We start from the raw sequence: 70,405 nt of genomic DNA on the forward strand, positions 1-70,405 counted from the left end.
GCCGCGGGTGGCGCCGCCGCCGGCTGAAGCGCCCCCCCCCCGCGGCGAGGCCGGGCTGCTGCTGGCTCCGGTCGGCTCCCACCGGCCGTGACGGCCGACGTCAGGCGAACCTGTTACCGCAGGGTGGTGGCGGCCTGTAGGCGTCGTGGTTTTTGCGCTCCGTGTTTAATCACGTCTTTAGACTAACTTTGAGCTTAAAGCCCGCCTCGTGACTAGCATAATTCACCGGTAGATTAGGCACGCTTTTTCCAGCAGCTGCTGGTGATGTTTTCCACTTGGATTACCTGCACCGCTGTGATTTTGGGGAACAGGCTGGAGAGCTAGCTGAGCAGTGCTGCACCATGAGTGGGAGCGATCCATGTTTCAGCTGGGGTGCTGCGAACGGCAGCACCACACAGGGATAATGGCGATGCCGGTCAGGCAAAGATGTTGCAAGACAGCCCCATCGTGCTGGCAGGGCTGCTGTGATCGCAGTTAAATTGTGTATTGTCGTCAATTGTTTCTCAGTGAAAAAAATGGCAAGTGAAAACTTAAGAGCTTTTTTTTTTTTTTTTAATTATGATTATTCATTCCCATCACTGTGGTGTCTGTGTCCGCACTGTGGGGTGAAGGACCCACCCATATTGATTTCACGTAACAGCTTCCCCATCTGCTGGCAGCACGGCTTGTCCCTGTACTTTGTCGTTGTTTTCCTTGTTGTTAGCTGGACGCTCTCTGAATAATGTGGGAGCCATGAAAGCGGTGCTGAAGTTGGACTGGGACAGATGGTGAACATTCGAGTGAACTGGCAGTCCAGAATGGTGTTAGAAACTGTCTTTTGTTCTTGGCTGATGTAGACATCTCAAAGGAAGTACAAACATCTTTAACTTTGTATTCGGTACTTCCTAATTTTAGAAACAAAGCCCTTGCAAACAGTTGTCAATTAAGTAATGCATCATCTCCTGACAGATGACACTGTGCTGAGGTTAATGGATCATCTTGTTGCATTCTGTTTATTGGATAAACTCAATAAAATACAGAGATCCAGCTGCATATAGTTTAGCCCCGCAGGGGCACCAATCTTGTCAGACTGATGTTGAAATGAGTGGACTCAAAATCACATACACACACACGCTCCATATGTTGTCATCTGAGTCATTAAATGAGTCGCGTGTTTTTCCCTTGATGTAAACACTCAGTTGAAACTGCCGCACAATGTTAAAATTGCCCTGCCCTTAGCACCCTTGTCAGCTAGTCAGTGAGCAGCCAGTTTTTATTTGTGAATAATCAAGCTTCAGATGACTTGTTCATCCTTGAGGTTTTTACAATCAGTACTGACATTTGTTTCTTTAAGCTACCAGGATTTCTGCATTTATGTAGAAGTTGACATTTGTATATGTTAAAACTGCAACCTTTTCAGCTAATGCTGAGTGTGGTGTACAAGTTAGTCAGGACTACTGAACTCTGTTTTAGCATTTTCGGTTCCCTGTTTTTGGTTTATCTCTTGCTATTGTCTTTCTGTCCCTCTCTAGCATTGTTCTCTGTTTACTTACTACTTCTCTCCCCAGGAATACCACTGGTTCAATACATCTTTTTCTGTTACAACAGTCTGTGATCACTCCTTGTCCCCAGTTTCACTGGGCACCTAGCTCAGTAAAAACACAGAAAGCAACCTGCAGTTATTGCATAACTGACACTGGAGCTAATGAAATTCTAGGGGGACTCTCAGATGTAAATCCTAATGGGACAGAATTAGGAGCACTGTTGTTGGATCTTTAAAACCCCAGATCTGCTGAGCTGCTTGTTTCTGGTTGTGCAATACCCTGGAGGCCAAGGTGCAAATGCAGCTCAAATCACAAGGTGAATTGTGTGTACCGGGTCTAAGTATCTACTGGATATTAGCTTGTATTAGAAAACTACCATGCAGGTGGGCATCTTAGAAGCACTGACTCATGGAACACCTATTATTTTTGTTTTTAGGTCTCACAGCTTCCTGTTACTTCTTAGCCCAGCTCCCTCCCAGAGATTTTTTTATTCTATTTATTAATGTATCAAACTTGTGCACTATGTAGCTACCCAACCCCTTGTTGAATGCTGATGAGAAACATTCCGTGTTTCCAAAGACTTCATATATATAAAACAAGACAAATGCAAGATGAGGTGCAGGACAGCTGCTAACCACAAATGAAAGGATAGATGTTAGATGGTTACGTCGGTGGGTGGTGGTATAAAGGGTACGCTCAAATTCCCTTGCAGTGCAGCAGAACAGGTGGAAGAGGCAGCTGTTTCTAGAGAGCTTTTATAAAAATTTTTAAACTCTCTTGCACAATGTATCATTAAGGCCCTTCTGCTTTTATTAATGCAATTCTTAGAATTCAGGCTAGCTATTTAACATTATTGTGTATTGCTCACCAACTTTCAGTGCTTCTAAATCTTTGAAGTTCTTTATATATCTCTGACGTAGATATGGAGTACATGAAATACTTTTTCTGAAAGCACAGGGCACAGAATCATTACCTCAAGAAGAAAGTGTTAGGGAAAAGATCTGGCAAATGCCTTGATGAAATAGAGGTCTTGAGAGAACTAATCTGGCAGGCTGGTTTGTGGAGATTTGGGGTTGGAATTTCTTAAGAAGCACATCAGCTGATGTGAATCCCTCAGTCTTCCCTCCCAATCCTCTTATTTTTTCCTTGATTTCTCTGGGAAATAGTTTTCTTTTTAAATTTAAAAAGAATATTATTAAAAATATATATTTTTGCCTCTCTCTTTCATAGCACTGTGCCAAACACAGCTAAATAAAATCTTTGCAAGAAGTTGAATAACTAGCATTTTCACTCATGTATAGATTGGAAGCTTTAAGAAAAGGAATTATGAGTTGCTCATCTCAACTGAATGAGAATTGTAACCTGTGTTCAAATCAGTAATTCAGTTTTGAACTTCTAGAAAGTTGTGAGGGAAGCTTGGAGAAGCACAATAAGAGTAGTGAATAGTATCAAGAACATCAGTTATGATGAAAAAGTGAAAAAAATTTCTTTCTTTTGTCAGAAGAAGTGAGGATTGATACATGATAACCATCTCCAAGTATATAAAGGTTTCCTGCAAGCATGGTATGGGTGCATACACTTTTCCATAAGCCTACTGGGGAGAGAACGGTTTTGCACTAGGGAAGAACATGATTACATATTAAGAAAGTCTTTCTAACTGTAACAGTCGTTAAGCACTGTCAAAATTGCTTAAGGAAGATGCTGGATTTTTGTACTTGGAGATTTTTAAGAACAAGTTAGACAAATGTCTTTCAGAAATCATTTAAATGCTCTTGGCACTGCTTGGCATAGAGAGATCCCTCCCAGCCCTGGTTTTCGGTGGTTCTAAGTTACCATGTCACCTTTGTTAGACGAGGAAGCACAGTTGGTAGCTTAGTGCCATGAACAGATATCAAGGGGTCAAATGGCCTTTTAAGTCACAAGTAGAAACAGACTTGTTGGACTCATCCTACTTCTTACTGTGACTATTTCCCTGCATAATCTAAGCATCGTTAAATTTTATGGAGTGGGCAGTTTCAGAACCTGAGAGATTCGGGACAAGAATTACAGGTATCTTGTAGAATGTATTTCAGCATATAAATAGACAGATATGTTGATGTTTTAATTGTGCTTTCTTGTGACATAGCTGGATTTAAATAGGGTATGTCACTCTCCTTTCCGCAAGTACCAAAATTCATATCATATCAGAAATATGAAAGTTTATTGGATTTTCTAGATAGGAGGCTTCATTTGCCTTTTGTTTAGAGCCAGTATTTGAAGATGATGGTCTGTATGAGAAATCTGCTTGCTCTCTAAGAAGACAAGACCTGTGGGATTGACAGCTGTGACCAGTCAAGCTGTGGTTCTTCCCTGTCTTTGTAGCTAATAAACTTTCTCTTGTGCTGTTAGAATAAATGGCTAGAGCAGCGTGCCTGTATCTGCAACACTGTGAAGCTCTGTCCTGCCCATCTCAGAATATAGTGGGGAAAGCTGAAAAAACTTCAGAGAAAGAAAAGAAAGGTGGAATAGTTTCTGTGTGAGGAATGGGTACATACACTAATCCTCTTCAAATTAGAAAAGAGAAAACTGAGAGGAGGTATGAGAGAACCTATAAAATTAGGTATCCTGGGGAGAGAGGGTAGGACTGGCTGTGTACTAATTCTTGTAATGCAAGAAAGAGGAGGCATTGAATGAAAGCAGTGGATGACAGGGTCAGAAAAAAGGAGGTTCTTAACACAATGTGAAGTTAGACTGTGGAAGGGATATTGTGATGCAAGAAAAAACTGGACAGCGTCATGGAGAAGAAATCCATCAAAAACAGTTAAATACAAAAACGGAACCTTTGGCTCAGGAAGTCCCTGGACCACAAAGAGTTGTAGGCTGGGAAAGTGCTCTGGGGAAGTGTCTCTACAAGCTTTCCTTAACTTTCGTCTCTTACAGCCATACTGTGTTCTTCACATTCCCTCCTGTGAGAGTGACTGGAGGGAGATAGATTAAAGGTCAGTGAAATGAAATGCCGAAATAAGCCAGAGCCCCATCATGCCAAGAAATGGCTGTGTTTTGGCCTTTCTGACTGAATTCCTGATATGAGGCAGGGTGTCATGGTGTCCAGGTTGATTCATAATGCTGCAGACCAGGGTTCCACAGCACCCTGCTCTTCAGCCTGTTATTTTGATCACATACTTCCCTGCACAGCAGTGCTGTTGAACATACCCAAGTGTCAGACACAGTTGAGAAAAGAGACCTCACCATGAGAATCATGAACAACTTTTGTAACAAAGAGTTTCTTTATAAAGAGCATTTTAATCATAGCTGGTCTGGAAGAGAGAAGTCCTCACTTTTCCATATACATAAACATGTACTCATAAAAATTTACACTTACAGGTGGTATTTCCATTTGATAAACCTCAAAAGAAAGTAGATATAATTGCACTACAACTGAGCTTGTATCAGCAGCTTTCGGTGATTCCCAGTCAAAGTTAATTCAGGAGGGAAAATGTATATTTTGCCTGAGAATACTGTCTTTTCTAAATGGAAGCTGTTTTACAAAAATAAATATGAATGTGAGAGTTGAATAGCACTTATTTTATTCCATAATGAGGGGTTGCAGGAAGGCTAGAAGGGAAGTCAGAGCTTCATAACTTTAGCGGAGGGAGTGCCCTTCATCCTGATCTTCTTAGCCGGAGACAATGCATGAGGGGTGCTTTACAGAACTGTTTCAAAAGGGAGCTTCCCAAGATAAGAAGAGTTTTCTGTAATATTCGTATTCTTTAGACAGCTCCGTCTCCCTGGAAAAATAAAAGCACAGAGGTAATTTATCACTTGCTGTTTCTGTGACTGTCAAAGGATTTTATTATTTTCCAGAGGCTGCAGGAAGCTGTCAGATAAACCCCGTAAGTATGTGGAAGGACTGAGATCATGTTTTCAGCATGTGGTAATACTGCAAGGTTTTAACCTTACTGTGCTTAATCTAGAAAACATGACCATAGTCCTGAAGGAAGTCTGGTTTACTTTTTCAGACTGTCAGCTAATCAGATGCATCAGTACACAAAATGATAAAAGAAAAACATAATTGCTCACCCCACAGCATCCACAACATTTGCAGTCCCCACAGATTGTTCCAAGGAGTCCATTCACAACCTGAATGCCACAGAGCACTGCTTGGATCCCACTCATGACTAGCAGCAAGGAGAAGAGGGTCAAGTTCCACGGAACTATATTTTCAGGTGATTTACACTTGTCCCAGATTGTGTGGTTACTTAAATAATCCCTGTGTGTGAGGGGAAAAACAAAACAGTTATGAAGGAAGCGGTGTTAGCTTGCAAAGAAAGGTGGTCTGGTATGGCTAGCTACTTGTGACTGTTGTAATCTGACATGACTGAAGTTCTGTTAGCTTTAGTACTGTACAAAATAATTATACCACAATCAATACTTAGTACATTATTTGTTTTTAGTTTCTAGATCAATTGAAGTAATTGGTTTCAAAAGATAAGTCATGGGAGAGGAGCAAAGATGAGTCTCTATGTTTTAAATACAGTCGAATACTTCCTGGTATTTTGTGAAGAAGAAACTATGAAATAAGATCATAGCCAGGTATTTGCCAAACTGATATTTGTCCCTACTAATGTCTTTTGTCTAAAATAGAGTTTCCTACTGATTAATGTCATTTTAGTTATGCTGTTGAATGGAGCAGTGCTGACATCCAGTGGTACATTAAATACACCTAGAACACATACATGTATCAAAGGCCTTCCTTGGGAATATGGCACCTCCTATAATTCCTCCATGGCAGAAACCCAGGACTTCTATTTGATTACATTATTAATTAGTTATGTGTGTTAAAACTGTGATCTCGAATTGGGGCATGTAATCCAGTGCATCAAAATGTGGTTGTGAACAAGGAAGCAATGACTTAAATATTTGTCTTCAATTTACTGTATTACATTGCAAGTAAAACAACAAAGGAGATAGCAAAACAGTATGACACAAGAACTTCAGTTTTTCTAGCAAATCATAAAATGCTACAAAACCAGTCACGTCTGGCCCAATGAACAGAAAAGAACAACCTTTGCTGTTCTATATGCCTCATCTAAAGAACAGCAAAATGATGCAAAAGTATTTTTCTTAATTTTTACCTTCATATTTTAATTTAAATGGTAACTGCTCAACCATTGAGTATATTTCCTCTGGACTTTCTCAATGCTACTTTGTTTCCTGTGTTTTCATCAAGTGATTCCTTGACTGCAGCCAAAGATTATGGTTGAAATAGAGCATGTCTTTACAAAGACTCCCAGATTTAGACTAAAGCAGTTGTTTTTCAGCCCTCACTGGCCCACAAACAAATAATGTGTAGCATACAAAATTATAGCTCTCAGCAACTGGATTGTTAGGGATTGTTGTCCTTCACACCACCTCTCTGGAAGTGATACGTGTGCATGAGAGCAAACGCGTTTTAGTTGCAGAGTGTGATGAACAGACAACTTCCAAATCCCATAACCAATATAAAATAACATAAATACTAGTTCTCTGAAGACCATCAAATCTTAATATAGGATGTCACTACTAGCCATTTAGCTGGAATTTAGCCCTGTATAACTGCTTATAATCCTAAGAATAAACTAGAACTCTGTGCATTTCTTTTTATTGGCTCTTTTGAAACCCAGTAATTTCAACTGGACGTGTTATTACTTACACCCTTGCTCTTGAATCTTACTTAGTATGGCTGTGCCTTGCTGGTTCTCCTAAGAGCAGCTGTGTTTTGGTGACAAATACTGTAATTCCCATTTTTACACAACAGATTTGGAAGTTTAATCATATCACAAACTTAAAGCGTGTATAACTTTTTTTTTTTTCTGATTGTCTTGCCTTACCCGTTCTGGAAAGGATAGACCCACTGTTGCCCAATTTCACATTTAGGGCCTTTGTTTAGGGCTACTGCTGACAAAGCAAAGCAGTATCCAGCTCCTAGAACTCCAACTGCAGCAAATATTATAGAAGAAAACATCTGACAGAGAGAAAAATAAAGTTATTTTTGTTCTCATTCAAATGGTGAAATGTGCCCTATTAATGTGAATGCACATTCTGTAAGCTCAGCTCAGTCAACTCCTGAACAGCTAAAAAACATTTATTGTGTAACTGCAACTTAATATATAATGCATGTCTGCACTGATATTTAGAGGCTTTAAGAGATATGAGTACCATTTGCCTCAAGACTAAAGGACTTGGTGCTGACACAGTAGATGGCACTCTTATTTAAACAGTATTTAGTCAACAAACATCTTCTGTTGTTCAAGGTACCCTGTTTCACTGGAGTTGCTGTCTTTCACAAGAGATTATAAGGAAGACTGAAGTCCTGAAGCACTTGTGGCATTAAAAAAAATCAACAGCACCTTTACATGTTAGTTTTGGCATCTTGGTCATAGTTGGACCAATTGATTATATTGTGCCTTCCTGAGTCTCCCCTTCAAGTGTCATTCATATTAGTATACTCTTCTTTATATTCTCATCTGTACTTGTCCTCATCAGCTCTAGTAGTGCAATTAGAATTAACAGAAGGATTTTTTTCTTTTCCTGGCTTTCCCTTAAGCATTTTTTGTATATGCAAATATGTAAGTAAATCATGCAAAAACTAATGCCCTACTTGAATTTTGAAGCGCTTGGTTAAGCCGTAATAGTTTGTAGGTAGAGGTGATGTCTTTTATTAGATCAAAGTGATATAGGTGGATAATAAAACCACACACACTATCAGGTCTATCAGCTTTTATTCAGACTTCATCACCAAGACTGTTACCTGAGTGTTGAAATGCATTTTTTTATGTTAGTCACATGGCTAACTTCAAGTTTATGTTAATGTAGTGGACATCATAATAATGGTGTTCCTGTTAGCATACAGGAACAAATTCAGTTCTTGGTCGTACTGTTAAGGCTGCATCATCACAGAGGGATGCTGTCCACCACATGCTCTCAGCTGACCAGAAATAAGCCAGATCCACCAGGACTCTCTTAATATGGTGGTGTGACTGTGTTGATGTTCCTTGTCTCTCAGTGAGCTACAGCACTAGCATGGATCATCAACAAGATACTGCACACAGAATACACGTTACGTTAGGGACAGCGCCATGCTTACATATGCTATAGCTTTTAGCCTGCAGCTGGCTCATGTCTGGCCAGTGTGAGTAGAGACAGAAAGCACTCATAGCTGGTCACCCTGTTCACATAAACACGTTCCAAGTTCAGCTGAATTGCAGAGCTGTGAGTGAAAGCCTGGCAGCAAAACATTAATAGTTTGGTAGGTGCTGGTATGTGGTCTTCAAAGCTAATCTAATCTAATCTAAGGTCACTCCTAACAGAAATTTGTTAATAAGATGTTGTGAAGAGAAATATGTGGCTTCTAAATTTCAGACTCTTATTTGTTGTCAGTCCAAAAGCCTTCAAAGTGTTAAAGGTGTTGGCTCCATGTTCTCTCTGAGTACATTATAAGAGATATTTAGAAGCTGGATCTCTCCCTCCCCATGGAATGGTGTGGAACAGCAGAGGGATTTTTCAGTGTAGAAAAGTCTTGGAAAGATGTTACAAACAGTACAACGTGAAAGAAAAACAGCAGCTATCATGTGCTAGTTTAAAGCAATTGTGGTAACTAGGTGAAATATGCAGTAGTCTCTCTATCTTTTTTGGAAACCCCCCCCCCCCAGCATATATAGAAACTTGCTTCCCCTTCTCTGCCTTTTAATATATTCTTTTAATATATTTGTTATTTTAATGTCTGCTTCTCCCTTGTAAACTGCATTCCTCCCCCCAGCCCCCCCCCAAAAAAAAAAAACAAAAAAACCCCCACTGCACCTGCTCTTTTGGGATCGCGGGAAGACAGCATCATAGACAGAGCAGAGGACTTGGGGAAGGCCTCTTGGAGAGACAGTTAATCTCACAGTCATGATGCTTTTTCCATTGTTCTTTTTTGTTTTTAATTGAAAATCTGCTCCTTTGTAAAAGATCCACTTGTGCCAAACAGAATGCATCTCAACTAAAGGACAGACTTTCCTAGTAGAGATTTATTTATTATTTGTCTCACTTTTAAACAAAAATGTTTGAAATGTTTACTAGTGTCTGAAGGTATCCATTTGAAACCTTCCACTTGTGTAAAAGGAGGCTATAACTTCAAAGTTGAACCTGGTCTGACCTCACAGGTGGTCCTCCTTAAGCAGGAGGTTGGTCTAGATGATCTCCTGAAGTCCCTTCCAAACTGAATTTTCTATGAACCTAAGAAGATACTCGCAGCCCATTGCGTGGATGTGCAGTGAGCTGGTAATGTAATAGAGCTTGTGCAACTGTCAAAATAATACTAAAACTGCTGACAAAAAAGATTAGAGAGAACTATTACACAGGGCAAAACAAAGCAGAGGTTTTTTAGAAATTTGTTTTAGTTGCATCTATTGCAAATATATTGTGATAGCAAAATGCAAAACGGCAGTACAGTTATGGTACCTGTAGCACAACATCAAAGGTACAATTTTGACACCCTGCTATTTCTACTTCCCAGCACTCAAACAAATGGCAGGGCTTTTTGTCTTATACTCTGGACAGCATGTCCAGTCTTGCAATGATTGTGAGTACAAGATTATTGGTAACAATTTAGCTTTTATTTTTTTTCCACAATTCCTTTCACTTACCGCAAACCTCTTTCCACAGCTCTCATTACCGCAGCATCCACAGCAATCGTTATTCTTAAGGCCCAGAAATACCAAGGCAGGAAAGATCATCTACCAGTAACAGAAATATAATTTGAATTGGGGTGACTTCAAGTTACATTTGCTTTTAAATACAATTGTTCTATGTCTTTTTTTTCTTATCACTAAATTAAATTACTTAGAGCAAATCTGTTGGATAACTTATAACTTATTTATTGTTTAAAGAAGTATTTGCAGTGTTGGAACCTACATTTGAGGTGCTGAGAACAAAGCAATAATGCAAAGTCTGGGTTTGGATGGGGGAAAACGGTAGGAATAACTGAATTTGTATACTCACCAATAAACCAGATCCCACGATCCCTCCGAAGTACCAAACCTCATCTGTAATGTGTTCATTTTTGTCAACTACTTTTCCTCCAGGGAAGAACAGCAAAATGTTAGCGAGGGTGCATAACACAGCCAGGGGGATAAGAGTGATCCCCAAGCACTTAGCACAATCTCCAGTGCACATGCTTTTTTAAAGAAATTGCAAGCACAATTAAAGACAAAGGAAAAAATCTCTCTGAGGTTCTCGGCAGTGTTTTAGAAAGGAGCTTCTCGGTGTATTTTACAAAATCCAACTTCTGCTATGCCTTTAGAGGAACTGAGCCTGTGGACTGCAGCACCGTCTCTGAAGGGAGCATTCTATCAGTAACACAGTACGCTGGCTGTTTATAAGCTCTCACTGCCATGATGTCAAATTTCTGAACCTCCATAAATGAAATTACATTCAGTTCAGCCTCTCATTTTACCATGACAACGAATAACCTCTGTTAATATTCTACTAATGTGAACGAGACACTCGTTATCTGGGTTCAGGTCATGGGTAAATATCCTTCTTAGTTCTGGATCATCATTTTTACAGTACACTGTCAGTCTTCACACCGCAAAATACTTCTTTGTAGAGACTGAAATGGAAATATATAATGAATCGGCATATGTTAATGACAGCCATATGCAATACAGAAGTTCTAGTGAATTTTCTTTTATTTGGGAAGGTTAAACTAACAATTTCTTGTTTTGAAACACTCAAATAACTTACAGATTTCCAATATATAATGGATTATTATGGAGGCAGTGCTTTCCATCTGGTATGTCTGAAAAAAGGAGAAAGTTCAAAAAAGTTTCAGTGGAATTCCTCCTTATGTGTTGTCATTTTGTGTTCCCTAAGGATGATGTGTTCCCATAAAGCCCAGTATTTCATCTGCACTTAAGCAAAATATACACTTAAAATTACGCTACATGTGGCAAGCAGATTTCAGAGCTGAAAGAGAGCCTCATTGTCTTAGCATGCAACGTTTGCTGAGGGTGTTCATGCATAACAAGTTGGAAGATCAGAGTAATAGTGCTTCTGCATCTTATATGCCCATAATCATGTCTTTGCAGATGCTAACACCATACGCATTTTAGGAGCATTTCCAGTTAGAGAGGCATAAAATGTCTGTAGGATGCAGAACCCATTACAGTAAAGCCAGTCTGCAGGTAATCTAACACAGGTTTTACATGAGACCCAGTCTAAATAGAATGAGTTGGCTATGTTCAACAAAGCTTCTGTTTCCCTAGCTGAGTCTTTAGGCCAAGTTGCAGACTGCATCTAAGCAACAGAAGTAAATCTAAAGACTCTTCTTTACTCCAGCAATTTTTAAGTCAGCTCCCATATCTCCTGTTACATTCCTGTAAATATATTTGCGAAAGCAGGAGCGTATCTGGGGGGAAAAAAGCTGGTCGCAGATTAGTAAATCTTTGTCATAAGAAAAAAAGTCAAAAACAAGCTACAAAGTGGATTTGAGACAGTGTATACATGAAATGAGTAGATGTGAATGTTTATTCAAATGAGCATCTCTGTTAAAGCAGGCTCTGCAGCCTTCTAACAGATACTGGATAACCTTCTCTTTCATACTTAGACTTGGTGTGTTGTGCTGTAAAACTTGTGTTACAATAATTTTCATGCCAGTCTTCATGTGTGGCAAACAGTAATAGATGCTATTCCACTGTGTTTTTTGTGTGGACCATGAGAATTCCATGGATTTTGAGATGAGCACCAGTTTCCACTTTGTTCAGAGGATAAAGCTCAGGGGTTTTTCATTCAAACTTGAAACAAGCTTTTTTCTTTGAGATGTTTGTGGCTTTTTCTTGATCCATGTAGTGAATTTTCAAAGACAGGCAGCCCAGAAATATCTAAAACTATGCCTTTTACAACCCTAAAATCCCATTAGGTACAGAATCTTGAACTGTCCAAAGCTGTCTTGAACTGTCCAGAGCTATACTTTCATGTTAAATAGCAATGTTGAATAAATTGGTTTAAGCAGCCACAGTCCTCATAGAAACGATGCAGCTGAAAAAAAAAATCAACTGACTGTTTGACTAGACCAGTTCCTTCATCTGAGTCATCACAAGCCACACAGACAACTGTGCTGGTACAATGAAGAAGGCAGAACAAGGACAGGGACATCTTGAGCCATCACTGATGCTGAAGAAATGCATCTGGAACCAGAGCCTGGTCCCGTCAACTTTATGCTTTCTTTGCAGAAACTGAAAGATACAAAGTAGCTTTATCAAAGTGGACAGCCAGACCTAACATCTTAAAAACTTACAGATTTTTTTTTTTTTTTCAAATATATAGAAATTCATTTACTCTTCTAGGCAGCATTTCCTCTTGCTTCATGGTCTGCCTGCTCATTGACTTTGTACACTAACATTGCACTTTGGAGTGAAAGACCTGACTCAAAAAGAAATATATCCTGATTTTATTTCTAGCAGTGTCTGTTTCTTTCTTGAGCTCTGTGGTAGCTAACTATCTTCTGGACTGTGGGATGAAGACAATACAACGCCATTTGTGAGTCACCTTAGACAATGAGAGGTGAACATTTTTTCATTCATTTAGCTGCGTGGATGCTATGATTAACAAGTAACTTGATGGCATTATGTGGAATTTTTCAGGTGAATTCTGTGAAAGACTGTGTGTGGAACAGTGTTAGCAGGTGTATAAAATGTGTCATTTGGATCAGTTCAGTTCTCATTCAGCATTCTGCCTTTAACAAGAGCCTGAATCAAAGGTCTTAGAAAAGGCATCTTTATGTTAGATACATACATATTAGAGCATAAAGATTGGGTTGGTGGGTTGTGGGTTTTTTTGATATTAGCTAGCTGATAAGTTAATTGTAGTATAATTACGTATTCACAGTCCACAGTCCTTTTACACATCATTAGATGGCTCTGTAATTGTAATACTAGGTAAACCAGCTGATATAGAGATTAGTCTGATAAAGATATACATCCATAAATCTGGAAAAGTTCTTTGATTGAAGTACATTTGGAAAGAAGGAGACTAGTGTAACAGGATATCATTATTGGTTTTATGCTTGTAGAAAAAAGGATGGAACAAGTTAGTCTGTTTAACAGTAGCTTGGGAACTTTATACAGCACAGTGTAATACAGATGTAGCAGAGACAGAGATATGGAGATAGGAATTACATGCAAACAACTAATAGTGAAGTTACCAGGAAATCCATGTTATATTCTAATAAGTAAGAAATTATGCAAAAATGTCCTAATGAAACCCAGCTTTCATCCCATGCATTATGCTGTGATAGCCTCTGCTGTTTTTCTTTTTACTTTTTTCCACTGCTTTGTAAGGAAGCTCTATCATCTTAAGTGATATACAATTAATACATCATACCTTTAAATCCTGGATGAATGAAACGCTGTAAGAATTATGAGGAATATTGAAGGAGGAGATCACAGTAGCACCTTCTGCACTCATCACTCCTCTCTCAGTAGTGTAAAATGTTAATAACAACAAAAGGAAACTCTAAACTACAGTTTTGAACAATCTATTTAATACTGTAAAATCAGGTTAGCAGACCAGTTAGTAAGGTAGAAGGGCACCTGGCTCACAATTTGTTCCGTGGTGCAGGTGCTTACCATATGAATGTTGCTTATACAAGACACCACTTCAAAAAATACTTATTTTGTTATGACTGAATACATGGCGTGATTCACATCAGCTCTGTACCTCTGGCACTAGGAATTCTAACAGCTCCAGGAAGCTAAGAACTTACTTAAATAACTTCCCTTCCCCTAAGACTATTACAGGTCCATGTGATGAAGCTAGAAACTGTTTTTGCTCTTGCTGCACCATTAGTTGACCTTTTCTCTGGCAGACTAGTCTGTGAAGAAGACTTGCTGGAGCTCAGAAGGCTACAGACGTTTTCTATTAGACTGTGCCACAGTATGTGTTTTTCCATATTTGGGATTGAAAGGTTGACTTCATATTTACTCTGTGATCTCTGAAAGCTGTGCTACATGCTGTGAGACTGTTTCCAGGAAAGACTAAATAAGAAACGCTCTAATTTTTAATAACCCTGTTCATCAAAACATTGAATTGCATGATGAAGATAAATCAAGACCTGAATGTATCTTCTATGAATCGTATTTTGAAACTCTGGTATATGCCACATTTTAGGATTACACATAAAATTTTTGCTTGAAAGGGAGAATTTTTCACATCATATTAAATTAATCCCATTCACTAAAGCATAGCAAGAAGTGTCAGTCACCACTGCCAAAATAATCACATGCATTCTTATGTGTATTCAGGAGAACAGAAGATGATTCCCTTGTGAGGACCACTCTTACACTGGAGCAAACGCTGATGTCTGTAGTGCTCAGAGGACTCATGATTTCTGAGGAAATTGTGCTAACTTACTTTCTAGAAAGTCTTATTCAGATATTTGGTAAGACAAATTTTGAGTGGCTTCTCAAGCTTGCACATAATACAGCGTGAATGAAGTCCACAGGTTCTTGGAGTGAAGAGCAGATGGAGCAGAACACGCTGGATAGCAATACTGGTTGTTCCCAGCGGACTCAGATCCCTATCAAGCCCAGTGCACTCAGTGCTATCAGCATGGGCGGTTTTAGGATGTCTGTTGTTGATGATTCATTGTACTGTTTCTGGGAGTTGTGTTGTATTTGTTTTTCATGTTTTGTCATTCGGATTCCTCTCTTAGCCATTTTGCTTGAGATAGGGAAGGCAGTGAATCATGTCAGCTGCTTGGTATGCGGTTGGAAAACATAGCCCTCTACCTCCCACTCTGCACTGCCAGAGCAATTGGCTCTGTCAGTTTCTAGGAACTTCCTGCTGCCAGCTGCATGCTGCTTCTTCCAGTGTCACATTGGGAAAGCTGGGATATGTCTGTCCTCTTCCTCACATAACAGAAACTATTGGAGGTATTGCCACTGATTGTTAGTCTGGCCCCTAAAGGAGAGGAGCATCTGGTCCAGTGTGCATAAAACCAACATGTGCATGACTACTGGGGACAGCATTTTGAAAGGTGCATGCTCATTAATTTAACATCCTATTCCAAGGAAGATGGTTATTACACAGTAAAAAAGCAGACAGGAAAACAAGCAAAGAAGTCCTGACTGACAGACAGCTTATTCAACACGTGGCACAGCAGGATGTCAGGATTAGGCCAATTTTCCTGACAAGGACCTGCCTAAGTAGGCAGTTTTCCTGACTTTCTGCAGCCTTCTATTGCCTCTGTGGCAAAGCTGTTCGCTTCCATATTTCAACCGCTATGTCATGACTTTCATGACTTTCCCAGTGGGTAGAGAGCATCTAAAATTTGGCTCCCATTTGGCTCCCATTTATGGCACAGTACAGTGGACTCAGTCATGGGTATAGGGGAAATACTTACTGTGGATGGAACATAAATCTTACTTTTTAAGTCTAGAATGTGGCTTTCTTGCAGTTGTGAATTTTGGCTTGTAGTAAGGAGAAAAGGTTTAAATTTTATCACATCCAGGACCTTCTCATCCCAGTTTACTACAAGTGGCTCAAAGGCAGATGTTTCTGCCAAGCGCTTGCCAGGATCCCAAGCTGATGAGCTGGAGTTACTGACCTTGCAGACCTGCCATTTCTGCTCTTGCTCCACTCACCCACTTTGTCAACACCACAGAAGGCTAGCCAGACTCCTCTGTTCATCTAAATTCTCACTTATGCATGGCCTTTTTGTTTTTAAACTGCAGCCAACCTTTAAGTGACAGAGCACTGGAACAGGTTGCCCCGAGAGGTGGTGAAGTCTCCTTCTCTGGAGATATTCAAAACGCGCCTGGATGCAATCCTGTGCAATGTGCTCTAGGTGACCCTGCTTGAGCAGGGGGGTTGGACTAGATGATCTCCAGAGGTCCCTTCCAACCCCAGTGATTCTGTGATTCTGTGAGGGTTTAGTTACGTTTACTTGTCAGCAGGAATGGGTTAAGGTGAAATGGCATCTTGAGTGAGCTGAAACACAGAACTGCAACTAACCCAAGCCTTTTCCAGGGAAGGGGGTAGACATGCACACTACACTTCTTGGAAGAGGTTCCTCCCTTCTGTCGTAGCCCATGTTCTTTTCAACCCTGGCAGTCTCTCTGGGAATAGGACCAGTGAACCCAGAGTCAGGCATTAGTCACAACTGCTTGTCCTTGAACACTCATTGTGGAGACTCTGAGGGCTGGGAACTGGAGTGAGTCAGTCTTTGAATTTTGTGTCGTGCAATTTGATGTGTTCAACGTTTCTCTGTCAATTGTGGAGTCACCATGGAAGGCTCTCCTTTCTGACACGCTATGAGAGGGTGTCGCAAAAGTTTTTTTCCTTTCCTCACCTCCTAAGTCTTACAGAGTTCATGCTGTGCAGAAAAAGGTGAAATTACATATTTTGCTATGGAAAAATAATAGAAAAGAAAGGTCACTCAAAGTTTTGGTATTTTCAGGAAGATATAAGTAATGATGATACTGTATCTATTCTTTGCCTGGCTCCTTAAAGCACAGACAGGCAATGATCTGCAAACTACATGGAGACTGAGAGAATTTGATAGATCCTAGATATAAAGGATATACATGAATATGGCTACTTGTGGCTATATCTAAACCTGCACAAGGCATGGTAGCTAGTATCTCTAAACAAGCAATTTCAGGAACCAGAAGCTGTGATCCTGAAAGAGAATGAGAAGTAGCATAGATAAGGTAACCTGAAATGTAGAGTAAATTATCCTGGATGCAGCATACACTGGTTAACCATGCTTTTTTCAGTACCTGGGTTAGCCACCTGGGATACCATCAGTTCTATTACAACAAAAAGTTCCTTTATTTTGTTGTCACAGATTTCTTACTAATGGTTTTGCTGGTGAACTCTCCAGTATCGTATGCTGGTGTGATTTAGTTTAATGCTGATCTGCTCAAAAGCAGCATATATTTCTTTTTCTCTTATATTAATATTGCAGATTTGGAATAGGTTATAGTTTTTTTTGACTGTGCCGACCACCTGGAACCTGACCATGCATTATTTTTAAACTGTGCAACTGAGAGGGGGATTTTCTCTCCTTTTGTCTGACTATCTTGCACTTAATTTCTTGCTGTTAGCAATGCAAACATTTCTGAATGAATTCATCAATGAGGCTGCCAGAAATTACCCTAAATACTTAATCTGAGTGAGCACATCAGCATATCTAAAGTGGCCCTGGAGGCATTCAAACTGAGAAAAACCATATCCATCCATAGGAGATTCTTTGCAGAGGCATGAGAATGCTTCTGGTCTAAGAATCTTATCTGCCCTTGACAAAAGGCATTCTGAGCCCCTCGTTCCTGTTCCTAATGCAAATACAGGACATGTAAAATTCTGCTGTTTGCAGCTGCCACGCACACGCACACCCTGTTTGCAGCTGCCTGTGGCCTCACCAGTGGGGGTGGCCAGTGCCTGGGTGGCTCCTGGCGCATTGTACCGATGGCCAGAGTCCATGCGGGGCTGCAGGTGTGTTCAGCCAGAGCAATGCATGCCTTGAGGTGGCAGAGCTACAGGAGCAAGGCTATGGCTGAGGCATTATTTGCAAAAAAAAAAATAAAATAAAAATAAAAGGAGTAATTTGAATAAAGATTAAATTTGTCACTGATCTTTAGCTGTTTTCCAGGTGACAAAACATGATTAACACAATACTTGACTGAGTCATTTCTAGAGTTCCAGTTCGAGTTCCACTGGCCTGGATGCAGGTGGACTGGTCTGAGAAATGCTTTAGGTGACATTTCTGCAGAAAGCATTAAAGTAGAAGAAGCCAGGCCTGGAGTTGACGTTGGTAGTCATTAGTCACACATCTGCTGCCAACAAGTGTACACTCTCTCTCCACTGTTTTTGATATGTCTTTCTCTTTCAGATTCTTCACTCTTGGATCACAGCATTATTCCCTTGGCTTGGAAATGGCATCTCAGCTCAAGTTCTTTTCCCGAAGGTCCCCTGTGGTTTGTACTCATGGCTGTGTTGCATCAAGTCAGACGCTTGCTACAAATATTGGTCTTGGTAATCCTATTTTGACTTAGCTCAAATAGGTGAATGTGACTTAACATGTACTTTTGATGTATTTATTCATTTTTAATTGTAGACAGCTGTGTCTTGGTCAGTTCTTGAATCAATGACTGAACTCGTTAGATGGTTATGACCCAAGGTAATGAGTTCATGCTTTTGTGATTTTTATAGCTGCTTCCCTATCTTAAATACAGTTTGGATATCTGGATTTTCATAAACTTTTGTTAGAAGTTCTGATCCTTCTTTCAGTTAAGCCAGGGAGAATTTTGCAATGAATTTACTGGTAGGATTGGACTTACAGTAGCATAATTGAAACCAAGCCTGGTAAAGTCTCTGCTGCTGCATGTAAATTTGTGTGTATGTGTGTCTTTGTTTATATGGTCACATATTGATCTTAAACAAGAAAATACAGAAGAAACTTCCTGCATAAAACAGCCCTGGAAAGTTACCTTGTTTAAGAGGCGCACATTAACACTGTGTTATGTTTCCTTTTGTGTTGCGTCATTCCATTGAGGAATGGAGACGGACTGGTTGACTCTGGAACAAGTTTCCTTTCTTTGGAGAGAGAACCAAAAAAATGAGCTAAGAAATGTGTCCCTCCCAGCTCTGATACCAGTGTGATGCACATAAGTAAACAGATGTACAGAGGGGACAGACTCCATTCCTCCTTGCTAGCGATTCAAACCAGCCACTCCTTTGCTATGAAATGTGTGGATATGGAATGCATATGGGGTAAATGCTAAAAGAGCAGGGCTTCATTAGTGGGACTGTGTATGTGCCACGTAGAAGCCATCACACAGCTATCCACAGCTTTGACACAGGAGAAATTCATTCCCTTTTCTCTCCACAGACTTCTCCATCAAATCTCAGGGCTAGCTGTGTGGTGAGGCACGTGAAAGCAGACAGGGGAAAAATGTATAAGAGAAAACCAGGTATTGTGGGCTTCCCTTTCACAGTCTTTTCCTATAACACCCCCAGCTGCTGGACATCCCACTCATCTCTGAGGACAGACTAGTAACGTACACAGCTTCCCTAGTATCTTTTTTGACCTTTGTTCTGTTCTTGACATTTCTGTTCAGATAAGAACTTGTGCCAGATGTAGCTTGGCACAGGTGGTATTTTAAGTTGCACATTAATATCATTGTGAATATAGAAAAGCAAAGCATGCCAATGAAAGGTATTTGTTAAGAGAAGTGGGCAGGGAGATATATTAGAACCGAAAGAAGCCTGGCTTTGTTTCCTGTGCTGACAGTTTTAAGTGGCATCAAAAGTCTCGATTTAGCTACGATTGATGAAAAATGGTACAGAAATTTATTTTACATACAAATTGGACTTTTACAGTTTTGCTGTAACTCAGCTTTATACTTCTTTGCTGTCTTACTGTTTTTTAATCATGTTGTGTTACTTTCCATTTTACCAAAGATCGCACCTCCTCCATTGCCCGTTCACCAGCTTCTCCCACAAATGCCTTCAGGCTTCCTTTTCTACATGGAACATCTGTTACGGTTTTAATAAAACCAGTCCTTCATTCTCCTCAAGACTTTCTTTAACAATGGGGCCATTAGGTAACTGTCAGCCTGTACCAGCTAGGTGTGTGGCCACTAAGAAATCTCTGATGCTTCTCAGATTTCCATTACTTTAAGTAAGTAATGCCTCTTTTTATTATTGTTATATTTGTTTAGTCTTGTAAGATTTATTTTTGGAGTTCCTTTGCAGAAAATATGTTTTGTTACATATTACTCAAAATCCTTTTTTTGTAAACCACAATCCCTGAAAGAGAAAACAAAGGAGTGTCAATCCTACTGTGGGCCATATAAATAGCGCTGAAATACAATTAATAATTAGTACTGATATCTAAAAATCCCACCTGAGGTAATTTCCAAAAGAGGAGAAAAAAGGAACTGGTTCATTTAGGATTGCCTGTTAATTATTTCTGTGTGTATGTGTATGTATTTTCTAGTTTTGCTCTAATTTTTGTCAAAACGCACAGATAAAAATCAGAATTATTTCCACAACCTTGTGACTGTCTACAGTTACAAATTCTTCCTGCCACCTTGAGTGCACAACTGTCTGTCTCACATCTTCATTCTCTTGTTGAGTATAATTTAGATTTTCTTCTTCCTCTTGACATTACAGAATTAGATATTTGAGCAAGAAGTAGCCAGTGAAAACCATGTCGTTTTCTTTAAGCTTGAGAAATAGATAAATTTGCCTCATGTTTCTAATTTTATTCTTCTAGTGAATAAACTGGTTTTCCTGCCTTGTAGGGGAAGCTTCATTGGATGCTATCACTGCTATTGATTTTGTGTAAACTTCCTCTTCTTTCTTGGAATAAACATACCTGTTGCTCACTAACCATATGTCTTCAGAGCCTTGTAGTGTTCGTTGTGACACAGTGCATTTCTGAAGAATGCAACAATATGCAGTGTGCCTCCATATGTATTCTGCCTTTAAGCACAGTGGTTTTCATGCTTTGGTCTGCTTGTAATTTCTTTTTCTGGCAGACAGTGCAGCTGATGTTTCACAAGAAAATTTCAGTTATAAATGACATTTGTGCCAGTTCTGCAAAGCCCTGAAAACATGAGAAATTGAAATTACTGTTGCTTGAGTGAAATCTTGGTTACACGTTGAAGTACGTAGCACGAATTGCCACCAGGTTCAGTGGAGGCAGATTTTAATGTTTGTATTGTTGTTTCCAGCAGGGTTTTTTTCTATCTTTGTTTCTCCTTACATACTAAGATTCTCATACTTTTGTATCTTCCACAAGAACAAACATCTTTAAACTAAGAAGTTTTCACAACTTCTGTCTCTGAACCTGGAAGTTCCTTCTTTGCATCTGGAACCGCTCAAACCCTTATTACCTGATCACGTACTGGTTGGACAGGTTTCCCACCCCCCCACCTTTCCAGGGGACTTTCAGACTGCTCAGGTTTTGATAGACATCTCTATTGCAGATACTTTAAAGAATGGTGGGAATGCAGTAGACGCTGCTGTGGCTGTAGCTGCTGCCCTCAATGTCACTGAACCTGTCAGCACTGGCGTAGGTGGAGATTGCTTCTGTCTTTACTATGATGCAAACACAAAGCGCGTGCATGGTCTTAACGGAAGGTAAGTTCCAAAGATAAAGCCTGGGCAATCCTCTCCTGTGCTAAATACCAGTGCAATTGAGAGGAAAGTGCTCCTGTGAATTCATTAACTCACTGTACCTAGGAACAATTTATGGCCTAAATGGCTCCAAGTGAAAGCAGGAATAATGCTGCAAGTTTAAATAGAGTTGTTTTGCTTTTACTCTGGCCCAGAATAACTGTCTTTCAGATCTTTCTTTCTAGACTTGGTGAAGGGCGGGGGGAGGGGAGGAGGCAAGGGAGAACTAGCTCTTAAATTTCTGCTGCTTGTTTGTGTTGCTGACAAACAGCATTCCCAGTATGCTAGCTCTTCAATACCATATGGGCTTCTGTGGTAGTAAGGAGATGTGGGGCTGTGCATCAGTCTTGAAGTGAGTGTTTCTCCAGTTACATCCCTGCTTCTTGGCTTCGGATCCTCCTTTTGTGTTGTCCAGCTGATTGTTCGTGTGCTCTGCTGAAATGGTATAATTGTGGCCGTGTAGCTCTGTTGCTCCTCCCAACCCATCTGCTATAAGGGGTGTGTCTGCCTTACAGACATCCTTGCTCTAAAATCCCTTATGTGCAAATGGTTCATGTGTCTCAGAGAAAAGTAAAGAACCCTGGTTTGCAGGAAAAGATTCCTAGGGTGAAAAAGATGTTCATCCTGAGCTGTTACGTTATTGATACCTGGAATACCTGAATGAAATAGGTTCAGTTATACTTCCAGATCATCTATCTGAAAAGAGAGCAGTTCTCCTTATGGATCATAAACTGTAGATTGTAGAGGGAGGCAGATTGGAGAAAGACGGGAGAACTACTTTTTGTGTAATTGGCAATAGATCATTCCTATTTACTTTGTGGATCAAATTCCAGAGACTAGTATGGTTTTCAATTTGTTTGAATTTAAGAATTGCCATGGATCTCATCTTCTAGGCTGTCTCCTGTACTTAGAGGAGATTCTGTACAGCTTTTGATTGACAGCCAGAATAGTTATCATTTACTGAGTGCATTTTAATCAATTTGCTGTGAGGCTTGGATGTTTAATGCCTTATATTTATCATCCTCATAACAACAAACATGTTTTGAGCTGGCTAGTTCATCTCCCATGCTGATTTCACTGGGGACATGTTTGTTAAGAAAGGGGTTAGAGTCCATATTTACACCTCATTTCCTCTTTAGTTGTTTGTTTAACTTCCTTCTATTTGAATTCTGTTCAAAAGAGAGATTTTCATGACTGAAGAGAGAAGAGTATTTTCTTCCACATTGAGCTCCTCTGATAGCAAAAATGAAGAAGTTAAAAAGGAAGCAGCCAGTTGGATTTTTAGCTTGACAGGACCTTGGGGATCTGAAAAGAATATTCGTCCAGGTGCCCTTTATGTTCCCATTTTGTTAGTGGGAGATGAGAGAGGATGGAAACACTAAATATTCCAGCAGCAACATGAAGGATCAGGATTTCACATATCACATGATAGAAATGAAGGCATCGGAACCACTGTCATGCAGTACTTGGACCAATATTTATGCTCTTTTGGCATATGACCAGCAGCCTGTTTCCTTTGTCGTGTTATATATGTGCTTCTGATTGCTTTGCAGTGGCAGGTCTCCAAGGGCACTGACTATTGAGCTCTTGAAAGAACAAGGGTTTGATGAAGCAAATCCTCTTCCTCCACTTCATGCCCATAATATCACAGTGCCTGGTGCAGCAGCTGGCTGGTGTGATGCCGTTTCTCTGTACGGAAGTAAAAAGGTGAAGCTAAATGAAAATGCCCAATACACCTTCAAGTTCTTATAAATTCCCAGTATAAACAAATATGCTGCGAGTGGGATTATGATTTTTTTAATAAAGCTAGGGTTTTACTAAAATGTTATAAAATATTAAGATATTTAATCCAGCATCTTTCTTTTAATGTACTTTTAACCCACAGAAGGACAATATTAATGACAGAGGGACTTGAGTGCAAACATTATTCATCCAGCTTTTGGCTCTTGTTCATCCTTTGAAGTTTTGACCCATTACAAAAATAGCTCAGGATCCAGACTAGGTGGGGAGATTTGAGCTTGTGGTTTGAGGCTGTCTTGAGTTCTTTTAACTTCAGAAAAAAATGGTAGCTTCCACATTTTTGTCTGCAAACTTGATGGTATATATTTAAATGAATTTTAAAAAGAATGCTATGTATGTGGGGTTTAGTGCTTGGTAGTGTTTCAGACAACAGGCTAACAAGTTACTTAACGTAATTGACACCATTTTGTACTACCACATGCTGTTGCAGTTGATGATTTTGATACCATTTGATTCTAGCAGGAAAGTCTGGTGGGTGCTTTGAGTAGTCAAGATGGAGCTTCCAATAATGTTGCACTCAGTATTGTCAGCAAGAAGATAAGGCTGGAAAAATAGTTTCCCTGAGCAGGCATAGGTTCGTTAGCTTTGTCATAAGTACTCATTGCATAGGTAAAATAATAGTCAGAATCTATAAAACTGTTCTGATTTATAACATTAAAGACAGTATTGCAAGTATGTTTTTCAGGCAAAGTGCAATGTTAATGTATGCTGTTACTGTGCTCATGTGCTGAATGTTTGGGATTTGGAGAGTGTGGGCTTATTTCCTAAGAAAACCCCAGAAGTCATGCAAGTACCTCCATGGATCTGGTTGTATACAAATTATTTGCCTCTAGGGGAAGTGTGTTGTGTAAGTCAAGCTCACGTAAAATTTTGCTGTATGGGAATGTATTGTAATTTCAGTAATTCAAAAATAATATTGCAATCCTTTCCTGATCTTCTTTCTTAGCTCTCTATCGGACAGCTGCTACAGCCTGCTATTGAACTGGCTGAAAGAGGTTTCCCTGTGGCAGAGATTACTGCCTATCACTGGAAACGTGATGCTCATATTCTCCAGTCACTTGGAAACAAGCATGGGAAGGAGTTACTCATTGATGGCCAGGCACCACTGCATGGACAGGTTTTCTCCAATCCCTTTTTGGCTAACACTTTTAAAGTAAGGAATGCACTTTGGGGATACCCAAAACAATTGTGAGTCATTTTGCTTTGTTCTTCAGAATAAATAAAATGTTTAATTTTTAGTTATACATTAAGGATCTAGTTAGATATCCTGTTTGTATCCAGGGTTCTCACTGACTTCTGTGGAAGCCTTGTTGCAGAAGAAATGTGAGATGGAGTTGTCTTACCCAAATCTTTCTTCACCCACAGTTAAGACAGTGCATGATTTCTATGAGATGATTTTGCCCACCATGCCTCAAATTGCTAGTGGCTTGACCTTGTAGTCTTTGTACTTCCTGATGTCATCATTAGGCTGCATAGGCTCTTAGAGTGCTTGTCCTTATGAACATGTGACTACATGTTTGTGTCTTTATCTGCAGTGAATTTACTCCTTAGTCACTCCTGTAGCAGAGACCAGAATTTGAGTATATTTGCCTTTGCACTGTTGTAGTTGCTCATAGATCTCTCAGTCAACAAATAAGTCAGATTAAAAAATGAGACAGCTCATGCAATGGTAAGTCTATTTTCACACCAGTTCTATACAAATTTAAATGTTACTTTGTTATGAACTGATTGAAAAATACAGTATAAAATCTTGGGTGTGATGTGAATTGTATGCAACCTGTTGACATCCCCATGCAGAGACAGCAGGTACTGTACTATCCAAAGAAAAGCCCATGGAGGCAAGGATGTGACATGCTACTGCTGTTATCAGAATGACTACTTTTTATTAGCCCAGATTTCTTGGCTAGAGTATTGGAAGGAGGAGAGGAAAGCGCCCCCACGCCCCTTCTCCAAACTTCTTTGTCCCATAGTTCTCCCTTTGTTGTTGCAGCTTTGGAAAGTTTACCTTATTCCTGTTTCCAGATCGTTCATGCGAGGGGTGTGTCTTTCCTCCTCCTCCCTCACCCTCCACCAGATCATCTTATGCTCATGCCCACAGCTCTGTGCAGTCATGAAATCAGCAGTAGGTACAGCAACAATTTGGTTGCTCTGTAAATAGGCATCCAGATGGTCTGAGGCATATGAACTGTTTTGTACTACATAGTTTGTGGCTGGTAATTATTGATTTGTTGTTATCAAATTTTCCAGGCTGGGAGTAGAATTATACTGTTGGTAACTACATCCACATTAAATTCAAATAATCCTTTCCACTGAAAAGTTCTGTATGCTCTATCTGTCCTTATGGCATAGTTCTACTCATTACTATGTAGTGTCTGGACAGGGCTCTGTTGCTGAATTATTACTAAACAAAAGGATTCTAGCTGTTCCTTCATTTAGCTGTCTTTTTTTCAGGCAAAGTTTATCCCAACTTGAAATAGAATAACCAGTTATTTTCTTGTAGAAAGCCTATCTGGTTTTCAGGTGTAGTATCCTAGTATCCTCTCAGGAGCGGAGTTGGAATATGTTAACTATTTCACAAATTTATCTTTTATTATATTCTGTACTTTAAAGTTTCTTTTATTTCATGAGATTTCAAATGGACCATTTTATTTTATCCACATTGTTATTGAAAACATTCAAGATACGTTTTTAAAATATTGGATTAATTTTGGATTTCAGAAGTGAAAACAAATTTTAAATGTATTCTAAACTAGGTCTTTCTGTTTAAAAACAAACAGAAGAGGAATCTTTATTGCTTTTGCAGGAACAAATTATATTTGATTTTATAGATGGAGCTTCACTCCTGTGCTCAAAGTTGGCAGAGATTGTGAACTCCAGTTCATCACTTAACTTCAATTTAAGCTCTGTCATGAAGTCTAAAAAATGATGCAAGACTGTGTTATTGAATCCCTGAAGCATGGGATATACAGGAAGTGAACAGCAGCTGTATTTTTGCTACTGTGTTGTAGGAATGATGTAGACTGCATTTAATGAAAGGAGAAGTGGTTTTACTGTAAATAGGTTAATTAATGGAGGTTTTGCAGGAGCCTATGTTAAATTAGTTTTATTTCCATGGCAACTCTTTCTGCTTCCTGGCTAACTTAGTTTAAATAAATGTAAGACTGAAGTGGGTGGGAGATAGGCCTTTCTATTTAGTAATAAGTGGGCAACTACCATAAATTTCCATATCCTGAACAGATAAATATAGGCACTTAACCTTGTTGTGTAGGGAATGTAATGTTACAGGTTGCTGAGAACCAAATGTCAGCCAAAACAAGTAGCTAATTGAGAGTGAGAGCCTATTGATGTGCCAGTTCATCCATGCTAAAAACACATACAAGATTTCAGCTGTAGGAAACAAAATGCATTGCTCTTTTGTTTTCTTTCTTAGAAATGTGCTGTGAAATTATATTGTATTTACTAGTGTGACTAGAGCTAGGTAACCGTTAATGCATTCTATGATTAAAAAAAACCCTTGCCCCTGTTTCTGCTTCAAGTTTGAAGTCAATTACCGTGCTATTACAAGGCCCAGACAGAAGTTTACCAGGATGTTGTTTTTTTCAGAGACATAGCATTTGTGGGTTTTGGGTTTTGGTTTGGGTTTTTTGTTTTGTTTTGTTTTGGAAGGCATGGGAAGTAATCCAGTGTTGAATGCAACAACAGGTTTGTTCATAAAACTGTAAAAATTGCCAGCTCAGGTATGGACAAAAACATTTTATTTCAAAAAGTAAAATAAAACTCTGATCTTTTTTCATATATGCTTTCCTCTCAAAACTAGAATATGGCATGTCATAAAATAATTCATGTGTTTAGACCCAATTAGTTAAACCTCTTTTTTTGTAAATGGTTAAAGTTGTTTCAGGAAAGAGCTGACTCGGCTTGCGTTGATTAGTTATCACCTGTGTTAATATTTAATGGTGTGGTACCAGCCTGTACCCTGTTACTTTCGGGACACTCCCATATTGTTTTGAGAGCTGATGCATCTCCTCCCTTAATGCCAGGTGTCTGGGATAGAGTGCTCTGTGTGGCCCTTACAGGTGTGGCGTTTCTGCTGCATTCGTCTTTGTGTAAAGGCTGTGGTGGACCCTACCAGTGCAAGCATTAAGATTGAGAGCCTAATCCTGGTCTTGCTGACAGTGATATAAACTAGAAATAATTCTAGTTGTCTGTATCTCATTTTGAAAAATATCCTGACCCTTTTGAAGTTGGCCTGAGGTCAAGGGACTGTAGCAACCCTTAGATTTCGTACTTCACTTCTTTCATACCTGTTTCTTAATCTGTATTTTGCCTGTCCCTCCTTCTACCACCAGTGCCGGAGATCAGCTGAACCTGTGAGATGTGCTGCTTTCCCATCCCCTCTCTCCTGCTTTGTTTCACGCGCTGTCCCCCTGGCTGTTACCAGTGTCCAAGCCTGTCTCCCGTACGTGCAGACAGTGATGCAAACCTGTGGTAGTGCGGACCGCACCTCTTACTGACTTCCTCCTGGCACTCTTCAATTACAGAAAGACAAGTGGGAATGAAGGAATTAGAGTTCCTGCTCGTACGTTTTTTCTGAAGAACCAACTGGTCTTAGCCTGTCAAAAAGAAGCCTCAGTGAATCCTGGCGCTTTTAACATTCGGTGTGGGCTCTAGAGTAGGGAAAGCCAAACAGTTGGGGGAAATGAAATCTGTAAGGCTGCTGGCTCAACCTTGCAGTTTCCTGAACCAGGAAAAAGACATGGCATATCAGTTTTGTTGCAGTCCCACTAGGATTTCAATTCCTGATGATTTGATCAGCTCATTCATCTGTTTTTTTGAAATTAAAGATACCACTTGTCTCTGTGAAATCATTATCCTCGATGTCCAGCCACAGAGGGAACAGAACTGTGTACAAGATCAGGGAGGGCAACACATTGTAATCTTTCTGTGAGCAAGAGATGTCGATAAGAGAAATACTGAAGAAGGCACCTGTCTGTTCCAGAAACAGGGATTTGAAAAAACACCAGAATGGTATATAGACTGTTGTTCTCTCTGCTAGTCAGTTCAACTTCTTTGTTTTCCTCCCCCTTCTCCCTTTGTTATGTTTTTAATACTTTAACAAATAGAATGGAAATTTAGTTTCTTGTAAAGGGGAATGTAATGGCTGCTTTCCTCAGTTGTGCCTGGATACTGGCTTCCAGCAGTTACGTTTCAGTGGTTAGAGCAGCAGAGCTCAGCCTCTTTGCTGTGACTGAGGATGCAATTTGGCAGCTGGCTGGTGCCCATCTAGGCTTTGACCACCACCAAAAGGAGGAGGCGTGGTACTGGCTTATTGACAGTAATGCCTATTCGTCTGTGCGGTGGATCAAGGGACTGATCTGGCTGAAACTAGTTGTTTATTTACTTTTTTTATTATTATTATTTCCACCTCCACTGGGGTGCTTTTCAGACAGGTTAGTTCTCTGATCCAGCCCATGCAAGGCCACAGGAATGCAAGGACCAACATCAGGGAAGAGACAGGAATGTATGGCTGCACATGGAGAACAGGACTGAATCTGCAGCAACAACTTACCCTTAGATCAGGTTAAATCAACTGCTAAATTGCATCTTAAGACTGTACAGCTAACTATTGGGCCTCTCCATGCAGTAACATTAATCAGTAATCAGTAACATTAAAGTTTTTTGGTTAGTTGTTTGCATTAAGACAGGTATTTCCAATCACATTCGTTTATTCTCTGTGAGTTTAAGTTAGAACTGGGCAATGTTGGCTACAACTTGTTCTGGACAGGAAATCTGAGTCTGGTCTAACTAACATGGCTTCTAGTCAGGAGGAAGCTGCTGACTGTGATGGGATTCAGCTTCTTCAGAATGACTGTGAGTGAGAACAGCTGGATGCAGGGAGTTTGCTGTTGACTCATGCAGTATTGAGGCCACAGTAATAACACTGAGCTGCTTCCAGTTCTTGCTCACAAGAGGCATCCCTGGACATGTTCAGGTGTAAATTGTTCCCAGTGCTTTTCAAGAAGATAAAATAAAACCCAACAGGTCTGCTGATGGTGGGAATATGTAAGTTGCAGTGTTCTTAAGACACTTTTTTCAACCCCTCTGAAGTCCTAGACGTTTGTGTTCTGTGTAGTGTGAGCAGGGGTAAAAATCCATGAGCAGCCCTCTTCTGCTTTCCCCCCCCCATCATTAGGGAATCACAGAGCAAATAAGGCTGACCTAAGCTTTTTTCTTCATGGTTGCTGAAGGAATGGAGGTGAGTGTACAGCATGGTAGCTAGTTTGCCTGGAAGATGGCCTCCCGAAATGCTGTCAGACTTTCCCTGCCCTGGGAAGGGACAGCCTCAAGCAATGGTTTATGTGAGTAGTGTCTTAGCTTGGGTTCCAGAGTCAGATTTGCTCGTGGTTAAAATATGTCAGCATTAGGTTTAGCAAAATTCGTGCAAGATATGGACAAGCAGCAGGATACCTCTTTGGAAAATGGCAGAAACCCATTGTATTAGGGTCTCCTGCTTTACTTTGCCTAATGTAGAGGTGGGCTATATTTTTAAATTCTTTTTAAGGTGTGTCTCTGCTCCTGTTTTCCCTTTCTGGCTATTAGCAGCCTGGGGTTGTTTTGGAAACCAAGAATGGACTTACGTATTTGGTACTAAGGATTTATTTTAATAGTTTCAAGTTCTGTGTTGGTGAACTACTGGTTTTATTGTTGCATTTTTGTTAATTTGTTGGTGACTCATCATTGCACCATCTAGAGCAGCTGGGAATACTACTTTCAAATTTAACCAGGTGTCCTATTCTGTTTTCCACTGGAAAAAAATATATATATAAATGCTTTTTTAATGGTGAATGTATTTCAAAGCCTCAGTAAGACTTATAGCTTAGTTGTGTCAGGGTAAATTATTTTATATCATCATCACCAAGATGTGTCGTAATAGCACACTGGGCTGTGTTTCATTTACATGACCATGGGATTCTTTTCAGCTCGTCAATGTGTGACCTTGTGCAAGTGCTTTAGTAGCTCTCACACCCTTGTCTTTTTTGAATAAAAGTATTGTATATATTTGCAATATAATTATCTATAATAACTCAAAGCTCCCCAACCTGCTATGTGAAGTATCATCTCAATACAATGACTTCTTTATATTCAGCTTCATCTTTCTATTCTCATGCTTTTACTGATTTGCCAGTCCCTTTGAGTGTAGACCTCATTCAGTAAATGTTGACAGTAACACTGAAATGTGTTAAGTCATTTTATCTATGTGTGTATATAGGGTAAAATGGCCATTCCTCAAGAATTCAAGAGCAGGATTAAATTTTTGGAAGTGTGTTTGCATAGCTGTTCCCTTTTTTGCTCAAAGCTACACTTACAGTCACAGATAGAACAGGGTGTCTTCAAGTGCAGCAGACTTTGACTTTGTCAAAACCCATGTGTTCTGATAATGCTTTTCTTTTTCGCGGTTTGTCTTTAAATAGAAGTCACTAGCTCACATGATTTTTCCCTTAGTGTTTTAATAAGCCATTTCACTTCATAAAATGCCACTTGTCGAAGCATCACAAACTAGTATAAACATTAAATCTCCCTACCTTTCTGTGATGCAAGTTGCATTCCTGTTTTATAACTGGGGAGAATTTAAGGGCAGTGTTGTCAAACTTGGAGTTCTAAAATTAATCATCGATAATTGCTATTCGGGCAATTGAATAGGTGTCCTAAATTTCAAGGTGCTGAATATCCCAGTACTCCAATTGAAATCTTTGGGGTTTGGTATGTGAACTGCAACAAACTTTAATTATGAATTGCAATTGGAGTATTTATGCATTCTTAAAAAAGAGTTGAACCAAACTAGAAAGTCTTCAAAGTAACCAAAAAGAACGCATTAAACTTGCCTTCTTTTGAAGGGAAAATGTCATTTTGGTAGCATGATGATTGCTTGCTTAGTTTATTGCCTAGGAACAAAATTGGCACACTACTGTTTTGGGGAGTTTATGCATCTTGCTTACAAGCTCACCTAAATCATTGAAATTATGTAACTTTTAAATGTCTTTAACACAGATTATCCTGTAAGGTTATTCTTACCTGATGACATTTTATTTCCCTTTCAGGAGCTGGCAAGATTTGGCAAGAAGGGCTTTTATGAAGGTCGGATTGCAGCTGCTATTGTAGAAACGGTTCAGAGGCACGGAGGAGTGATGGATTTAGAAGATGTCAAAAGCCACACCAGCGATGAGGTCAAACCAATTTTCACAAATTACAGGGTATGTGGACAGCTCTTTCCCTGAGACTGGCTGAGTTTGTGGCATATTTTTTATTTTGGTTAGCTGCACCCCGCAGCCCTACACAACTGGGGCTGCCAAATGCATATATGTATGCGTAGATGTCTTATGTGCATTAGTAACCCGGTTATCTCCATACCTGTGGCTGTTAGACATACAGTGTTACAGTTGCTCGTTAGCTGTGTGCTTGCTATTTGCCTGTAGAAATTTTGAAAGTGTATAGATCTGATATGGTAAAATATCTTTTTTTTTTTTTTTTTTTTTTTTTTTTTTTTTTTTTTGTTTTTTTTTTATTTTTATTTTTTTTTTTTTTTTTTTTTTTTTTTTTTTTTTTTTTTTTTTTTTTTTGTTAGCTAATGAATTTAGAACTTAAATTTAGACATTGATTTTAACTGTTGATACTTGTGGATGCTTCGGTTTGTTAGCTTGATTCAAATGCATCAACATGCAAAAACCCTGCAAACGAGTGAGCTTTTAAGAAGTAGAAGAATATTGGAGTAGTGGAAAATTAGTATTTAAAAAAAAATTAGGTGTAGTTCACAATGGGAAAGAGAGAACTTCTCTTTTTATGCTTCCATAGCTTTCTGAAAGAGTCAGAACTTTTGCTGAGCTGCATTATTATTGCTGGGAGAGAGAGGGGAAGGTGTTGGACCAGAGTGAGAGGGGAGAGGTCAGTTGCCTTGAGACTTTTTTCCAGCTAGTAAACATCTCCTATGTACAGGGCAAAGCAATTTTGTTGTAGATTCAGAGTGGGTGTAGCCAGTTTGCCTGATAAGCTTTCTCTGACAGGTCTTTTTTCAAAGTAGTAAGCAAACTGGAGTTTGACCAAGAAATGAATCCCTCTCCTTCAGATATAGAATGTAGTCAACTTTCTGCACGCATTCTGATATCTTTAGTCTCTCCCTAAATTTCCCACTGAATTTTCTCCAAAAATTAAGACAGATTCTACAAGCAAAAGGCTAGCGAAATTGCTGAAACCAGGTGCAGAAGCAGATGCTTGTCTTTTAGGCACTTTGCTGAGTTGAACAGAGTTGAAAGGAAGCATTAGGAAAGATGGGCTCTCTCTTTCCCCATCTCAAAGATGTTTTTCACAACATAATACTGTATAGTGCACACTGGTTTTCATTTGTTTACAGTTGTCATATCCAGTTGTTTCACACTTCAGAGCAAGTTTCCTGTTGCACAGCACAAACAGGAATGAAATTGAGGTTTCCCTGCTAGTTCATCTCAAGGAAGATTTCCTTTGTCCCACTACCTGCTCTTGTGCCATGACCACATGAGCATAATAAAAATGCTGGCAGATGCCTTCCCTCTTTCCTTCCTTCCCATGTACTTCAGTGTTAGCTGAAATATTCTCCACTGCTTTGCACCATGAGGCCGCACTTGGACCTTCCTATCTTTCCAGCTCTGCATTTCTGCTACAAGCTGTTTTTGCATATATTTTGTCTGATGAACACCTAGATGGGAATGTTACAAGGGATCAAAAGTATGTGTTGAATAAGGCTGTATATTGCCCTGTTAATGAAAGTCTTCAGCCTCAAGAAACTCTTATGGCCCTCATGCAGAAACCTTTCTCTCCTCCCTGTTACCTCTGCAGTCTTGGGTAATGACTTTGAAGCTTTAGCTGTCCTGATGACGCTGCTCATCTGCTCTGACTCTTGCATTATGTAGGCCATAGTATTCTTCGAGGGGTTCCTGTGCTTGTTCGGCCACGTTATGCTGACAGCAGTTGATAGGAGTATACTAGGTTTGGGCTTATTGAGTCAAATGATAGGAAATATGCTGCCAATCTTCATGGTCTGTACTCAGTGGTTATTTCTCCTTATTCAGCTTGAAAACAATCTTTTTAATACTTCTGACAGCCCTTAGAAGTGATTCTTTCTTAGTGCTGGTTCAGTTTGGTGATGCATATAATGATGTAGAGACCAGTATTTTCCAAACTGTTGTTAGTCTTTAAAGAGCAATAAATACTGAAAACTTAAATATAGATTTTGAAGAAAATCTTTGTCTTTCTTGACTGTCCCAGCCATTATCCTTGACAACATGCCATTCTGTCACTTACACAAACAATTGTTGCAACATATGTTGTTTTTTCCATTATTGTTACTATAAGAAAATAAAACACTAGTCTGTTAAGTTCTACAGAATCTGCTAGGGCATCTGATACGCAGGGTTTGCTCCTAAGTCATTTTTCAGTTGGAGTGCTTTTACTCAATAGGTAAGGATAAGGCAGGTAATAGGATATGACCGTATGTATAGGTATAGCCTCATAAGTATTATGCGTAGAAGAGCAAAGTTTCATTTTGGATTTCTGGATGACTAGATGTTCTAGCTTTGCCTAGTTATACTATCTAATATTGTTCATACTTGCTAAAACTCTTATAGTTCTGTTTTATGCTGAGAGTATTATTGAAAAGATAGTTGGGTTGCAAAATGTGTGAGAAATGGGAAGGTTCATATTCTTGCCAGGAAAGAAGTTACTACTTGCATTGTCTGAGTAGGTAGGTCAGTGTACTCTGCCTTGGTGGGTGTACTCCCACCTTTTAGACACAGTAATATTTTAATGTGTCTCCCCCCTCCTCCCCCCCCCCCAAGAGGAAGCATTCCTTCTAATCCAGGTCTTGCAGAAAAAAGTTATTAGCCATGCAGCGGCACACCCCTTACCTATTGAGCAATATTTTTAAATATAGAAATGAGCAGATGTGCCCAGCATGGCTCACAGAGACTGTTTGGAAATACCTGGCTATGTGCAGGCCCATGCCTGTAGCCTTTACTCGAGGAAACTTCTTAGTGACATCAATAGGAATTGTGTCCAAGTTAAGGAATATAGGACAGGCTCTTAGGACTAATGGGCTTGCCTGTTGGGTTAATTAACTTCCTGATTTCAAAGCAGGAAAATCTGTGTACTAGGTAATACTGAAACCAAAACATACTTAGCAGCTTTGGAAGCAGACATTGAACCGTATGAGATACTTGTAGGTTTAGCAAGATAATTTGGATTATCTCAGTGTTAGAAGGAGATGTTTACTTTAATGCTCAGAAGGTGTAAGCCTGTGGTATTTGAAACATTTGATCCATTTTTACACATACTCTGTTGAGCCAGTGCCTAGGTTGCCAAGCTGACGTATGCTGGAAGAATCATGAAATTGCTTGATCTCTCTTGACATGGTTTATGGCTAGATCTGGAAAGGGGCTTCAGAACTGACACGAACTTACAGCTGGGTTTCAGAGTGCCTGAGCTGGGAACCATGGCTGCCCACAGCAGGGCTGACAGCAGTGAGGGTAAGAGCTTGTGCTTGCGCTGGGTTGGATTTCACAGTAGCAGGTGGCTTCTAAGTTGGCTGTAAAGTATGTTGTGGGTGGGGAGCAGGAGTAGGCAATGTCTTGATCCCATCAAAGGGGAGAGAGGGAATTTAGGAGGCTGTGGCAAATCAGGATTCAGAGGCTGAACACCTTCCTTTCCCTCAGATGCCTTTTAAAACCGGTGCAGAGATCACTGGTTTTGGAGCACAGCACTACAAAAAGTTGTGGTGTCCACTTCTGAGCAGTAGATCATTAGAATGCCTCTACAACATGAGAAAAGTCACAGGCCTTTCTCAGCCTGAGGAGGTTTAAATCCACATCTCTTATTCCGTGAAGCCCTTTAGCAGTAGGGAGTACGCTGATCTTGCTGGGAGTGCCTTCTACTTGATCCTTGTCTCGTGTGCCACTTGAAGTAACAAAAGGGTTCAAGACACACTGGGCTGCAGAGAAGGAGCAGCTAGCCCAGAAAGTTGCATCTTGGTGATTAGGACTCTGACTGATAACAGGTGTCCAGCAAAGCAGAAGTTTAGGCACATACACATTTGGCAGGATTTACAGGGCATCTTACTTCCCCTGATGTCCCCTTATGAGCAAGTACTCTTGTGGTCTAGGCTCTTATTCTTTTGACAGGAGGCCTACAGATCTGGTGCTGAAGGCAGAAGAGTCCTTTTCATATTTTTACATGCCTCTCACAAACCTCTCTTTGACTCACACATTCTGCTGCAGACAGGTTTAGAGCTTTCTCAGCTCTTGGGAATATGAGGCAAAAACAAAGGTCACAACATGACACTGACTGCACCAAGTACTGAGTATCCTTCAAATGCATTATGAGAAGTGTGTATCTAATTAATCTGCAGTTGAGATCTGTTCTGTGTGAAGGATCAAGATTTCATCCCATGTAGTGATAATAATAGTATTACCACTATCTAACACTGGCCTTTTGGCAGTGGGTTGCATTGCTGTGCTAATTGCTGTAGCAGAATACTGTGCTAATTTATAATATCCATATCTTATACTAAAAGATGGAATAGGAGAAGAGAAGCAAGGAAAGGCAATGTCTTATTGTTCAGAAGTTTTTTTTTTCCTGTCCTGAAGAAATACCTGCCTTCTACGCTGTTTTTAATATAAATTTTTAATAATGTTCTCTTTTTAGTTGTTTAAAGCAGAAAAAAAAATTCTTTTTTTTTTTTTTTCCCCCTTCTGTAGGGTGTGAATGTTTGGGAAATACCTCCAAATGGACAAGGAATCACAGCTTTGATGGCCCTAAACATTTTGGAAAATTTTGATGTTAAAGGTATGGCTTTTTGTCCAGTCATGTGTTTTGATAGTATGCGTTTCTTTTTCAAGTCTGGCCATTTCTGAAAGTGTGATTCAGACACAGAAGAATGAATCTGTAAAAATTCTCAGCAATTTCTGGTTCTGAGGAAAATCCTCATAAAAGCCCAGTCAGAAGGCATGATTTTGATTTAAATAAACTGTACAATGGATAGGTTTTTTAATATATTGCATAGTAAAACAGGATTATTGGAGAAAGGTCTTTTTAGTATGAAAGACTTCTCATTTTTATGTCGAAAATATTCTGTTTTGCAAATTACAGTATAAGCTTCAAAGAAAATCTCTAGTATGATTTAACTGATTTTTATAGCAGCCTTATATAAACAGCCTTTTTATAAACAAGCTTTTCAAAATTCTTCATTGTTAACTACTGTGTGTTCAGTGCTGTGAACAATATGACTAAATCAATACCTTAACTTCAATAAATTTTTTGAATAATGTCTGGGTGCTCAGTGTTCTTTATGCAGTAATGCCAGAAGTTTTAAAAGACGTCTGGTAAGTCTAATGCAATTGTCTTTTTGTTGTTGCTACTTTCAGTCATGGGTCATAATACAGCTGACTACTTGCATGTGCTGATTGAGGCCATGAAACTCAGCTTCACTGATGCTTTCTCATTCTGTGCAGACCCTGATAAAGTTCTGGTACCTACAAAAGAACTTCTGTCCAAAACCTATGCTAAAGAGTGTTCTCGACTAATAAATTTACAAAGGTATTTCTTCTTTCCTTGCTTGCATTCATGGATTAGGCATGCAAGTGCACTCTGTAATATTGGAGGAGCTCAGTTACTGGAGATTTTCGTTTATTTCTTTACATATGATGGTCTTTAGACTTCCTACAGAGTTGTTTTGTTTGAAATATGTCTGCCTCTGTTAATTTTTTGGGCTCAAAAATGTGTGTTCATTATTAGCCGATGTATACAGTTTTACTTTCAAAAACTGTATCTGAAAGATGAAGGGCAATAGTAGAAAGCAAGCAAATAACAATTGATATATCATAGTAAAGACTTATTAGAAACAATTAGTCTGCGCATTTTAAACTAAAATTATAGAACTAAAAGAGCTGTGCCGATGTCTTAAACTAATTAAAAATATATATTTTAAGAGATTTAATTTCAAAAATAACCCCATAATGACTGCTTGATATTTTTCTCCTGCATAAGAATAAGACTAAAAATTTTACTTGGATAACCAGGGAACTGGGGGGGGGGGGGGGGGGGGGGGGGGGGGGGGGGGGGGGAGAGAGAGAGAGAGAGAAAAATTTGCCTCCAACTTTTGATCTCCATCAGTGTGATCAGAGAACTGTATGGAAGCTGCAGCAAAACCAAGATTTACTGAAACTTCATATATCTGTAGGTGTCTGTGCCTCTTTCAACTAATGATTTCTTTAGTCCTGGTTTGTATCACCAGAGGCAGAAAAATGCAGTGCCATCAGAATCCTTCCCTTTGGCAGAGGGGAGAGGAGAGGCCCTATCAGCTATCGAAGATGGCTGCAGCTCTCTGAAGAGTTCCGCTGTTCTCCATAGCAAACATCAGTGCCCTGAATTTCTGCCTCCAGCTGAGAATTCAGTATGGCAGGAAATGCACTCTTGTTTGTGAATGTGTGGAGCAGAAAGTGGGAGGTGAATCCAAGAACAGATGAACACTGCAGTAAAGCCTTTCAAACATGCTCTGCACATGGCTCTGCTTCCTTACCAGTCAGTCTTTAAGACTGTTCATTATATTCAATGTTTTGTTTCATTGGTGCATTAGAAGGGCAGAAATGAAGTTTTTAGACTAATGAGGTTTGCAGTCCTGTCAAACTCAGTAGGGTTCATGCTTAGCAATGTCTTGAGTAGCTAAAAGTCATTTTAAAATATTTTGTACTATGCTAACCTTACTGAAGGAAAATGACAAAAGTCCGAAGAGCACAGTGATTACTCATGCACACGTAGAAATTCCCATGTGTGTGTAAGTACCAGTGTGTGTTAGTCTGTTTTTGTGTATTTTAGATAGGTGTGTTTACTTTAGTTTATTGGCAGGATTGTGTTTGAGCTTAACCAAATATTAGTTATAAAGTAGAAATGCTGTATTGATATCGGCATTACGTGACTATAAGAGGACTTTGGATCCATCCAGTGCTTTTTTTTCATATGATAACATCTGTCATTTCAAAGTATCCCTCTGAAACTTGCTCTATCATGTTTAGTTCAGATTATGATTTGGTTTATCAGTTTGGATTAAGTCTCGTTAAATTTTCTCCATTTTTGTACTAGTATAAGGAGGCTAGACTAATCCAGCTCTTTGCTTTAATAAAGCAAGTATGGATTAGGATCATATTCTTGTCATTTGTATGTATGAATAACCCCTCTGGTTCCAGTAGGGTGGTTCCAAGAGGGGGTGAATTACGTCTTGTAGATATGCAGTGACTTATTTTTAACCGAGCTACATTTTGGTGTGTGCTAATGTTAATATTTTCTGTGTTTCAGAGCCAGTGACAAACTTAGTTCTGAAGATGTTTTGCCGTTAGGAACAGATACAGTCTACTTCACTGTGGTGGATACTCAAGGCAATGCCTGTTCTTTCATCAATAGCAACTACATGGGCTTTGGTACAGGACTGGTACCAGATGGCTGTGGATTTACTCTACAAGTGAGAAGATATTTCCCAATATAGCATGTTCTAGTATGTGTGAAGACAATCTGGGAAGATAATCAGAGAGTCCAAGCTGTACTCTTCTTTCAGGATAGGATAGTTAGTTTTCAGATTTTCTTAATGTGTAGTCTCTGTTCTTGTTAAACTCTTTCTGACTAAGAAATGAACTTTTTTTTTCTTTTTTTTAAACAAAGCCTTCTTTGTGCAGGAGGAGAGCAGAGGTGGAGTTCCAGCCTCTTGCATGTGTTCTTGTTCTGTATAGTGGATGAAAGGTTCCAGGAGAGAGGACGGACTGATGTCATTTGTTGGTTCAGTGCCTGACTCCAAAGAGAGAGATTGTTGTACACCTTCATTTGCCTCAGGAGGTCAGCCTTGTGTCTGTACAGAACTAGACAAAGACAGTGAAATTATGTATGGGGTGCTGTGACCATAGCTGAGCCTTTTCTTAAGTCAGGGGAAGATAGCAATGTCTTCCATGGCTTTCAAGGTACTTAAAAGTGCCTGCTTCAGCAGTGCAAGGTTATTATATCACAGTGACAACTGTGTACTCAGTAACTTGTTTGTATAGAACCTTGTATACCACCGGTGGAGATAACATTGAAAATTATGTTTACGGGGTGGGAGGAAGAATTAGGAAGCTTGTTCTGAGTCCTTTGTAAGGTGAGCTTGGAAACTATAGTTCCTCTTGTCATTCGGAGGGAGAAAGTGGAAATGTCTGATGTTTCTTGGATTACTATTGTATAACCTTTGTACCAGTTAAACATTCATATGGGAATGGGATTTGTTCTGTTATGTGCTTTTCACAATGGGGAAATTCTTGTCCTCACTCAATTTCTGTGCTCATCTCTTTGGAGATGTTCTGTTGCTATATATAACCCCCCCACTTCTTTTTCCTTGTTTGCTCCCCTTTCACACAGATAGAGGGGTGGCCTGAAAACTGAGCAGAGCAGTTTGCATGGTTCTCTTTTCATCAAACATAATTAAAAGTAGATACATTTTTAAAATATGAAATGCAGCAGAAATTGCACCCAACCACTCATTGTCAAAGATCAATAGCAATAAAGGTTTGGCATAGAAAACAAGTTCTCAAACTTTGTTCTTGAGGAAAAAAATAATCTAAATATTTATTGCCTTGGCAACATTCATTCATTCGGAGTCCTGAAATAACGAGATTGAGTTGCTAATGATAAACTTTAATAGCATGTTAAATTTGTATGTTACTTAGTGATGTACTGTTTAGACACTTCTGCATCAACGTAATTTTTATAACTGAAGTAATCTATCTTAATCTGCAAAGCTCTTTTTGTGAAGAAAGTGACTTCCTGCAAAATGGAAAATGGCAGTATGTATTTCTTTATATCTGTGTAGTAGCTAGTTAATTCCTGTTGGTACGGGTAAAAGTCATATCTTAAGGGCCATACAGTTGTGCTTATTTCCCAAAGATTTTCTGTACAGGTTGAATGAAAGTGTGTGTGTAATATATAAACCTTTTGTATGTACTAATCAGAAACATAAACACCTTCTGTTTTTAGGAAACTTACCACTGTGTTTGAAGCTCATCTGCAATATTTTAACTCTGCATATAGAGTTAAATAGTGTTGTTGTTGTTGTGTGAGGTTTTTTTGTTTGTTTTTGTTTTCCAAGTTAAACACATTTTCCCCCATTGACTGTTTTGCAGGCTGCCCTCAATCCTGCCCACTTCTGTGTACAGTCAGGGACACCATGTGCCATCTCAGATGTTATAATCACAGATTAGCTAATCAGATCAGTCTTGTTGACTGTCATGCACAATTGCTGTAAACTATGTTCTTTCAACTAGATAGATGATGTTTAACAATCTCGTCAGTTTTGTTATATTAGGTATATTATGGTTTTTTTTATTTGTTCGTTTGTTTTTGCAGAATAGAGGAGCTAACTTTTCCCTCTCTAGCAGCCATCTAAACTGCCTTGCACCAGGGAAACGTCCATATCACACTATCATTCCTGCCCTAGCGACCGCTGCAGACAGTGAGGAACTTCTGTGCTCCTTTGGAGTGATGGGAGGGTTCATGCAACCCCAAGGACATGTACAGGTAACATTTGATTTTTGTCCGTCTGTTGACAAATGGAGGGTTTCACAGCTTTTCCTCTGCAGAGATGATTATTGCAGAACTCTCAGGGCAGGCTGTAGAAACCTTCAGTCACACTGAGCCCTCCTACCTTGATCTTTGTGTGTTGTTGCTTGATCAAATGACGTGTGTTTGCTAGTGTATTTACTTATTTTCTAGTGTTAAAAAAGGAGGCACTGAATCCCCTTATTGGTAAATATCAAAATAGCAGTTGCAGAATATTTGTGGAAACAAATTTCGCATCCATAGCTCTAGATTTCCTAAAGGGAAATTTGGGGAGGAAATGTGTGTTTCTGTTCTGTTTGGTTACTGCTGTGGAATGTGCTAGTGATGCACAGAAAATATAAGTGAGAGGGATGAGAGGATGATGCACCAGAGCTGTCTGAAGAGTTGGATTCTTTCATCAGAGAATGCAAGATGGAGGCTATAACCACTTCTGTTACTGTTTTTGCACTCTCCTTAGGTGCAGTCATCTCTCTTCAGTTTAATGTGTCTATTGATAGTCCCTGCTGATAGAAGATGGGAGGTAACACAGGCTTGCAAATAGTTAAAAAATACATAGCCAAAGCAGATATGGTGAAGAGCTGGATTAAATTTAGTCTGCTCTTTGTACATCTGTCTTGCTCACTACAGTAATCCTGTTCCTGTTTCCTTCCCTTTGTGGTGCTTTGAGGGGCTGCAGGAAAATCCTTTTTCTTCTGTAGCTCCTGTTGTGTCTTACATGAGCATTGCCTTTCCTGTAGAGCCTAGAGGTGTATTTTCATTAGAGCATAGAGAATCGTGAATAGGACAGTATAGAACATAGGAGCAAATTTCTTCTTCTTCAGCCTCTGTTTCCAGTTATTGACAAGCCCTTGACTTTGTAAACATTAAGGTTTCTGCATTAAACTTCTACAAGAAAAAAAAATCAGACCTCTCAAGTTGAATTTAAAATAGTTACCACAAAGATAGCTTCTTTGCAAATAGGGAGTCTTCCTATAAAGGGTCAAAAATATTTCATGAGATTAATTATTTTATTATACACAGCCTACCTTATTGTAGAACTGTGTTTATTCTTTCTAAAGGTGCTACTAAATATGTTGGAGTTTGGGATGAATCCTCAACAAGCCTTAGACGCAGCCCGGTTTTGCTTGAACTATTCCAAGGAAGGTATGATCTTAATTTATTGCTTGCAGAGTAAATTGTTAGGCCAGGAGTTCCCAATCATAGTACAGATATAGTGACAGAAGTGATTGTGAGCACCATGCAACCAGCAATTCTCAGCAGCATATGTGTCTGTCGTGGAGAACCGGTGGTTATATACCCAAGTACTTATCTGCTGTTGCCAGGCCTACTGGTAAAAGTAAAGGAGCATTTTGCTTGCTAGAGCATAATCTGAAATAAAACAATTTTTCTGTGAGGTGGAATGGAGTCTCATTCTTGTGATAGTCTTATATATGTGTGTGTGTATATTCATTGTGCATAATTCATATGGTGGATTAATCAGCAGCCCTCTTATGAAGTCTGTATATAAAGAGCTCTGTAATGTCTTTGTAATTGCAATGGTTCCACAGGACACATTCTAATTTTTCTTCAGCCCATTCCATGCACCTGAGTAGCTCTCAGTTAGCACAGCAGTAAGCCCTGTGACTTCACCTTAGGGCAGAGTATAACTGATAACACGTTGGGAGATGTTGGAGTGTAATACAAAAAACAATCCCAGAGGTGTTTTGCCTGACAGGCCAATGTTATTTTTGACATGACTGAAGTTTCCCCAGAGACAGGGCCTTTGGGGTGGGGGGGTAGTGTCACATGACTCAGTTCATCTGATAGGGAAGGGCTGTGATTTTTGTCCTCACCTTTTGAGGACGTTTCCTTTTCTAGTAATTTTTTTTTGTTTTGTCTGTCTTTGTGCTTGGAGAGTGCAAAGACTGTCATCTGCTGTGAAGATGTGTAAAAGGAAGAAGCTGTCCTACTTCCTTTTCTGAATTACCATGTGGTAGCCCTCTTCCTGGTAGATCTCTCTTTTGGAACTAGCACCTGAACCAAATTCCACTCCCATTGAAGCCTTTGTGGTTTGACTCAGTGGGGATGATGCTTTAATTCAGTTCCTACTAATTATTCCAGAGTGTATTGTTCTTGTCTCAGCTGTTACAGAGCACTCTCTTCTTATGCAGAAGGCAGGTGGCATCTGTCACTTGAAGATGGTATTTCACGAGCTGTTGCAGAAGACTTGAGAGCCAGAGGTCACTGGAGCCGGTGGCCCATCAGTGGGCACAACAGAAGCCTGTTTGGTCGTGGCCAGATTATCGCTAAAGGGGACTGGTGGCAATCTTGGGGCACTTTGTCCTCCAAGCACTTGCAGAATATCCTGTGGGCAGGATCTGACCCCCGAGGAGATGGCTGCGCCATGGGGTACTAGTCTGGAATGAACATGTGTGTGATGCTGCAGCATTAATTTTCATGTGTAGGTACACTGATGACATGAATACTTAGTTGCAATTATAGTTCCAAGGAATATAAAATTTCTTCTAATTCAGGGACCAAGTTGTTCCCACCCTCCAAACCAAACTGTAGTTCATAGGAATGGCCCTGCATGTGTGAGTTAGAAGTATCTGGTGGCAGGAGTAGCAGCACTAGAGCACTGTGTGTAGTACAGGTACCATCCGGCAGACAGATGTTTTGTATATCCATACATTGTATATGCATACATTGGCTATTATTGGTTGTATTGTTCTAGTATGTTCCCTTTAAAAAAAAGACATGACTAAGAATGAGTGAAAAAAACCAACAGGTGTTAAATGTTCATTTTCTGCTGCTTTTCTGCATTAAATGTTGCTCAGATTAAAAAGGATCTTTTGTATTCTTATTTTTTTATGGTAGTTTTTTTTTTTTTATTGGTTTTGATTAATGTTGTGTTGCTACATTCATATAGCATTTCTGGGGTCTTGACATGCCTGTCAGAGGAACATCACTATAAGAGATCTGGCTATATGTTTGACAGCTGTTTTAAGGACCAGCTTTCAGTAAAAATATAGTGCACTGAGTGTATACGGTTAAATTAACTTCAGTGTTGTGATTTAGTGCTTAATGGAAGGGTGGGAGTACAGTGTAAGAAATCATCTTTCAAGGGTCTTGTGCACATGTCTGATTTGTTCTTCTGCTTGCAATATGTGCTGTCCAGTTAGTACTGATCCTGAAAGATTTGCAAGCAAATGCTCTGCAATATCCATCATAAATCTGTCATGATAATATGGAAGATTTGTTAATTTTAAACACAAACTTCACATTTGACTGCTATGCAATCAATATATTGACTGTTCCTAACCAAGCAGTAGTTGTGGGATTATTCAGCAAGAATAATTTTAAAAGTTTTTTAACTGGCCTGAGCTTACTAATGGCTAATTCCAGAGATAAGACTGCATGAACAGTGAACAGACTATATGCTAATGAAACAAGATGGGCAATTGGACTGGGTTTTTTGATTTTTTGTTTTGTTTTGTTTTTAGCCTACAAGTGTGTAAAATCTTTGATATGATATGTCTTTACTAGATTAGAGGTAAAGAGGCAGATGTAAGAGGCTTAATGACTGACTTTTGCACCACAAGAGCCAAAGACTTAACAGTGGTATTTTCTGCTCCAGGGTCATTGATGTGTCAGAACTGGGTGTCTTTTATTGGATGTTTGGTTTTGGTATATTGCTGCATATGGGGGGGGGGGCACAAAAGTGGCTCACTTACTTTAAGCCTAGAAACAGTCTGTGCATCATGCTGTTCTATGCAGAGATATGTATGCTAAGATAATGCCAATTTTCTGATTCGTACCGCCACTGCACATAGTATAGAACAGGGTATGCTTATAGTACAGTGATGGTAGTGCTTTATGCTTGTGTACCTTTTCCAAAAATATCAAAATTTTAGAGAGAGAATACAAATACAGAATGTAAGTCTGTGTAAGTATTACAGTCCAGGAGAAACAAACTTCAGTTGGTTGTTTTGCATAGCCAAGGTTTCACTCACAGGGCTGTGACAGAAATAGGAATGGATTTTTTTCTCCAGTGTCCTACTTTTATCATAATAACATTGTTGCAAGGAGTAATGAATGTGGGCAATGTCATGGTTTTTATATGCCACTAAAAAACAGGTTCTTGAAGTCGTTTGTTTGTTGAATGACGTTACAGTAGTGCTGCAAGTCCCAGGACAATAATAGTTACTCTTAAATTAGGATTATGGGTTCTTCTGTAGAGAGAAGAATTTCTATAGACTCATTTAGTGGTGTCTATGCCCTTGATTGTAAGCCTTTGAGTGTCCAAGCTGGTTGGTTTAGTATCAAAACTACTTTTGTTGCATCATTGCTGACTGCTTCTTAGGTCAACATTCTTACTAATTAATTAAATTTTCCCCGTATGTGTTCATGTGGTAGTTCTGTGTGTTCTTGCATAAAAGTGCAAGCAGCATAGCTCTGCCACTTGCTACAAGCTGGCTTCTTCTACAGCTCAGGTCAGCTTTCTGTCTTAGACTGATGGCAGAGAAAGCGAGCAAGCATATGCCTGTGTGTTGTATCTGTAGAAGGAGTGATTGTTTTTACGTTCAGTGATCTGTCTCATTGCAACAGGTGGTTGCCGCCTCCTCAGAAGTAGATAATTAGTTCACCCAAGGATCTGTCATATAATTAATAGAGGTAATCTGGAAACTTTCTTCTGGCTGTGGGCAGGAGACCATGGGCATGTAAAACTTAAGGGGAGCAGTTTCCTATTGTGACTGTCTGGGTGGGGTTTGCTGATTGACATGCACCTGTGGGGTGGAGTGGCTGAGGACAATTATAGCTACAGCACTGTGTTTTTGTGCATAATGGCTGGAAAACATGAACAATGCATCACTGGGACACTAAGAAATGGATGGTAGATATGGATGGGTGTTTCTCCGTTTGATTAAAAGGAAGTTGTGGGTGGATTCCTGTTCCTAAGGTCACGGGGAGTTCTGTTCTGAACAACTGGCCAAGATGCTTCCCTTAGCTCACAGGTTACTGCATATTCATCATACGTTCCCAGCAGTTGTCTGAACTAATATTTGCCCGTGTAAGTAGTAACTTACCAAACGGTAACAGAAGAAGAAATGAGAATAGCTTATAAGGAGATACAAGTGTGGAATCATAACCTGTGTCAGCACACATGCATTGTATTGCTCAGTTTTTCCAAATTCATCTGTGCTATACATGCTATTATTTTCCAGACGTTCAGAACCTGACTGAACATGGTCCTGGGCAACCTGCTGTAGCTGACCCTGCTTGAGCAGGGGGGTAGAACCAGATGAGCTCCAGAGGTGCCTTCCAACCTCAACCGTGCTGTAATTCTGTCTCACCTTCAGATGCCATCCAGTTACCACATCCTGCCAGTGCTTCCACAAGAGGTACTGTGCCTCCATTAACCCTTTCCTAATGGTGGGTGGGACCAGAAGCTTTGCAAGAAAGTGCAATAAAAGCTATAGTAAGAAAATCTCTAGTTAGAAATTGCAGAATAGGATATTCAATGATATTTGTAAACCTAGCTGATTAGCATCTGGCTAGTTTTTATGATGTAAGAAATTTTTATTTGCTTCAAATTTTTTCTGTTTTAATTAAGATAATTGGAAGGAATTCATCTGTTGTGTGACTGTTTCAATTATGTCTCTTGGTGACTATTGTATCTTTTAGCAGGCAAGGTCTAGGGATTGCTGTAAGGCTGTGTAAAGCAGCAGGACTGGCCATTTGGAGTGTTAGAAGAAACTTACTTTTGAAAAGAAGCACATGATGCTTTTCTGGAAAGAAAGACATCTTTCTATCTTACTGGCATCTTAAATTTAAGCCAGGAGATTGATTAAACTTAGTCAGAAAATGGTGATGGTGGAAACATCTGTTACAAACATTTTATTTCTTGTCTGGATATAAAGAATGAAAAACTCTTGGTGGGAGGGGCAGAGATAAAATACTAAAAAGATGAGCTACAGTCAGTTTGGGGAAGATTAGCAGGATTAACTGGGGATTTAGGATACCTAGACCGTAAAATCTCATTTCCATGAAGGGGACAGCAGCCAGTCTGTGTTCTGTCCATGTGCGAAAGAGCTAAGGGAGGAGGATCCTGTGGCTTCCTCAGAGCACAAGAGCCTTGCAGCATGCCTGTGCAACAAGCTCAAATACGGCAGCCTACCAAGTGTCCAGCTAGGGAAGCTGAGCCTAGTCTGTGCGACCTTGTTCTTGACATCATGCTGACTCTGCAATGGCGGGTCTGTCTGACCACTTCTGTATTTATTTTGCAGGTTATTTTTTTTGGTCTGTGATTGTACTTAATTTTCTTTTTAATAGGGGGCATGGGTGTTGGCAGCATTACTGTGTGCATTAAAATATATTGGTGGAGTCCAGAGGTTCCCTTCATTTGTATGGTACTTTTCTTTGCTCCAACTTGTAGCACTCAGTTTCTTCTGTTAATTCTGACTCATTGCTTATGCGGGTCTTGATTAGAACAGAGGTGCTAGGATGTGGTTGTGGTTGGAGAAGCAGGTGCAGAAGGCTGGAGAATGCACAGCTTTTCAAAGCTTGGATGTAAAGAGAGCTCTTCCGATATTTATCAGATGTCCTACTTTTTGGCATCAGGAAACATCAGTCTCTTTTTAACATCTCTATTTTGTGAAAGAAGCAGGCTTCCCCACTCCTGTTGTAATACAAGAGTCAAAGCAATGGCTAGTAAGATTTTTATTTATTTATTTTAATAGAGAAAATGCAAGATCCTGGGCCCCATGTGAAATTAGGCTTGTTTCTAGGTACTTCATCAGTTGGGCAAGGCACCTAATTTTAGCCACAGTTCTCTGGAGTGAAGGGTCCGTGTCCTGCCCCATGTACTGTGTCCTGCTGACAGACTTCATCCTGCAGAAGTGATGAGTCAGGATTGAAGACAGTTGCTGTAATTGTTTGTAAACCAGCCCTTCTCCCAGGAAAGGTTTTGGAAGTCTTTCACAGTGCTGTACCTTACAATGTGCTAGGAGGATTGCTTCACTGTCAAACAAGTCCAGGATTGTTGAGGAGCAAGAGGATGCTTCTCTGCGCCCTTTGCATGTCTTGCACTTCCTGTACCACACTGCAGTAGGTGCTTCTCAGCCAAAGCTGAAGCTTAGACCGTCAGTCTAAAGTTAGGCTTTAGCCTAGAATTAGACTTTTATTATCGTCTCTGTTAACACTGGATTATTGATTGCCTTTTAATGTGTGTTCTTTCTTCAGGGCAGACATCAGAGCTACAGGAATAGTCCTATAGGAGAGAAATGGTGGTTTTTCGTGGGGAGTTGGGAAGTACCTGTGAGTGAGTAAATAATTGTCTTACCACTGTAAGTTCAAATGCTGCAGTTTTTGCATAGAAGACTCAAGAACTGATTTTGATTTTTTGCTTACTAGGTTGCTACTAAACTCTGCCATCTCATGGTAGTGGAGCATGTTGTGAGCTGCAATTTGGGCCCTGCTGTTCCTCTGGTCACTGAGAAGCTTGTGTTTGGCTCCTGCCTGCATGTGTGTCAGTTTCATCATTTGAAACTCCACTTGCCATCACGATCCATTCCAAACCTGTACTGCTGCTCATTCCCTGAGCGGTAAATTTGCAAGGCAAAGGGAAACAGGCACTGAGGGGTGAACAAGCACAAGACTTTTGTAACCTACATGGTTATTCAGGACAGAGATCTGAAATATTATTTTAGTGGGGTGGGGGAGGCTTGGGAGGGGGGAGTTGTTTGTTTTGTATTTTTTTTTTACAGAATAAGGGAATATTTTTCTGTATCACATCTGTTAACAAAATTAAGTGTTGTGTTAAAGCATAGTAGCTGGGTATAACTGGCTAAGGAAAGCAGAAGAAATGCTTGGTTGGCCATCTAATCAAGTGCTTGATTTTTTTCCCTCAAAGAGAATAAGAGCCTTGGTTTTGACCAGCCTGTTAGTGGCTTCAGGGAGTAGTATTCAAACACCAAAACTCTTCAGAGCATCAGGGCTTTTTGGGATGTCTCACTCTTAATTACTTTGTCTGGAAAAAAATCAGTTGACAACAAAATTGATTTTAAATAGAGGTAGTTCTTGATAATATGAAATTTTACCTCTGATCCAATGTTTGGAAAACAATTATGCAGGTTATAAATAGAACGGATTTTAAATCTTCTTTCCAGAGGCCATATGTATGTTTTTGTTTTGTTTTAAGCATAACACAATGATGGGAGTTTTCAGTTGAGGAGCCATCTCCTTCTGCAGAGGAAACGTGCAGGATGATGTTTATGCTTGGTTTATAGTCATCAAAGGTGAAGTACACAATAACGTTAAGCCTGCGTTTCTACAATCAGAGGATATTTCTCATAATGAAGGAAGTCTTCAAGGCCAACAGCTACAATACCCGGAGAGGTTACATCACAAATCCACATCTGTGCAAGACTGCTATTTTTTTTTCCTTTAAACTTCAGTGTGGCTCACATCACTTCCCAGAATATTCTGCTGAAGTCCAGCATGTAAATCCAGTTACATGAGTAAAGTAAGCAGAATTTGATTTATAATTACACTGATTTACAAAGCTCAAGTTTACAATGTGATTTTAGCTATTAAGAAAGAAACAAAAACCCCAAATTAATACTCTCCCCCCAAATAATTGAAAGAGTTAAAGTCTTACTACAGACCTCTAGTATCCTGTCCATTTCCAAACTCAGTTGGTCCAGCTACTTTCTTTACAATGAGAATTGTATTATATTGTGGTGATGGCAGCAGCAATTTCTTCTGACTCTACTCTGGGTTTGTGCATTCCTCCGTCATCTTCTGTTATGTGATAGTAGTAGGCACAGCAACACATGCCCCTGTGTTGAGCTGCATGTATGTGAATGAGAAAGCTGTTGGCTATTATGGCAACGTTTGCCTAAGGGAAAAGGGAACAGGCTAGACTTTATTTTTCCAGGTCACTTTGTATCACCATTTGTTATGCAAATTAACCTTACTGGTGCATATACCGCAATTTGGGAACCCCTGATACAACATATTTCTCTCTCTGTTTTGTTTTTTTTCTTTTTTTGTATTTCTATACTTGAATCTTCATTAGAAAAACTGTATTTTACCTTCCCCTTTTTGTGGCAGTAAGTATTTTCCACCCATATTTGCTTGGTTTAGCTTTAGACTAACAGCTGTTAATCTAAATTCAGCTTGTCTTGCAATGGCAAGAACAAAGACACTCCTTAAAAGCATACCTGCCCATTTTGTTTGTGTTTTCTAACCTCCTGATGAGGTTTGCTCATATTCTTTTAACCGGATAGCAAAGTGAGAGGTTGTTCTACATACTCCTCATTGCTATAGACCTTATTCTGTTTACACGTGCTAAGAATCTGACTCAATGCATTTGAAGTCAGCTGAGTCTTTCCCTGGCTTCAGGTTGTTCTGAATCAGTCTATAAACTTAAAAGTCAAAACTGTTTCTAACAAAGAGTACAAAACCTTTTTCTTTTAATTCCTAAAAACTTGTGTTGTGGTTTAAACCTGTTGTTCATGTCTAATCATGTTCACCAGTCATCGTTCCAAGCATCATATATTAAAGTGAAATAAATTACCCTACCATTCAATATTTCCTTGACTGAGTTTGGCTTGTCAACAATTATTTCATTTAAAATGGGTGGTTACATTCTGCCATGCTTGTTCCCTCCTTCACTGTTTGGGGATGATAGTCATGAAGACATGTAAACGTCATCCAGGTGGCTAGGTAACCCTGAGTATTTAAGCAGGTGTGACTGAAGACCAGTCTTCTTTTTGATTTAAACAGACATGAGATAGGCTAGATTGGGCTAGTGAAAGAAGGATTTGTAAAGCTCAAGATATGTGTTTTGGAAGGTGTACTAGGTGTGTTGGGTACAAGTTGCTCATCCTTGCCTTGCTCTGCATTGTGTCCAACATTTTACTTTATTTTCCTAATGGTGAGACAAGATTTGCTTCAGAGCATCATCTCAGCAAATATGTGGAATGCCTTCATGGCATTCTAGGTGGAGGTTTTTTGGTAAGTAATGAGCTAGTGGTTTCTTTCTAGTTTATTTCGGAGCTATTTGGTATTACTCTTGCTTTACCAGTTATGTTAATTTCTTGATTGAATACCTTGTAAGCAGAAATCCCTATGGCTTTGGAGTTGTATCAAAAGAAAATAACTATCTTGTGCCTATATATTATTAGTTACTGTTGGTTATCACATCTGCAACATTGTGTAGCTTATAGCTGAGAAAACCATAGGGTCTAGATTGTAGAACCAAAATGCAAGATTGGATTCAGGCCCTTCAGTGGGACACTAATCACTTTTATAGGGTCTAGTCTTACTTTTTTTCCTGTTATTGATCTATTCTCCTATTAATCTCATATTAATGTGCACAGATTACTAGTATTTAGTTACAATTCCTTAATGTATATTATCTGAGATATTGAAAGGCATCAGTTATTGCTCTGTCCTAGCTGTTTATTCTGAGGAATTGAGTAAAAGTTATCAAAGCTTTGTATTACAGTAATAACAAAGGATGAAGAACTGAGCATTTTTGTTATAGGAGTTGTTAATCTGGAGCAATTATGTTTTACCTTTTCAATTTTGTGGACCACACTGTAGCATATTCAAGTTTTCTGCTGGTAGGCTTCCTTTTTTATTTGCTTTTAACAGTCTTCCTAGAAATAGGCTACAGATCTCAAAGTGTCTACAAAGCACAGGTTGAAAACCACTGCATGATAAGGCCCTCTGTCTCATGAGGTGTGCTTATGGCTGTGTACAGCCCCACTGGAAGCTCAACTGAGATTTGCAAGGATTGAGCTTTACACACAGAATAGTTCAGGTGAAATCAATGAAACTGCTCCTGGAGCACACTGTAGCACACCTCTTGTAGTACAACCTCTTCTGGACCTGCAGAATTGGGGCTCAGAGATAGGTTTGGATAAGGGCTGACTAGTACATGATTCTGTTCAACTGGATAGTTTTTATTTTAGTATCGTGTGAAGTAAATCTGAGCAGTTCACAATTAACACTTCTTTCTTTATGGTTTTCTGAGGTATTCTTGGGTGATAACTGTTAGTACTTTATAAGTGCAAACTAGTATCAAGTCCTACTACTGCTGGCAGGGGGATACTCTATTTAATCAGCTCTGTTGTGTTTGTTGCTGCTTCTTGATTTTATGCTACAAGCTCTGGAGTGTGGGGGCTTTATTTTCTTATAGATAACTTCTGATTTGTTACTTTGCATTTCTGGCAGTGGAAGCTTTGTGGACATGAAAACCTAGAAGGAGCTAAATGTCTGAAATTAGATGTTTGCCTGAATTGGGCAAAATATTCCCATACTTTTTACTATAGTCAGACTGGTTTGTCACACAGACAGTCATTGCTGCTCTGCAGTAACTAATATGTTCGTAGTCATTTTTATAAGAAAATTATCAGAGTTTTAAACTTATAGTCCTTTTTTTGGCAGAAAAAAAATGCTTTGCGAAAACAGCGTTCAATTTTCAGGATACAGCCCTTAGTGTGAACAAGAACTTTTAAAGTTGAAACTTCTCAAATTGCAACAAAACCACAGCATACTCTTTATGGACATAATCTTGCACTAAGTGTTGTGTAAATACGAAGCAAAAATGGAAATATACCTATCCTGGTGCTGGTGATACTGAGATCAGTGGGGAGGTGCCTGTTGTGTTAAACAGGAGTAAAATTGAATAATCTGTGCAGAGTTCCCCCCTCCCACCCACTCCCAAGAAGCTGTCTAAATGAACGCAAGATGAGGACCGTGTTTGCTCTGCCCTGTCTGTGCAACAAAATAGATCCGAGAGCGGTGTGCTTTGTTTGCTCTGTACCTAGGTACTCATTCCAGCTGCAGTGTTCATTGGGCTCCACAACGACTGCTGTGGGTGCGTTGGCCATGAGGACTGTGGGAAAAGCTGTGTGGTAAGTAAGCCTTTACTGTCCAGTCCCAAATAGTCCCTAAGACAGGGTGACAGCCGTGTTGAAAGTTCGTGTCTGTGTTTGCTGTGCAGATGCTGTCCTCGGTTCTGGCAGCCTTTGTTGGGATCCTTGGTTCTGGCTACTGTATCATCATTTCAGCTTTGGGCTTATCCCAGGGACCATACTGCTTCACTACTGTAGGAAGAAACTGGATCTCTCCTTTCACTGAATCCTCTGGAGGGTAAGTAATGTTCATGGGTATGTTTTATCTTTTGATATGTGCACATGGACTTTATTCCAGTACCTTCCAGCAATCTCCAGTAACCATAGACCAAGATCCACTCTTAATTTTATGCTTCTCTTTCACTAAGAGCAAAACACGTGGGGTCAGAGTTACCCACACTCCTGTAGTTTAAAACCAACGCAGTTTAAACCCTCTGTTTTACAAGAAGTCGTCGGAACATGCTGATCAGTCACAATACGAAGTTTCAGATTCTGGAAGACTTACAGAAGGGTGTTCTTAATACATCATGGAAATAGCTGAGGGATGTTTTTAATGAATGCTGACATTATCTATAGTATCTCAAAGAGGAGGAGGTTACCTGATATATTTACCTGTATATATGGACCTATACACCAAATACTGTTCGTGGCCATGAACGTGAACATTTTTAACGTTAAGTATAAGGCTTTTAGGACTTTATGAGGAGTTTACAAACTAGAAGTAGAGGGTGTTATAAAACATGGTTTACCACTGTCATAAGAAAATGTTTTGTGAGGCCTGCTTTTGAATTTGCTTTGTTTCAGTGCAGACTGGCTTAATACCACCATTAGTGACAGTGGTGTAGAATCTACGTAAATGAAACTAGAAAAGATTTATAGGAATCTTTTTTTTTCATGTAGTGTGCAAAGGGCCAGAGCCTCTTAATTATCCATAATTAGGGTTCTCTAGCAAACCAAGCCTATGAAGTTGAGTCGTATGCTATTCCTTGTTAAATCCCCACAAATCCTATAGGTGAAGAGGATCTGGCTTGGATCATGACGTGCTCTTACAGTATCTATGTGGTTGGCAACCTCTTGAGGCTGTTTCTACTCATAGTTTATGGTTGATGCATGGCTAGAGATGGTTGTGAGTAGGAAGCCACATCAAAATTCTTTGCAATGGAGATTTTGAATTTTACATTTCAGCTACATCTCTTTTGAGAGGGAGCATTCTTTTTTTATATATATATATTTTTTTGTTTTCACTACTACTGAATAGAGAAGAGCTGTGTTAACTCCTTGCTAAAGGCTCATCAGTGCTTATGACCTGACAACATGGGTGAGGAGCAGCTATGGGAATCTACTGCAGTGCTCTACTGAATTTAGCCAGTGTTACTCCAGATTATGCATGTGAATGCCCAAAGGCAGCTGCACAAGGCATCAAAAGAGGAAGTGACCCATTTGCTTTGGATCAGTAATTGCTGTCTTTAGAAGGAAGGCCCAATCTTGAAAGGCTCTGTGCTTGTTTTGAGAAGTGGTTTGCTCTTTCAGCTTTCCTGAGCTTATGTCTCATTTAATCAAAAATGGAAGAATCTGCCTTTATAGCTTAGATTTTAGCTTAGAAATTAAGACTTAAAAAAGATGCTTGATAATTCAACATGTTCTTAAACAGGACAGGCTTTGCATGGAATTGCATTTTCTATTCCCACTTAGAGCAATTATCCTCAGTGCAGTTAAAGTCTGGATCTAGTTTGGTTCTAGTGTACATTAAGCACACCATTAGCTATGCCCTTCCCTCTCTCACAATTTTAATATACTTTGAATTGATATGAACAGGTACTTGCTCGAGTATAACAAGTGGTCTCAATGTCAAGAACCGCGAAATATTGTACAGTGGAACGTCACCCTCTTTTCCATTCTGCTTGTCTTGGGAGGAATAGAGTTCATTCTGTGCTCCATACAGATAATCAATGGTATTCTTGGAGGAATATGTGGGCTGTGCTGCAGTCGTCAGGAGGTAAGTCCTTTCTTCAGGTAGTTATAGCTGGGCTTCTCAGATGGTGAACATGAAACACTATGTCGTAGTGATGCTACAGCAGAGTCTTACTCAGCAGCTATTTCTTAGGCATTCTTAAGCACCAGTTCAGTGTGTGACTTTGTATAGCCCTACTGTGTTCAACATTTTCATGTAGAATTTGACCACATGCTTGTAGCTGATTGCTCAGCTGTCTGCACTGAAGTTGTTCTGCACAGAAGCAGGAGGTTTTTTTCCCCTATGGCAAATGTGGTCATCAGCATTATATAAGTGATATATATTTCAGTTACAATTTATATCTCCTGGTGATGGTGTTCTTTGCCATAGCCTAAACCATTGTTGCGCAGTGTGATGCAGTTTTGTGGTAGGCTGCTTGTTCTAACTGTATTGCCTTAGCTTCATATTTTGCTTACAGCAGCTGATAGGCTAGTGAGAATTTGCCCCGTTAATAAAAACTGCAGCATTCAGTTCTTGTTTAGTAAAACTAGGATAAGAGAAGGAATTAAATAACACATTAGTAACAAAACCTGCAGGCAGATCTGCTGAAGCATTATCTATTTTTGGACTGAGGAAGGGGAATTTCCTCCAAATTTCTTTAGAGTCTTGTTAAACAGTTTGAGCCTGTTGCCAAAATCACTATCACAGTGGTAGTGTTGGAGCTGTAAAGGCGTACAGCATAGAACAGGTACAATTTATATCAGAGATTATAGCTGAGAATGTTTCACATTTTCAGTTGTTGCAGTTGAACATTATGGCTCTTTCAAAGCTATTATTGTCTTCTCCCTCCTGTCCTCTATGCTGTATGCAGTATACAAGAAGCATGGTATGCTATGTAAATGTGGTCAGGTTAATTTTAGGTCTTATAGTTGGACATAATATTAGCATTCTTTCCCTTACTATTTATTTATTTTATTTCCCCCCACAGACATACGTTTGCTAGAAAACCTGAAAATGGGTTGAAGTTGGTGCATTTGTGATGTGTTGAGCATCCTGGGTTTTTTTTGTTTGATTGGTGTTTGGGGGGGGGGGGGTGTTTTTTGTAATATTGCATGCATACTAGAAAGCAAGTTGTTTGTTGTCAGACTGTGCTGCCACCACCAACTGAACTGACCTGGTACCAGCCTCTGTTGTTGGAATTGTGTACAGGCTTTTCACTGCATCTAAAGGCAAAATGAATCCTGAATTTCTTTGGTTCATTTCACCTTAATACAGACAACTGACTGAACATGCGTGTCAATATAGGTACTGGCTTTTTTCTCTACTGACACAGCAGCTCTGTACTGTATGCTGCTTTCCCAATAAAGTTGTACTTTAGTTCTCATGGTGGATTGAAGAGAAAACTAATCTAGTCTGTCTGACTTGGAAATAAATGAATACTCACCTGGAGCAAAAACAAAGCAGCAGTATAAAATATGGATGACCAAGGGCAGGCACATGCACTTCTTTTCAGGCAAGAGCTGGAAAAAAATGGTGATAAAATAAAATGTGGATTGTTCAGAACTTTTCCTGTGTTTAACAAATAAAGATTTGTATTAAAAATACCCAGCAGGTGTCAGTGCTTCTTTATTAATATTAATGCTGAAACTCTTTTTTCCTGGTTTGAGAGGAAAGGACAGCGGTGGCTTGAGAATGTGGATTTAAAGCAGCCAGATTATAACCTCTCCTTAACCTCCAGCAAGCTCTGTCAGAGTGAGAATTGCTTTGCTCATTGGTTTAGATCATTTAACTGAGTCAAACAGCTGTGGCCGCTCAAGACTAAGATGTGTGTCAAGGAGGGTGTGATAGGTTAATGAGAGCCCTGTGACAAGTGCAGCTTTCTTGTGTAGGTAGAGACTAAATCCTGGGTCCAAGCTAGCTGTTGCTTGCTGACAGCCATGACAAGGAACAGAAGGAGATTCCTGCACGGTTGGGCCACGGCCCTGTGGCCCTTCACTGCTGCTGTCCTGCGGAGCGCTCACCTCCTGCCCCTAAGCGTCCTGAGATGAAAGAAAGCATGCGTCTGGGTTCCTGTTTTTTACCTCACTCAGCCGGTCCCCTGAGGTGGCAGTGTTCAGAAAATGGAAGTGGAAAATTCAGGCCAGCAGTGATAGGATAATCTAATCTGAAATAATAAACTTCAGCAGTAGGCAGCCTGCAGACAATATTCTTCTAAGATACTGAGCAAGAACCTTTGAAATGTAGCTTGTAGCATGTTTCAGAGGATATTTTATCACAAGGTAAAGTGAATCTGAAGAATATTCTGCCAACAGTGTTGCTGGCAAGGTTGGTATGCTCCTGGCAATGGCATTTTGCGGGTGAAAATGCCAGTAGTATTTTACAAGTGAAAAATAAGGTGAGATGCCACTTATTTCAAAGAAAGAAATGCAGAATCATTTTAGAATCTAGCAGTTAATGCCTTCTTCAAAAACAGGCAAGTTAGTTTCTATTTAGAGGAAAAAGAATCACCAACAGGTATACTGCATACTTAGTACTACTTGTAACTAGGAAGGTGGTCTTTAAAGATAGACAGAAACTTGAGGGGTAGCTCAGGTTGTTCTCACAGCCAAGTCTGTGCAGTACAAATACATATTAGAGAAAAAGAAATTAACTCTGTAACCTTGAAATTGCACACACAAGTCCACAGTAGCATAAGAACTCGCAGGCAGAAGGAGTCTCTATTTAGAATCAGGATAAGTGCTTCTTGCAATACCATTTATCCATACAGAGAATACCTAGAATTAGTTGAAGATACTCTTTATTACAGTTGCTGCTTGTTGTATTTGTTCTGTTACAGGAGGGAAAGGAACACACGCACAGGTAATTCCTTGCTGCTGTGCAGTACAGTGTCTCTATAGGTGAAGCAGCACTGTTTGAAGGAGGGTCTGAAAGGTTGTTAGGTGCTGAGTGACGGGGAGGAGGAAGGGGAAAGTAGGGTATTGATGGAATAGGATATAGTTCCCACATGACTTAAAGAGATTTTGCCTTTATGCTTGCATGGTTGTTACATCTGTTTCTGATACACATTAACTAATCAGAGAACTGAATCAGTATTGGGAATGCCAAGGGGCAGAATGATTAGGCTAGGGTTTAGAATTAAAACTCTAGCTCAGCTCTGTAGAGCACTAATGCATAGCATTACTGCTCAGTCACTGTTTTTTGTCATCTTTTGAAATAATCCAAATGAGGTCCTTCAATGCCTAATGCATAAGACAGTGTTTTCGGAGTTTTACCAGTTAAATCCTAGAGAACCAATTGTTTTAGGTAGAATCCAGTTCAGGTAGCAGAGGAGTCATTCACCCAGAATAAACAGTGGTTTATGGTAATGGGCTTAGCATCAGCTCATGGATATTTACAGGAAAAGGAAAGTGGTTCTTGCAACACTTAGTGATGAGAAACTGAAGCTGGGACTTGCCAGGTTTGCCTAATACTTAATATAAAATTGTTGCTTCATGTTCTGGCAGTCAGCATGTCATCAACAAAACACAACTTGATTTGGTATTTGCAGAGCTCAGTTTAAATAAAAAATAAGTCACGCTGTGTACTGTTGTACTGCAGAATGAACTCTGTGTGTCAGGTGTCATTTTCTAAGTAGATTTCTTCTAATCAAAACAGATTGCAAATGAAAGTAGCAGCAAATTGGATTATAAGGTAGCCTCACTAGTAATTTTCACCTTTGTTTTTTTGAAAAATTAAAGAGTTTGGCCTACTAAGTGGCTTCTGAGTTTTGTAATAAAAATGAATCCTGGGGATGTGMCATGCCTGCTTTTAACTCAGCCATTTTTTCTCTGATCTGTAAGACAGTGTTGATAGCGTGAGTTCTGTCCATGCCTGTGAGTCTGCAAAGGAAGGTTTGTTACTAATTTCAGTTAGAAGGAGACCTAAAAACAGTGCTTATGGTGATCAAGGAGTAAAACAGGAAATATGGGAAGTAGTAAGGTCCTCAGAGTAAAGTCTGAGGACTTTAAAATGAAGCATCTTAGAAGAAGAAGCAGAGAGGGAAGCAAAGAAAGGGAGAGTCACAGCAGGGAATGGATGGAAAAAATGGTGTAACAGTAGCAGTATCATTGTGCCCGTTGGGTGACCTCACTGAAAGCAGTAGGAAAGAGCTCGGTATAACATGCAATCCCAACAGAGCTAATGCAGTTTTAAAGAGATCATGAGAGACGCCTTATGTGTTCAGGACTTAAAACAGCTCATGAGGAAACAAAAGGAAAATATGTCATGACATCATTGCTTCTAAAATCAGTTTTCTCCCTTTTGATAGAGCACAAAGTTTTTGTTCTCTGACCTAGACTTTCCTATTGAGTAAACCATGTACTCGATGTTGAGTTACTTCTCTGATGACTCATGTGGGCAAGGAAAGGCTGCCTTGGTCATGCTGCAAGCATTCAAACAGCTCTGGCTCTGTTTTACAGGGATGAATGTTTAGTTGCTTTGAGTTGTCAGAATGATGACAAATGAAACTGGGGAAAGTGTCTGACTTTGGCTTTGCACAGTTCAACAAGCCAGGAATTTCAGAAAGCAGCCAGACCTTTCTTTGTGTATAAGAAGTCACAGGTACTTGGGTCAAATCTGTGGCCATACATACTCAGCTGTAAGAGCACAGAATAAAACAGCCAGAGAAATATCAGGATTTAATTCAGAAAACAGTTTGCTGGATAATGTAGCTGGAAAGAATAATTAATTGAAGTGTGAAAATAATTCTGCCTGGGAGTTTGTCTGATGTTATTGGGATCCCTACCGTGTGACTGAGACTCAGCCTGGTGCTTCTGCATGGGGCTGCCTTGTGTTAGCACCCAGTGCTGGTTTCCGGCAGAGCTCTGATGCACAGTGCAGTGTTGAAGTATTTCTGTTTTCTTCTTTCAGCTTCTTTGTGGCTACAGATCGCCAGCAGTAATAACTATCACCCTTGGGCCAGCATCTGCCAAGCTTTGGTATTAATTTTGTTGTGTGAGAGAACATGTAGCCCTTCTGTAAAGACACAACATATTTATCATTTGACAGACCCCTTCCCCATGTAATGTATCAAAAAATTGAGGTGTAGTAAGGCTGAGTATTCTGCCTCATGTCACAGAATATTTGCATAATAATCTGTGTTCTCAGGAGGAGTATGTTTCTAAGCGGTCTCTAGGAAATGAGAAATGCCAGATATGTATGAGGTGATGGTGTTGTAACCCAGTTTGAAGTTCCTTCCTGAGTCTCACGTCTAGACATACTTCATTTGGAAGATCGCTAGGCAGTTAGTTAGCTTTTAGAAGGGAAGCTGCTACTTAAAGACATACGCCTAGAAAGGACAAAGACTTTAGACAGCAATATTTGTCTATTGTTCTGTTAACAGTTAAGCACTTCTTTAGCCTTGGAATCATACCCCGGTCACCAGGCTCCTGTGAATATGAAATGACTGAATCAAACTAAGGCAGTCAAAACGCTTTTCATAATTAGAAACCTTGTAACTTTTTGTTAGCTTAGAAGATCAAAACTTCTAAAGTTTTTGAGAGATGGGATTAGAGACATGTGGAAACTGTCTGAGTTGTCTGCTGATCCCTCTTGCACTTTGGAGTATTGTTGTTAACATCCTATTATACTTCCCTAATGGGAAAACATCATATGCTGCCAGTTACCAGCTTCCCAACTACGTGTGGTATTTTGAAGGGATCTGTTTCTCAGGTGTGATGGTAAGTGTTGGTTCTGTGTTTTTTTTTTTGTTTTTTTGTTTTTTTGTTTTTTTTTAATGAATTGCGTTCTACTGCAAATAATCTTGGGTTACTGTGCAGCAAGATATAATTGTGCCAGTTGGACTTTTAAAGGGAATATGGATTATTTTGGCAAAAATACTGCAAGTTATTTAGTGTTATATATGTGATTTTTCTGCTGGCTTTTCATTTATGTATAAGTTGCAGGTTCAGGTACTATTTTGGTTTAGTCTTCTGTGGTATTTGAGTTAAAGTTCTTTTAGCAAAACAAAACAAAACCTAGAAAACCTCCCACAGCTATTCAGATCTGTTTAAGAGCTGTATACAGTCTTTTAGAAGACTGGATACAGTTCACAACACATCAAGATCTACATTAAGTGCCACTGTTGGACTAAATACAAAAGGTTGTCTGTCGCTGTGACTGGCATGGTAAGATTTTTCACGTTGCATTTGCAAAATGCTCGTTTGCATCAACAAGCGGAGTTCCGTACTGCTCACATTGTTCACTATATACACAAAGAACTGTAGCCTTTGGAACAGAAAGCAGTAATGTCATACAAGTGCATACAAACAATCAGTGTTTAAAGAGGGCAAATGTGCATGAGTAAGATGTTTTTATGAAGGTACTGAGCAGGGAGAGATACTAAAACGTGAGACCTTCTTTTGAAATTGTATATTCTTCCTAGAGCTATAGAAGATATAGAGCAAGAAAATGCTATTAGGCAGAGAATTCAAAGGAAAAAGCATAGTTGAAAATTTGGAAAAGGTTAACTACAAAAGTACGATTCATATTCTGAAACATTTTTAGCTTCAGGATCATTACCCGTGTATTAACAACTTCTAATTTAACCTGTTACACACAGGGCAGCAGCAGGTGAGAGGATAGTGCTGTGCCCTCACTGGAATTTTTTCTAGAGCTCATCCCAGTGGTGAAAGTTCTGTCAGCAAAGCTCCTGGTGGCTGATGGCATTTTAAGTAGTCCCAAACAATAGGTTACTTAAAATGCTGATATTGCTGGTGCCATTACATTTTTGAGTTAATTCTTAGCTTTTTCTTCATGTATTTTTCTCTTAACCTCCAGCCTTCACAAGTGACAAATCCAGGGCCATCTCCTTCCTTTCTCCAGTTTCAGAAATGTTCCCTTTTCTTATGTCCCCATTCAGTCCAATGCCTCTCTTGAGTAGCAATTTGTGAATTTGATATTCTGAGAAAAATGGTATGGATACTTGGCAGAGAAAACAGATGAAAGTTTAGGTGAATTTAAATGAAAGCTTGTACTACTGAATTTTTCTAGGATAGCTGTGTTGATAGGGAGGCAATGCCCTGATCATGTAACTGCAGAAAAGCTGACACAGAACCAGTATAGTTATATTAATAAAAACACCTTCCTTTCATTGGTGGTGATTCTTGTGTGCTTAGTTTTACTCTTTCAGTTTTACCACTATAGCTGCATCCATGCTAGCAACGTTTTGCTGTAATAGGAGACACTGTACTCCTGTATTTCAAGAATAGAGTGATGGCCAAATAGACACAGTCCAGGTCTATGGTTTGCCTTCAGTATGTGTGTTTTCCTACTGAGCTGCTGTAAAATCTCAACACAGCACAACAGATGCAGTTCCTACCTTGCATAGGCAAGAGAGAATTTGGCTCAGTATCTGCAGTCCTCTCGCTCACCTTATAATGTCCCCCTTACAGATCCTTCTGTTAGCAGTAATTCTAATAACACTGGAGAGTAACTTGTTCTATCGGTGCTGCCAGAGTGAGAGCTGTAACAAAACCTACAGGGTGAGTCTGTTGTTTTTGTACATCTCTTCAGCATTTGTTCTGAGTGCCTTCCTGCTCCTGTTTTTCGAGTACAGCCTTTCGCCCTCTCCTCTGCTTTGTTTCTGCTTCTTTTCACAGAGAAGGATTCTAAGTCAGGTTGAGAGGTCATAGAAAGTGTAGCTTCTTTCTTCTGATGCATAGGCAAGATAAAGGAAAAATAAACACAAAAATCCTGGTAAAATAATATAAGAACATAAAAGACCTGAGAGTTTTCATCTGGTGCCCCAAATAAATAACTTCATCACCTTGCTTGTATCATTTGGAAGTTATTTTTTCCAGTAACAACTCAATATATGCTCTCTGGGATGTAAGCGTGTTTAATATGTGTTCTTCCAGCATTCTGGGATACTACTTGGCAAAAATGCAAGTTAAAAAAAAAATCCCAAAACAATATATAATGGAGAGTTGTGAAGCTGTATTAAAATCTGTCTTAATTTTTATTCTGTAAGTGTATGCTTACTGTTCTTTACTTGGTATTTTTCTTTATGAATTTTGAAGGTTGGGACAACCACATGTGAAATTCAGCCCTGAGGAAGTAGCTGGGTAGGGTGAATGACTTTATTTGCTTTGGAGACTGTCCCCATGCTGTAATATTTTTCTCTTTTCACTTCAGAGTTTTATTTCAATTGTGCTAGCCCTGCTTGGAATTGCTTTCTCCGGGTACAATTGCATCATTTCTGCCTTGGGGTTGATCCAAGGCCCCTTCTGCAATTCATCAACTGGATGGGATTATATCTTCAAAGACACTGCTGGAGGGTAAGAAACATCTGTGTAACTCTTCTGAAAGAAACTGTATATCAAAACAAAAGCCAGAAAAATTCTCTCAGAACTTTACACAAAATGGTACAGTCTCTTGAACATGTGACCTATATTGTGAGAGTGAAGTTTTTCAACTTCTTGAATGAGCACTAGAATCCTCAAAGAAAGGTGTTTACGTCCTCACAAGGAAAGCTTAAATCTAAGATTCTTTGTACTGATCAAACCTGGAGGTCCATTTAGCCAAGTATCCCTTATCTGGCAGTGGTCATGATCACATGCCTAGTAAAGAATGTAACTTTAGAGTGAGTGTAGGTGAATACTTCCTCAGAATATATTCTCAGATTCCTCAAGTTTTTGGTTCAAAGATCATAGGTGGCATTTTTATATTTATTAACATGGTAGATTTCTCTTTAACTTTCAAAGCTCAATGAACTTTGCCGTTTGATCACTGGAAATTTTTTGATTGGTTTGATTCAGATTCAGAAGCACTGCTTTGGCAAGATTTTACATTTTCCCTTTAAAAGATTGAAGTTTGTAATACTTGAATATTTCAAATCATGCCAAACTCTTCTGGCTGCATTTTAGTGCACAGAGGATCACAAACAAGTTTCTTCAGCAACAGTAGAAATATATAATATATATTATATATAACAATGGAATAGCCATTCCTAATCTATAGGTATGACCTTTTTCTGACTTAAGTCAGCCTTATTTTAAAACACTGAAGTAGATCCTGCAATCTCTGTTACGTATTGCCATCATTACCATCCCACTTGGAAATGGGATGTGAATATATCAACATCCCATTTAGAAATAGGTGTATGTAAAAAGGGAGCATGATTTCAACATAAAAGGCCAGGTGCTGAATGAAGTATTCAGATTCAGCTCAAACATGTGAGTTATGAATGTTTAGAGAAATAGAAGTTGACACTGAATGAGTAATTATGATGAAGGTTCTTGGAATTAACCCCCAGGCTATACCATGTCTCACAGTTAGAAGGGCACAGCTGGCAAATGTCAGTCGTGCGCATTATGAAATCCTCAGGGAGGCAAAGCATGGCTATAGAACAACTGGAAGTTGCATATGGTGGCACTCCCTGCAGCACTGCACACGCTGGTCAGAACAATGGCCTTCGCGTGTTCCTGTTCTTTGCTAGTACTTAGTACTGATCGCAGCTAGACTTAACATAAAGCTGAAATTAAACCAATAGAGGGAATGTTCCTGTTTTAAACTTGGCTTACGCCATTTGCAGAAAATGCCAGTGCCACTCTAACACTTACATGTCAAGGATATCAGAAGAAAATTAGTGAAACAGATGCATTTGAGGAACTCTGGTCCAGTGTCAGGTTTCAGTTACACCGACATAAGTCGTTTTACTCAGCTGAATTAGACAAAATTATGTAGGACTTACGCTGGTGTAATGAAAGATCAGAGTTTGGCTCATGGACTTGAAGCATATAAAGCCCAATATTGGTTTTTTTTCCACATATTACAGCTAAAATAATGTGTATTTAAATATAATTGCATGCACCACATTTAATTTGCCTCACATTGCTATTTCTCTAATAGGTACCTCACAGATTACTCTGCTTGGTCTCGGTGCACCGAACCTGCAAACATAGTGGAATGGAACATCATTTTACTCTCTATCCTGATAGCACTTAGTGGACTTCAAATGATCATCTGTTTCCTCAAAGTGACTGCTGAGTTGAAACGGACACTGTGTGGGACCTATTCTGTCTTTGTTCAGGTAATAAAAAATCTGAGGTCATTTCTTCAGCAGCACCAAGCCAGTTTAGCTTCAGCAATTTCACTTAGTTGAGGCCCTGCCCTTTTGGTTTATGCCATCTCTATGCTGCTGCAATTTTAGTAGCAGAAGACATGTACTGATAGTAAATTTATTGCATTTGATTCATCCAGTAATTCCATGTGGTATACAGGGATTGCAGACTGCTCACTCTTACTTTTAGGACTAGGACTGAGAAAGAAAAAGGCAGCTGGGAATTCAGCATTGATGCTGAGTTCTTCTATGTCAGCAGAAGTTTCTGAGCACCTTCCTTCTAGCATTCAGTTTAAAGTTTTTCTTACCTGTGTGCAGGTTTCACAGAAAGGAGGGGAAGAGGCAACAGGTAATACGTAGCACTCATGGTCTAGGCATCAGTTTTGACTATGTTTTTAGTAGGTTATTAAAACAATAACCAAGAAGGCTCTGCTTTGGGCACAGGGTTAGTTTGAACCCAAGAGTTTAAGTAACTGGTGCTGCTAACCTGCACGCTGGTGTGAAGTGACATGCCTTAGTGTGGCATTCAGGTTTCCCAGGGTTGGAGGAAGGGGAGGTTAGATATGCTACGCCATCCCTGTCCATCTGCGCTGGGATTAAGGAGCCTTCAGTGTTTTTATGTAGCCAACATTATCAGTCATGACAGAACATTCGAGAAAGATTTCTGCATTAATAGAAACAACCCCAAACATGCACATTCATGCACACATACATGCATGCATATATGTATATATGTGTATATACATACATATATGCATATATATATACATATGCATGCAGAGTAGGGATAGCTTTATCATGTAAAGCTTTATCATATATCATTGTATTTTCTTAAAAATGTATTGGGAAACAGTGTTGGGAGTCAGGGCAGGTAGGAAGTCGGTTCTTGTCCAGCATAAATGTCTCCTGGAGCATGCTGAGCAGGGAGAGCATGGAAGCTGCCAGGTCCGTGGAGGGCCTTGAGCAAACAGGCAAGGAAGGTGCTTCTTGCGAGAGCTTACTGTAACAACAACCTATAAAAAGGTCAAGGCATGAGGCAAGTTCTCTCAAAACACTTTACTTGCTAGTGAAAGCCTGATTAACCTGAGACCCAGGGCAGCTTTCAGGGAAGTCAAAAGGAGTATTGTCAGTTTGTCCTTGGGAACAGAGAGGTCACCTCTTGAGCCTGTAGGGTGTGTTGAAAGTAGATTGCATGTGGATGCTTAACAGTCAGAGCAACTCCTATATTAACTTCTATATTATTCATATGAAGTGGGGAAAAAAGAGGCCTTTCACTTCCTTCCTTTTTCTTTTGCAGGCTGGGATTATCTGAAATGGCGAGGAAGTTTTCACTGCTACAAAAAACAAAAGAGAGAGAGAGAGAGAGAAATGGCTTCTCCAGCATTTCTTATGGTAGATTTGGGTGCTGCAATGACAGATGAAACACTTGTCTTAAATTTTTCTCCCTTAAACCTCTCTCTTTTGGATAAAATTATTTTAATTGTTTAATGGCTAAATGCTGAACATCTGCATTTTCCTAAAGAGGCACTGTTTTCTAACTTGTCTGGTTGTCCCTGGCAGTGACTCTCTATTTTTTCTTTTGAATCTGCAGCTTGTTCTGACAATAGGGATGTTTGAATCCCGTGGGACTGCTTCCATATTGAAACTTCCTTTTCTGAGTAAACTGCTGTATATAAGCATGCTTTTATAGTCCTCTTCTTTCCCCTCTCTTTGTTTATAATGTAGGTGTACTTCTTGTTCTGAAAGGGCCTGATTCAAAGCCTAGTATGGCAGGAGTTGTTCTCCTGAGAATTAGTATACTGAATCAGGCCTTGACACTTCTAAATGACTAATTTTAATTACAGACAGAACCACTGTGGTCATGAAAGTCAATAGTCTGACCCATTCTCTACTAGAAGCTTTTTAACTGCACAAAGCAATTACTGAAGAAAGACTATTGAGTCTTCCTGAGGTACAGCTCAGGAAGAGCTTTTAGAAAGCTTTTAGAAAGAAACCAAGGCCTGATTTAAGATTAGATACATAGCTCTGAAGTCAGCTGTGCTAATTAGTATGCCTTAATAGCTGCACTGGGTTTTTTCTTCTTTTGATATTCAAAAGCAGACCTTTTTTAAAAAAACAAAACACAAATATTACAAGAATTATTAGGGAACCCTGTGAGTACCAAACACTAGCTGGTAAATGCCCTGACTTTGCTACATTGGGGGGGGGTAACATTCTTGCCAATAATAATCAGAAGAAAAAGAATCATCTTTTAAAAATTAGCAGCTAAAAAGTCTTGTTAATTCATCCTGTCCTCAAAGAATTACCATTTCATTTCCAGTGGAAATTCAGGGATTCACATTAAAGTGAATGTATGGCTCATCTGCACCTGGATAGGCAACATTTCGCTGTATTCAGCACTCTGTGCTCTAGTTTCAAAAGAACAAACCCCCAGAGGAAGGCCAGATCTGTACTTCAGACTTGCAGTAATGCAAGTATCCCTATTATAGCAGAAGTAGTGGGATTCAGCTATATGAGCATTTGCTATTTAACACTGTTAGAAGTGCAAGCCATACCATAACTAGCAGCTGTGGATAAGATACTTAGAAAAAAATGGAAGATTTCAGTAATTTAATTCTCTGTTTCAAGGTAATATTGTGATTTTTTTCTTGAGATTTGTCTATCAGATATTTTGAAAAGCTGTTTTCTTCCTGCAGGGTTTGAATAATGTGTCTAAAATTCTACTTGCTTAGTTTCTTTTAAGTTTCAAGAAGTAATAAAGAAATGAGACAGCTCATATAAGAATAGAAGAGAACAGGTGAGTGAGTAGGTTATCAGTAATGAATGGTGGGTCTTCATAAAGAGCAGATCTGCTTCTTTACTCATAAAGACTTGTCATTCTTTAGGGAATCTCAGTACTGATAGTTATGGAGGGGTCTGGTCTTCTGGATGACAGTTCAAGGTGGCATAGATGTTGAGGTGTGTGATAAGAAGGTATATGATTACAAAATGGGGTTTCTTTGCAACTGCACACTTGGTTTTCCATAGACTTGCATGTATGTCATATCATATATGATAATCCCACATTCATATGGATTTATGGATATTGTTTTGAGAAGAAAAGGGAAAACAAAAAATTTATCAACCCTTACTCCTTACTCCAGCTTGCAGAATCTGGCAGGCTTCACTCCTGCAAACCATGTAACTGCTTATTTTGAGAATGTTAGAAATGTCTGAAAAAGGTTTTGGTTATTTGAATGAAAAATAGTATTCATGGGATACACATTCAGAGCAGAAGACCCCCAGAACTGCAAAATATTCCTTAGGTGAATGGCTCCATTTTACCAAGGAAAGAAAACAAACAGGGTATTCTGTTCAGGCTCCAGCCCAGTCATGGGGAAAATACAGACTTATCTTTAGGCAAACAGGGTCTATTGAGGTAGATCTGCTGGATAAAACCAATGAAATACCTACAGTTTGCACCTGGAAACTCTTAACCCCTTCTCTTACTCCCATATCTGTCTTCTCCTCCACTTTCCAAAACATTTGTCTCTGACGATGAAAAGTTTTGAGTTTGGCTGTCAGGAAACACAAGGAAAGGTTTCACATTTTTTTCCACAGTAACGTTAGTGCTGGAATTAGGCACGGAGATAGCTTGACTGTCTTTGCTTCATATTTTATTGTGATTGTACCTTGTGAGTCTATATTTCCTCTCTACCTCTGGCTTGTATCTTCTACTTTTGTGGCTTAAATCAAAGAATAAGCTGTGTAATTTAGTTCTTTTTAAAAATATTGATTCTGCAATGCTCTTTATTTGTAATCCAGACATTGGCATCTTCGTTGCCCTGGCAAGGACTCAACTGTGACTTGACTGCACAACTTTTAAAGGGGCAGTTTATTCATTTGAAATTGATGGTGAGGGTGCTAAAGGCTAATAGTGGGTTACATTTAGAAATTTAGCAAACTTATTTCTCAAAGTGCCTTTAGAGGCAAGGCAGAGCTAAGCTTGAACTAATGAGTTAAGAGTCCTGATTCAGTCCTAAATGTGGTATGGAAACCCTGCCTGATAGCTAAAAACAGATTCCTGTAAGCAATATCAACTGACTTTTGAAATACCAATGTGACTGGCTACTCTTGATGGTGTTTGAGGCAACATGACCATCCAGCTCTCTAGCTGCGGAATACAGACGCTGCCCCAAACTTCAACAGCAAAGAGAAATCGGCTGAGGGAGTGTGGGCTGTAGAGCCAGGGCTGAGCCCTCACCCTGCTGGCAGAGGAGAAACCCTCTTTCCGAAGAAGGATTCCTGAACCTGAGGTGTATGTGCTGCCTGCTCAAATCCACAGATAAAATACACCCTTGGCACATCACAAAGAAAGCTTTGATTTGAGTTTATAAATTTCTGCAAGTAAGGAGTTAATGCTGAAACCTAAAGGTAAGAGTGCCAGCATTATTAGTTCCTCTCAGCCAATGGGTTTTGCCAGAGTATCCCAGTGCTGTGGCTGGGACAGGACTGTCATTCTCTCACCCAGATCTTCAGCCAGCACAGAGATGTTTGTATCAAATGCCATGGTTCTCAGACACAGATTGATCTCTTACTTGGATGCAGGCCTTTATTTAAAACATCGCAACTGAAAATAGATGTAAAGGATCAGTTTTGACCATAGCTATACAAATGCAGATAATTTTCTCCTTGACATCATTGTCAGTGACAGACATATAACTGAAGGTAGAAATGAGCTGAGACTGTCCACAAATAATTGTGGACAGAGATTTGCAGTAGAATGTGGAGCCCCACCCACCCTTGCATTTTGGGGCCTATTACTCCTTTCTGCAGGTAGAAGTGAATCTCACTGCAGTATGATCTGCTAATGCACCTCCCTATTCTTCAGATATTGGAGAGAGGCTTTTTTCACACTGAAAAAGTATGGAGTGTTAGAGGACAAAATAAGCTCCCCAGAACTTTAAAGGGTATTTACCTGCAAGGGTTTTGCAGGAGGCTGGAACAGCAGGATGGCCAGCAGATTAAACAAATTGTTCAGGTTAGGAAATTATGAAATTGTAGGTTTCAATCCAGTCTCACTGGGAGCTTTTGCTGAGGGTTTTTTTTTGTTTGTTTGTTTGTTTTGTTTTTTTGTCAGAATGTTCTGGTTTTGGTTTTTGTTTCATCAAAGATAAATTTTGTAGCAAAAGGTCATTTTATATTTTCAATGCAATTTTGAGGACTTTCAGAATAGTCACAGCATTTCAGCATCTTCAGTATGAGAAGTGAGGTCCTGTGGTTTAAAACAATAGGGGAATATACATGCCAC

General features: G+C 39.5%; 4 protein-coding genes across 4 annotated transcripts; 3 read left to right on the forward strand and 1 right to left on the reverse strand.

The window, feature by feature from the left end:
* Nucleotides 1–5,272: 5,272 nt before the first annotated feature.
* TM4SF4 (transmembrane 4 L six family member 4) lies at nucleotides 5,273–10,842 on the reverse strand. Its single transcript, XM_026065173.1, has 5 exons — nucleotides 10,524–10,842; nucleotides 10,169–10,258; nucleotides 7,373–7,506; nucleotides 5,583–5,772; nucleotides 5,273–5,290 (listed from the first exon to the last, which is right to left on the reverse strand). Exons 1-5 carry the CDS (start codon nucleotides 10,695–10,697, stop codon nucleotides 5,273–5,275), a joined length of 606 nt encoding a protein of 201 aa, XP_025920958.1. The 5' UTR covers nucleotides 10,698–10,842.
* A 4,169-nt stretch (nucleotides 10,843–15,011) lies between these two features.
* LOC112965803 (glutathione hydrolase-like YwrD proenzyme) lies at nucleotides 15,012–43,554 on the forward strand. Its single transcript, XM_026065174.1, has 12 exons — nucleotides 15,012–15,169; nucleotides 18,415–18,557; nucleotides 21,518–21,671; nucleotides 23,261–23,414; nucleotides 24,454–24,660; nucleotides 31,607–31,759; nucleotides 36,287–36,374; nucleotides 36,953–37,124; nucleotides 38,880–39,042; nucleotides 40,947–41,117; nucleotides 42,218–42,302; nucleotides 43,310–43,554. Exons 1-12 carry the CDS (start codon nucleotides 15,012–15,014, stop codon nucleotides 43,552–43,554), a joined length of 1,893 nt encoding a protein of 630 aa, XP_025920959.1.
* A 7,369-nt stretch (nucleotides 43,555–50,923) lies between these two features.
* TM4SF1 (transmembrane 4 L six family member 1) lies at nucleotides 50,924–59,955 on the forward strand. The gene is made up of 6 exons (XM_026065175.1): nucleotides 50,924–51,158; nucleotides 52,979–53,065; nucleotides 53,155–53,303; nucleotides 54,881–55,061; nucleotides 57,853–57,875; nucleotides 59,925–59,955. Exons 1-6 carry the CDS (start codon nucleotides 50,982–50,984, stop codon nucleotides 59,953–59,955), a joined length of 648 nt encoding a protein of 215 aa, XP_025920960.1. The 5' UTR covers nucleotides 50,924–50,981.
* A 601-nt stretch (nucleotides 59,956–60,556) lies between these two features.
* On the forward strand, nucleotides 60,557–66,469 carry TM4SF18 (transmembrane 4 L six family member 18). Its single transcript, XM_026065142.1, has 5 exons — nucleotides 60,557–60,733; nucleotides 62,447–62,536; nucleotides 63,189–63,331; nucleotides 64,905–65,085; nucleotides 66,413–66,469. Exons 1-5 carry the CDS (start codon nucleotides 60,557–60,559, stop codon nucleotides 66,425–66,427), a joined length of 606 nt encoding a protein of 201 aa, XP_025920927.1. The 3' UTR covers nucleotides 66,428–66,469.
* Nucleotides 66,470–70,405: the final 3,936 nt, after the last annotated feature.

Source organism: Apteryx rowi, unplaced genomic scaffold (assembly GCF_003343035.1).
Source record: "Apteryx rowi isolate R43461 unplaced genomic scaffold, aptRow1 scaffold_224, whole genome shotgun sequence".
Taxonomy (NCBI): domain Eukaryota; kingdom Metazoa; phylum Chordata; class Aves; order Apterygiformes; family Apterygidae; genus Apteryx; species Apteryx rowi.

What these genes read in the sequence shown, in the direction of transcription:
- TM4SF4 (XM_026065173.1), bottom strand. Translation starts at nt 10,697, where the DNA reads ATGTGCACTGGAGATTGTGCTAAGTGCTTGGGGATCACTCTTATCCCC. An exon ending in TCGTGGGATCTGGTTTATTG is followed by an intron (nt 10,259 to 10,523) that starts GTGAGTATACAA and finishes TGTTACTGGTAG; the next exon opens with ATGATCTTTCCTGCCTTGGT. An exon ending in GTCTATCCTTTCCAGAACGG is followed by an intron (nt 5,773 to 7,372) that starts GTAAGGCAAGAC and finishes CCTCACACACAG; the next exon opens with GGATTATTTAAGTAACCACA.
- LOC112965803 (XM_026065174.1), top strand. Translation starts at nt 15,012, where the DNA reads ATGAAGTCCACAGGTTCTTGGAGTGAAGAGCAGATGGAGCAGAACACG. An exon ending in TCTGTTGTTGATGATTCATT is followed by an intron (nt 15,170 to 18,414) that starts GTACTGTTTCTG and finishes TTTCTCTTTCAG; the next exon opens with ATTCTTCACTCTTGGATCAC. An exon ending in GGAAAATTTTGATGTTAAAG is followed by an intron (nt 36,375 to 36,952) that starts GTATGGCTTTTT and finishes TGCTACTTTCAG; the next exon opens with TCATGGGTCATAATACAGCT.
- TM4SF1 (XM_026065175.1), top strand. Translation starts at nt 50,982, where the DNA reads ATGTGTTTTGGAAGGTGTACTAGGTGTGTTGGGTACAAGTTGCTCATC. An exon ending in TTCTAGGTGGAGGTTTTTTG is followed by an intron (nt 51,159 to 52,978) that starts GTAAGTAATGAG and finishes CTCTGTACCTAG; the next exon opens with GTACTCATTCCAGCTGCAGT. An exon ending in TTCACTGAATCCTCTGGAGG is followed by an intron (nt 53,304 to 54,880) that starts GTAAGTAATGTT and finishes TGATATGAACAG; the next exon opens with GTACTTGCTCGAGTATAACA.
- TM4SF18 (XM_026065142.1), top strand. Translation starts at nt 60,557, where the DNA reads ATGGGATTAGAGACATGTGGAAACTGTCTGAGTTGTCTGCTGATCCCT. An exon ending in TCTGTTTCTCAGGTGTGATG is followed by an intron (nt 60,734 to 62,446) that starts GTAAGTGTTGGT and finishes TCCCCCTTACAG; the next exon opens with ATCCTTCTGTTAGCAGTAAT. An exon ending in GCTGTAACAAAACCTACAGG is followed by an intron (nt 62,537 to 63,188) that starts GTGAGTCTGTTG and finishes TTTTCACTTCAG; the next exon opens with AGTTTTATTTCAATTGTGCT.